Below are 72,089 nucleotides of genomic sequence, written 5' to 3'. Positions count from 1 at the left end.
TTTTGTAGTGATAGAACGATTCTGTATCTTGATTGTAGTGGTTGTTATATAATGTGTGCATGTGATAAAATTTCATAGAACTATACACACACAGATATTTAAATGAAAGAATGCAAAATAGGTACAATTTGAATAAATTCCATAGATCCTACTAATGCCAACGTCCTGGCTTTGATATTGTACCATAGTTTTATAAGATGCTACCACTGGGGGAAGCTGGGTGAAGGGTACAGCAGACTTCTCTAAGCTATTTTTGAAAGTTCCTGTGAATCTATAATCAATTCAGGATAAAAACTATTTTTTAAATAGATGTATTAACATTTTCTATATGCTTTCACAGTAACTCCTATTGTTTTTGGTTTTTTTTTTTTTAGTACAACTTATCTTACTGTTTGCGTATCTTTCCCTTGTGAGCACCAGAAAACTCAGTCCTGCTTGCTATTGTCTCCAGGACTAGGCCTGGCATTCAGCAAGTAGTTACCAAATAATTGAATGAGTACTTAAGTGAATGGATGGATGAGTGAATGAGTGAATCTACCTTTTTGAGTAATCTAAGGCTTGACTTAATTAAGGCCAATTAACTAAATTTTGTTTAGGTCACCTGTCTGCATTCATACAGTTGGTAGTGCTTGGAGGATTTTCTGATTCTGTTGCTCTATACTGTCCAGGAAATGACTACATTAGTCACACAACGTCTGATGACTTTGTATTAAACTGGAATGGGTGCCCATCTTGACTGTTCTTCATGGGACAACATGCATCTGAGATTAAAGTGAAGCAAACAAAGCCTTACTCATGCTGTAGATTTCCTCTTCCCCTAAAAGGGTCTGTGTTTATCTACATGTAGCAGCAGGACAAGATGAGCTGATATGGGGAGACCACCACAGAAGAAAAGCTTGTCCTCAGGCTCTACCACCTGCTACTACTCATGTAGGGTCATTGTAATGATATTTCTTATTTTGTTTTCCATCCACAAAACCCTTTGCAGCCATTAATAATTACTTTTTGGCCAGAGTCAATAGCTGTCCAGTGTGTTGCCTTTAAATATTTAACTATGTTCAGAAAAGAACAGCAAAATCCCCAAATTGGCAAGCACATGGCATTATCCAATACCAGATAGGACTTTCCATTTTCCTCTAACCAGGATTATGTTTGTTTGGAGCACAAAGCCCTGATAGAACAGGAGATGTTCTAGGAAGCAGAGAAAGATTACCCTGTGATCATCCTACTCCCTGTTTAAAATCCTTAGTGGCCTCCCTTTGCTCTTGAAGTATAAATTTATTGCCAAAGCTCCCAAGGTCAGAAGTTACCTGGCCTTTGCCTCCAGCACCAGGTTTTTTCTGTGCTAAGCTCCCAGTTATTTTCTATACTCTGGTCATATTGGTCTTTGCTGGCTCTCACATTTACCTTCTTCCTTCCCTATGCTGACCTGTATCCTGCAAGGCACTTCTGCCTTTTCCTTTTCTTCTTACCACCTTCTCATACTTTACATTCCCAGCTATAAGAGCAAGTTTTCAGGAAAGACTTTTCTGTCCCATCCTGGTCTAGGTTAACATATGCTATTTTACACTCTCAGAGTACTTGATATTCTTTTGTAGCCATTATCATAATAGTTAAACAAATTTAATGATATAATTAGCTGTTTATCATCTGCCCTCTCCTCTATGCTATAAGCTCCATGAAATTCTGTGCCACTAGCATGAACAATAGTTGTTTGTTGAAAAAAATGAATCAATGAATGAACTAATGAATTAATTTCATGAATTAAGAAAGAGAGTGGGAGGAGGTGGGTAATGATCTACAAAGCAACATTTCATACATCGTCTTAAGCTACTAAGTCAGCCACCTACAGAGAAGTTAAAATGCTTCCCCAGTGAATGTTTAAAATAAACATGGTCTATCCAGACAGTGGAATATTACTCAGCACTAGAAAGAAGTATGCTATGGAGCCATGAAAAGATGAGGGGTGCCTGGATGGCCCAGTGCGTTGAGCGTCTGACTTTGGCTCAGGTCATGATCTCACAGTTTGTGGATTCAAACCCCATGTTGGGCTCTGAGCCTGGAGCCTCCTTTGATTCTGTGTCTCACCCTGTCTCTGCTGCTTCCCCACTGGTGCTTGCTTTCTCTCTCAAAAATAAATAAACTTAAAAAAAAGATGAAAGAAACTTAAATACATATTACCAAGTGAAAGAAACCAATCTGAAAAGACTACATACCGTATGGTGATTCTAACTATATGACATTCTGGGAAAGGCAAAGCTATGGAAACAGAAAAAAGATCAGTGATTGCCAGGATTTGGGGGAGGGAGAAAGATAAATAGGCAGAACACAGGGGATTTTTAGAGCAGTGAAAATGCTTCGTATGATACCATAATGATGGAAACATGTCATTATGCATTTGTCTAAACACAGAGAATGTGTAACCCCAAAAGTGAACTGTAAAACTATGGACTTTGGATGATTATGATGTGTTGATATAGGTTCGTCAGTTGTACCAAGTTACCACTGTGGTGGAGGATGTTGATAATGGAGGAGGCTATGTGCATATGGGAAAAGGGGATATATGGGAAACTTCTTTATCTTTCTCTCAATTTTGCTGTGAATCTAAAACTACTCTAAAAAAATAAAGTCTTAAGAGAAAAAACCAATTGGTTGCTCCAGAGGCTGGGGGAGGTGGGAAGAATGGGGACTACCTGTTAATGGATATGGGGTTTCCTTTGGGGGTGTGAGAAAGTTCTGGAAATAGAGGTGATAGTAGCAAAGTATTGTGAATATACTTAGTATCATGGAATCATACACTTCAAAATGGTTAATTTTATGTTTATGTTATGTAGATTTTACCTCAATAAATAATAATAAATTCTTCCCCAGAATTTTATCTGAGAAAAATGGCCTATGAAACCGGTAGTCTGCCTCATCCTATGGTACACACGGAGATAAAATTAACCTAATTTTTTAAAAATGAAAAAAAATTAACCTAACATTTTAAGGGAGGATTAATATGCAGACTAGCATTATAAGCAAATTCTCTGTGGTTTCAGAGCTCCAGACCTATTTCTCAAAGAAGAAGGTAAGAGGGCTGACCAATAATGTCACTTATAATTTTCTACTCAGTAAAAGAGATAAGCTTAGGTGGAGGAATATAATTTTTTTCGTGTTTATTTATTTTTGAGAGGTGGGGAGGGACAGAGAGAGAAGGAGACAGAGAATCCCAAGCAGGCTTCACACAGTCAGTGCAGAATCCAGCATGGGGCTCAACCCACAAACCGTGAGATCATGATGTGAGCCAAGATCAAGAGTCGGATGCTTAAAAAACTGAACCACCCAGGCACCCCAAGAATACAATTTTTGAATATGAGTTTTAATAGTCATTTTTATTTTGAATGAGAAAATGTAAAACATACCAATTTTAATTAAAAAAATTTAATTGAAGTATAGTTGACATACACTATTATATTAGTTTCAGGTGCACAACATAGTGATTTGACATTTATATACTTTTTGAAATGCTCACCACAAGTGTAGTTACCATCTGTCGCAATACAAAGTTATTACAGTATTACTGACTATATTTCTTATGCTGGACTTTTCATCTCTGTGACTTATAACTGGAAGTTTGTACTTCTTAATCCCCTTCACTGCCTCTTTCTTGCAATGATCAGTTTGTCCTCTGTATTCATGAGTCTTTCTGGTTTTTTGTTTGTTCATTTTTTTTTCAATTCCACATGTAAATGAAATCATATGATATTTGTCTTTCTTTGACTCGTTTTACTTAGCATAATACTCCCTAGGTCCATCCATGTTGTCACAAATGGCAGCATTTCATTCTTTTAATGGCTGAGTTATATTCCATTGTGTATATATACCACATCTTTATCCATTCATCTATTGATGGATGTGTGGGTTTTTTCCATAAATTGGCTACTGTGAATAATGCAGCAATAAACCTATGGGTACATGTATCTTTTTGAATTCGTGTTTTTGTTTTCTTGGGGTAAATACACAGTAGTGCAGTTACTGGATTGTGTATTTATATTTTTAACTTTTTGAGGAACCTTCATACTGTTTTCTGTAGTGACTGACCAATTTATATCCCTACCAAGAGTGCATGAGGGTTCTCTTTCTTCCACATCCATACCAACACTTGCTGATTCTTGTCTTTTTGATACTAGCCACCCTGACAGGTGTAAGGTGATATCTCACGTCAATTTTGATTTGCATTTCCCTAATGATTAGTGATGTTGAGTATCTGACTGAAGTGTCTGTTGGCCATCTGTATGTCTTCTTTGGAGAAATGTCTGTTCAGGTCCTCAGCCCATGTTTTAATCATTTGGGTTTGTTTTTGTTTTTGTTTCTTGGTGTTGAGTTGTATGAGTTTATATATTTTGGATATTAACCCCTTATTGGACATATGATTTGCAAATATCTTCTCCCATTCAGTAGGTTGACATTTCATTTTATGAATGGTTTTATTCACTGTGCAAAAGCTTTTTAGTTTGATGTGGTCCTAATTGTTTATTTTTGTTTTTGTTGCCTTGAGAAGACAGATTCAAAAAAAATATTGATAAGACTGATGTGAAAGAGTTTACTGGCTATGTTTTCTTTTAGGAATTTTATGGTTTCATGTCTTAAATTTAGGCCTTTAATCCATTTTGAGCTTATGTTTGTAGATGGTGTAAGAAAGTGGTCCAGTTTCATTCTTTTGCATGTAGCTGTCCACTTTTCCCAGCACCATTTATTGAAGACATGGTCTTATATTGTTGCCTCCTTTGTCATAGATTAATTGACCATTAAGTATGGGTTTATTTCTGGGCTCTCTATTCTGTTCCATTAATTTTAATTTTCCTTGAATTGGCACTTATATTAAAAAGAGTGTTCACTAAACTCTGCAGCCTTACATATTGGTGTCTTCCTGATGGCACTTTCCTTCTTTGCAGCTTCATTTTGCATCTTAGAAACCTTGTACCGACTTCCAACAGGGGTCATCTGTGTCACTGAAGACTTTTTCTTTTAAAAAAATTTCTGTGCATTTCATCTTCCTTCCCAAGTTTCAAAAGTCTAGTTCTGCTCCCACAGAGGATTTTTATGACAAGAGCAGTTTCCTTCTCATGTTTATGCCAGCTTTCATTTCTGAATGCTTCATATCAACTGGAAAAATATAAATAGAAGCATGGATAATAATATTAACATATATGGATATCTTAGTCTTCTTAGACTGACTTAACAAAATACCATGGATTGGGTGCCTTAAACAGCAGACATTTATTTTCTTACAGTTCTGGAGGCTAGAAGTCCAAGATTAAGGCACCAGCATGACTGTGTTCTGGCAAGAACCCTCTTTCTGGCTTAGTTCTTTCTGTGCCCTCAAATGGCCTTTCCTCAGTACATATACGGGTTCCTCTTTTTATATGAAGAATAAGAAGAAACCTCTCTCTCTCTCTCTCTCTTTCTCTCCTTATAAGGCCACCATCCCATCAGATTAGGACCCTACTCTTATGACCTCATTTAACCTTATTTACCCCCTAAAATCCCTATCCCTAAACACAATCACATTGGGGGTTATGGCTTCAACATATGAATTTGATTGGGGAGGGACACAATTCACTCCATACAATGAAAAGTATTAGTTTCCGAGCAAATTCTCATTACATTTTTTATGTGATTTTACTTCATTCAACATGCTTTATTTCATTTGATTAGTGATTGATGTTAATATATTTCAGATTCAAAACATGGAGAATTAAGAGATAAAAGTGACTTTTCAGGGTCATATGGCCAAGAAATGGCAAAATAGGGATTCTAACTCACATTTTCTGATTTCTGCTCAGAGCTTTTTCCACTACACCTATGTTTTCCAATGTTATTTGACCCTGGAACCATTTTTTCCCTCTAGAATATCAATTAATACCCTTAGGAAAATACTTAGGATAATCTATGTCTAATCCCATGGCTGTGGAACCTGTAGGAAAAGGCTAAACAAGCACTCCCGCAGGAAAATGAACTCTCAGGGACCATCTCTGTCTTTATAAGACATTGGCAGATCTGTTTCTAAGATCTCATGTTGCATATTAGGGTTGGTGTGACTTGTGACACTAAGATGACCCTTCTTTGTTCAAAATGATCCTCTTTTTCTTCATCCATGCTGCCAGACATTCCACCAGTTAAAAAGATTCCACCCTACACACACACACACACACACACACAAATTCCACCCTATTCCAGAACTTTCTACACAAGTGTCCCTACTTTAATCTCCACTCTGTCAGCAGAGCCCTGGAAGTGCTCCAGACATGTCACTGTTTTACTTCATCACTCCCCTTTTTGACAAGGCCCCTGATAGTCTTCCCTGATAGGTCCCATCCTTTCTTTCAAACATTAATTCTCAGTACATGCAGTGAACATTCTGAGTTATGTGCCTTTGTTCAGGGCAGAAGGTTCCCTCTGAAGAGTACTTGGGATTTCATTAGTGACTGAGCCCCCCTCCTTTGCCAAGGGCATCTTCCCCAATTCAGCAGCTCTCGTGACCCCTCCTCCTCTGTCACCTGCATTGCTCAGTGCTCAAGAACTATGCCTTTTGTCCTTTCAGTGGGTGTTGGTTGACTTGACTCAACAAATCCCCCCCTACAGTCAAGATGAGATCACAGGCAATATTCATCTGATGGTGGTACTGAATCCAGTTTTTCCTGTAGGTAGGTGTATAAACCTAATTTACCTATTCACCAGAAAGTATTGAGCACAATTATGCCCCATGCACTTTGCCTTTCAGTCGGGATGAAGTAAAAATAAAATACAGTCCCTGTGCTCATAGAGCCCGAGCTCAGGGAGAGATGTATAGGCTACTAATTTATGATTCACTATGCTGAAGAATCAGAGTTCTGTGCAGATAGTGTTGTTGATGGTGAAAAGCCAGATTTTCATCAGTAGCTATTTTATCCATTTACCAAATGCATAATAGGCAACTGATTTATGCCAGACATTTTATTAGTCCATAAAAACACAGGACCAGGTAGAATAAGGGTCTTGTCTTCCAGAAGCTCAGGGTCTTTTTTCCCCTTTCTTTCTTTCTCTCTCTCTCTTTTTTCTTTCTTTCTTTCTTTCTTTCTTTCTTTCTTTCTTTCTTTCTTTCGAGGCTTACGTGGGTGTTGGTTACATGGTACACATGGCACAGGAATCTATAAATGCCAGTGTTCTAATCTAGAGACTTGGTTTATGAATGTGTAAGGAATACAGTCACTATAGTTGGTAGATCTTGCCCAAGGATCCCCAGATAACACACAGGGGAATGTAACTGTTGAGATCAAAGGCTCTCCAGCCTAGTCTGGGTACCAGGCCTGGTTCTGATCATCATTGCTGTGTGACCTCAGGCATGTTACATTTCTATGCCTCCATGTCTCTATTTGTAAAATGGAGATGATAATAATAATATCTACTTCATAGAATTATTGTGAGTATAAAATGAATTAACTTATCAAGTGCTTAGAACAATGCCTGGCCTGAAACAAGTTCTCAATAAATAAACAGAAGCTATTGCTGTCGGTATCATATGCTTGTGCCCAGTTTTCCATTACTGAAAAGCTCTCCAGTGGAGCAGGAAAAGATGCCAGTACCACTGGTATTCACTGGTATTTTTTCCTTTCCTAATCCCAAAGCCAGTGAAAATGGGCTATTAAATTTTGTACTGGTTTGAATATCGGTTTTTTTCCAAAAGGATTGAGAGCTCTGGATTCTAGTTGGAGTTTTTTGGCATCTTCTATATCCTTAAACTATTTAATATTAACCTTTATAAGGCCTAAATTTCCTCAAAATGGTGGGAAAACAGCTAACATCCCCGTGAGACCTAAGAACACTAGACATGAAGGTGTACCCACCTGTTTCAAGTCTCCTGTCCAGCCTCTGCTTCTTCCCACTAGAGAGGCACAGGTGCAGGGAGACCTCAGTCGGCCTTCAGTGGGGGGCAGTTGGCCCCAGTGTGGGTGACATTCCAGGCTCCATGTGTGGGTCTGACCCATTGCTCATTTGCCTTGTTTCAGTTCTTTGAACTGGAAGTTTTTAAAAGGTACTGAAAACCTACTTTCAGATAAAAGTTATCTCTTTGTGAATAATGGATTAAATCCTATAAATTAAATATTACTCAAATTCCTAAAGAGTTAAATTAAACATTATGAGTGGTTATGAACCTAGGGCCACAGTGTAATCCTGGTTCTGGTTGGCCAGTTCTGCCTTACTAGGTGAGGGTCTCAGCCCAGTTTCTGGGACCTCTTGATCTCGAGTTGCTTCTCTTTCATCTTCGCTCTGTGTGCTCCCAGATGCTCCTCACCTGCCACTTGATTTGCCCAGGACACAGGTTTTGCTCTCCTGATTGCTCGTATAATCTACCCGTAGGTGCTCACTTCCCTCCTGCCTCTGCTTTGTCTCCTCTGCTCATCGCCCTCTCTGCATCATGCAGGCTCTAGCCTCTGCACGCCCTGTGCCTCACCTCCCGGGACTAAGCTTTGCCTTCCACTTTGCTTCTGCATGCTCCTCACTTTCTACTGGTTTGCCCTGTGATGCTGGGCTTGCCCTGTGGCACAGCACTTCTTTTCCAACTTTCTCTGAGGTCCTACTTGGCATGAAGACTGTCTCCTTGGTGTCCACGTGCCCCCCAAGGTCAAAGCTTGGCTGCCAGATGTCACCCTGGTGAGCAGGCCCCTCTGGTCATGGATGACTTCTGTTTACTGTATCCCTTTGTCTTAAGGTGATCCACTCATTCTTTGGGATGGAATGAAGTAGCTTTCTGCAAAAGGCCCCCCAGGAAAGTCCTTGCCAACAACAAATACCTTATCTCAGATACCCATCAAAGTCCTCAAAATAACTCCCTGTGAAAGGTTGATAGGAATCAGAGTATCCAGGCAGGCCAGGAATAGCAATAGCATGAAACCCTCTATCTCTATACATATAATCCTTTCTTATCTGCTTGGTATGGTTTATAAACACATTTTGGACAAAGAAAGGAATATGCAAGCATAGTTGTTTTGTCCACAGGAAATCATATTTTTTATAGTAATTGAGTCAATTTTTGTGATGAGTCCATTTTGCATGGAAATGTTGAATCACTATATTATATACCTGAAACTAGTATTACACTGGATGTTAACTCACTGGAATTTAAATAACAACTTAAAAAAAGGAGTTGAATCAATTTCATCTGATTTTTTTATTGAGATACAAAACCTTGCACATATTTAATGTATACAATAATTGACAAGTTTGGTCATATTCATATTCCCATGAGAATCATATATTTTTTGAAGAGTGTGCTTGGAACAAGAGGGAGAGGCAGAGAAGTAGAGAAAATATTTGAAAAGAAAAATGTAAGCATCCTTTATATGACTTTTGGCTCAGGGAATTTCTCTGCTTTGGAGAAAGTATCCAGTGTCCTGACTTTCCATTTTTTCAAATAGGAAATAAATACATATTCTCCATATTTAAAAAAAAATTTAAGTTTATTTATTTTTGAGAGAGAGACAAAGAGTGTGTGTGTGTGTGTGTGTGTGTGTGTGTGCGCGCGCACACACAAGTGGGGGAGGGGCAGAGAAAGGGAGAGAGAGAGTCTCCCAAGCAGGCTCTTCACTGTCAGTGCAGAAACCGATGTGGGGCTCTAACTCACAAACCATGAGATCATGACCTGAGCTGAAATCAAGAGGTGGAATCTTAACCAACTGAGCCACCCAGATACTCCCATATTCTCCATATTGAGCTAAGCCTAGTAAGGGAGAACAAGTGATTGTAATAGTGGCTAACAATGTGGTGAGTCCTTCTTATGTACTTGACAGTGTCCCTGACTTTCCTTTTTTATGCAAGTTTAAATTTTACTTGAACGACTGCTGACCTTCTAGCTATAAGCTCAGTTGCTCTTACTTGGGTAGTCAGCGAAAGTTGTGGGTACTAACTCTGCAGAAATCTGAGCGTGCCAGCAGGCAGAATCTATCTGTACAGCTTTGCTTATTCAAAGTTGGGAAGGGACTGGCCGGTCTGGCTTACATTATTCTTGGTTTTCCTTGCCATTTATTTGGGGCACACTATCGTGCAATTCAGTGTTGTGATATGGAAAGCAGAACCAGAGGCCCAAGTTCCCAAAGTCATGGCTGCCAAATACAATATCCAATATTGGCCACCAATATCCCCAAGACATTAAATGAAGAGAAAGTGACTACATGATGGGGAAAGACTTGTCTTGGTAGGTCCTGAGAAGGACACTAACCCAGAGGCAGCTGTAGGCAGCTATTTTGGATTTAATGCAAATGTGAATCACAGTCTGTCAGGCGCTCTCTGATTATGATTGACATATTTACTGTTGACAATATAAGGTGAACTTTGCAGTCCTCTTAGATATGTGGCTCTTTGCCTCTAGACAACATGCAGGGTGAGAATGGAATGTGGGATTTTGTTCCAGATGCACATCTGCTGAGGAATTTTTTAAAAAACCCTCTTGAGAATTCTCCAGGCTTCCCTTGACTGACAGCTAGCACAGAAGTCTTGTCATCTAAGCATGTAAATCTTCTGGCAACTGGCACATGTGTTGTTTATAGAAGGGGTTTAAGATCTCGAGTGGGATGGTTCTTCCTAACTCTTGGTGCCTTGTACCATCACAGTTCTTTGTATATTTGGGTTATTCATTGATCAATGGATACTCTTTTCCTAGAGCTGGTAATTAGAAGTTACATTCCTGAAATCATGGTAACAAGGGTTTGTCTGAAGAGGTTTTTTCCTACTTTGGCAAGGTCCAAGTATTCTGGCCAATCTAGAAGTGTCCAATATTGCATTCCTCAGGGCAGGTGGTTTGCAGAATGTTAACAGGTGCAAAATTCCCCACAAAACTATGTAGTCAAATAAGTCTGTACCACTCTTCTGCCCATGATGCCTCACTCTTAGAATTTCATGATGCATAATGAAATTTCTGAGAAGCTCTGCATCCAAGTTGCTTGTATAATTTCAACCACATCGCCCCAGGTAATTGATTGTGGAATACTTTCCCAAAGCATCTATTTGTATCCTTAACACCTGTTAACATTGTGTAGGATGTATTTTGGAAAATACTCACATAGGAAAAAGGCTCTCATTCCCTGAAACGTGGGTTCCCAAATGTGAGCAAGCAACTCTAATTGTGGAAAGAGAGGAGGAGAATGATGTGGGGTCTGGAAAATGCAGGCCAGGGGCCTGTGAGCTGGTGAGAAAATGGCTAGTGATTTAGAGGCTGTGTACTTATTTTCTCTGCAAGGCTCAGCCCAGGCCCTTCCTGCCCATGGTAGTTTCTTGGGTAACCCTATCCCAGAGTCACTTCTATTTCCTGCTCATACTACTCATTGACTACTTGACTGCACTGCCTCCTAGCATCATGCCGAGTAAGCATTTGAAACCACCTTGAAAAACACAAAATCCAGCCCTTATCTTTTAAGTGATGGAGAACCAGAGTAGATATTCAGTTCTTTTTCTACATGCATAGATGACTTCGTGACATTTTTGTCCATATGTGGAATTACTGAATAAAGGAGTGTGAATTTTGTGAAGGTTTTTGATACCTATTACCCAAATTACCTTAAAAAAAAGTTTTACCAATTTACACTTCCACTGGCCAAGGATGAAAGTGGTGGTCTTGGTGGATAGAATGTATTTTATGGTGGCTATATGGTTGTTATATTACATGGTTGCTATTATGTTTAACTCATTATATGATCATTAGTTCCTGAGAATAGAAAGGAACAAATAGGTTCTCAAATCACACTAGAGGCTGCCTCCTCCCCATCCCCGAGTAATTCTGGGGCTTTCAGCACAATGGGGCTGCTTGGTGATGGGAGGCTGTCATCAGCAGCATTCAGGAGCTTCTGGCACTTCCAGAAAAGTGTTTTCCTGTCCAATTCCTGCCTGTACACTTTAACTGGGTCTGTGCATGGCAGCTTGACAATAGCCTGATATTTACATGTGTGATCACTTCACCCTGCAAATCCAGGGGGCGCACCAAGGAAGGCATACCCCACAGCCAGATCTGTCTGATCCTATTATCAAGGTAGACAGCCCATTTGTCACAGTTATGCGAGCCCTTGTCATAAAACAGGACTGAAAAAAGGATTTGTACAGACTTCGGTGTCCTACAGATCCTGGTATTCCCCAGACCATATAATATCAATATTAAAAAAATAATAAGAATAATAGATAACATTTATTGAAATCATACCATATCACCAGCCCTATGCTAACTACTTTATATGCATTATCCAGCCGTCTGAAGGATTTTAAAACTTAAGATTATGTCACTCCCTTTTGAAACTCTTCAGTAGCTTCCCGTATCACTCAAAATAAAAGACAAGTTTTTCAGATGCTCTACATGGCTCCCCCACCTACCCTCTCACCCACCGCACTGTAACCTACATGAACTCATCTCTTACTCTGCTCCAGCCACACTGGACTTCCCCGTTCTTCCTCAAACAGCCCAGGCACATTTCTGCCTCAGGATCTTTGCATATACTCCCCACTCTGCATAGGATGTTTTGAGAACCAATATCTCTAGTTACACAATCACTCTTCTCTAGTCTTTACTTAAAAGTCATCTTCTCAGTGAGGTCCTTTCTGGACAGTCCACCAACCTGTTACTTCAAATCTTCCTTTCCTTATTTATTTTTTCTTCACAGGACTTCACGTGATCTATATGGATGATTTCTCTGCTCTCCTGCCTGCTTCTCCCATTAGAATATAAGACACTGGAGGGATGGTATTTGGCTTTTTTGGTCATAGTTGTATCACCAGCACTTGGAAGAGTGTCTGGCACAGAGTAGGTGATCAATAAGTATTTGTGCACTAATGAATCAACTCACCTAACTTGTATATCAGCCTGAGGAGGAAGGAGCTGTTGTCTTTTTTTACGTTCCAGGTGAGACAGCTTAAATTTTGGGGAGGTTAAGTAATCAGTCCGGGAAACAGTGGCCCTGGGGTCTGAGCCCCTGCTCTTAGCCACTGTTCTCTGTTTCCCTGAGAGAGCAGCGAGAAATCAAAATCTTCCTCCCACATCTAGTGAGGCTCAGCCTCCATAGCCAAATATCCAGGACTGTGCAGGCTGGCCCCAACCTAACTTTCCAAACACAGCATCTGCCCTCAGCCATCACACCCTGACCTAAACAGACATGATGTTGCCAAACAGACATGATGTTGCCACTTGGGTGATTTTGCTTACACTCTTCCCTTCCTGTCAACCTTTTCCAATCCTTTCTCCACTTGTAGGCTCAAGTCAAATGCCACATCTCTGTGAAGCCATCTGATGATCCTTACTTCTGTTGTTCATGATAGCTGCATAAGGATCATCTCTTTTCTACAGTTCTTGGGGCAGAGGCCATGACCGTCTGACCTTTGTCTTTTCCACAATGACGTGTGGAGATTCTCTACTCAAAAAAAAATCTATCAAAAATTTTTAACTGCCAAAAAGTCTATCACAGACAGACATCTCTTGACACAATGGAGTGACATATTTCAGAGTGGGGAATATTTCCTAACACGGACATCCTAATAACCATGAAAATAGACTTTGATGCTGAACACGAAGCTACATTTAGGAAAGAGAACGATTAAGTGGCATGTTGGTTACAATCCACTCAATCAACACAATTTAGAAAATCAATCAAACCAGGTGTTTGGCTGTTTGACATTTGTAGACAAAACAGCAAGTAGATTGAATTTCCTCTGCTTTATATGGTGGTTTTTGCTGTTATATAAAATGCCCTTAGACGTTTAAGATACTCTACAGACATTAATCTATTATTTCTTTCAGAAATACATAATCACTTAGTAGCTTGGGGGTGGGGATTGAGAAACAGAAAGGGAGGACATATTTAGGACTGATCTACATCTGATGATATTTCACTGACAGTAAAGAAGAATGCCTTTTAAAGCCACATGTATAGCTTTATTTTGCATGTAGTAACAGAATTTAGTATATTGGGTAAGAAGAAAGAAGTGGTACCCTCCCCTGCCCCTGTGGCTCCCTCTGTGACCTTGGGCAGTTGACTCATTTGGTAAGCTTTGTGATCTCAATGACCAAGTGAGAACACTAACATCCATACCCAAATGTCACAGGCATCTTTTAAAAATAAAAGTTATTTAAAAATAAAATAACTTCTGGGGTGCCTGGGTGGCGCAGTCGGTTAAGCGTCCGACTTCAGCCAGGTCACGATCTCGCGGTCCGTGAGTTCGAGCCCCGCGTCGGGCTCTGGGCTGATGGCTCAGAGCCTAGAGCCTGTTTCTGATTCTGTGTCTCCCTCTCTCTCTGCCCCTCCCCCGTTCATGCTCTGTCTCTCTCTGTCCCAAAAATAAATAAACGTTGAAAAAAAAATTAAAAAAAAATAAAATAACTTCTATGAATATAAAATAAAAAAATAATGTATATCATATGAAAGCATTGTAAGCCTTTAGCATAAAAAATATTGTAAGAATCCAAATGTAGTTTTTCCCCTCTGAGGCATTGCTTTCCATGTTTAATGTATTCATTTAACCAATTAATTAATTTACTTACCTGTCATTTGAATTCTATCCAGCACTCCTGAGTGGTTCCCACTTCTCTGTCACTGCCTTCTTTTTCCTGCCACCCATCTTTTGCCTCCTTGCTTCTTCCTCAATGCCCAAACTACAGACTGGTAGGAATGGTGGATAAGGGGGTGCTGGTTGAGTGGGAAGGTGGGGAGCCCGATTAGACTTAGGCTTCCAAGAGGAGCCCACCACAGATCTGCCTAGACAAAATATAACATCAGTGTGGAGAACTTTTATGAGTTGCATTTCAGCGCTATTTTTAAAAACCATATTGTCAAGTATATCAAAATATGTATTTAAAAATATCTCAGCAGTGGTCTTATACTATAGACCAGGAAACCATGATGATGAGTCATTTTCATGCCAAAACACCTCTGAATAAAGCTGAAGGTCTTAAATAAATGAATGCAGTCTTATGCATAAATACTGACATACCATTAATATGCTTTTAAGTTGTTTTTCCATAGCTCTGGGCATCAAGAAAGCTTTAGCACCTGTCTCTGAAGTCAGAGTCAAACCTGAATCCTCAGACTGTTACCTTTGTGCCCTCTTAATAGAGGTCCACAAAGAGTTTCTGTTGACAAAATTAATTTTCGAAATGCTTGGTGAATCTCTGTTAACTAACAGGGTTTTTGTTTTCTGTAGGACTTTCCAAGCCATTATCATGCTATGGCAGGGATAGTGAATCTTGGAGGGAGAATATAGATAGCATGGAATGTTTCCCAAAGTGATTGCATCATGGGACCCCCCACTCCCCCTTTTTTCCAAGGGCATCTGTAAGACTAGTTTTATGTGGAACACATTCTGGAGAACACTGGTGAGAGGTACACATCAGTGTGGAAGATTCCTGTGTGAGAAACAGGAGCATTAAATAGGACTCTTGTGTGGGGGTGCAGCCAAGAATGAAAACTCAAAGACACCCCCGATCTTTAGGGGGCAGAGTTGGAATGTGAACGGAGAGAAAGCTGAGTGGAGAGATCCTAACTTTCCCTGCAGTGCAAGGGAGAAGACAGGCCATCAGGTTCCATTTGATAATTGAATCATAATTAACATGGAGTTAATTGTAATAAGCATGGAGTCAGAAAGATTCGATCATGAGAAAGAGAAGACATTGACACCATTTTCGTATTAGCAGGGTGGAATTAAACCTTCTAATTCTTTTTTTTTTCTTTGTTTTACCTTTCCACACTTTGAAATGGCAATTCACAGAGCACACTGCACTTATAACTATATATAACTACAAGCAGGTCTCCTTAGGTCCAGAGCTCAGGTTGGTAGGAACCCGGGTCACCTGCCACTTCAGGAAAGAGAACTGTTGGACTTTAGCACAAGTTGAAGCAAAACCGCAGAAATTCCAGAGCCATTGCTTTTCAGCCTGGATTAAGCCTTTAAATTCTTTCTTGCGGAAACTGCTTACCACTTCCCGTTGAAATTCCATGTGATGACAGCTCTAGAATATGCAACTTCAGTATTTCCTTAGGTTGCTATTGAGACAGCTGTCATAGGGACATCTTTTTGTGTGTTTCCGGTTGCAGGTGGTCAGAGCGACTGGTCAAGGCGTCTGTTCTGAGTGGCTGCTGGGAGAGCCGTGGCAGCTCAGTATCAGTAGAAGATGAGCTCTGATCTGCAGCTCCTCCTCTCCTACACCAGTGATTTCACACTGGTGAAATTCCCTGGAAGTAACCGAACTAATGACTTAAATGGTCCTTTTGAAAATGGGTTCATTTATTGGCTTAATGGCTTAAGATGCATTCTTTGCAAATTCAGCCCTGAGGGTCCAATCAGAAGATGAAATATGTCTGGCTTGGCCACTGTAGGAATTGATTAAAGGAGGCGCTTGTTTGCTGCTGCTCTGCAGAACAGGAATTAAAATGCAAACCAAGATGTTGTCCCTAACTTGAGCGAAGATTTTGACTGAGAGGCTTCCTCCCTCAAAGTGGAAGTGACTGAGGCCGCTTCAAAGGAGAATCTCAGTTAAAAAATTTTTTTTTAAAGAAAAGCTTTTCTTTTTTTTCTTTTTCTTTTTTCTTTTTTCTTTTTTTTACAATTTTTTAATGTTTATTTTATTTTTGAGAGAGAGAGACAGAGCACAAGTGGGGAGGGCATCATGGCAGAGAAAAAAGGGACACTGAACTTCAAGCAGGCTCCAGGCTCTGAGCTGTCAGCACAGAGCCCAACGTGGGGATCGAACTCATGAACTGTGAGATCATGACCCGAGCTGAAGTCAGATGCTTAGCCGACTGAGCCATCCAGGTACGCCCAAAAGAAAAGTTTTTCAGAAAGATGTTATTTTGACCCAGCCCTGTGTGGTTCCAAACATGTCAGCTTTGCAAGGGTTGGAATGAAAATTATTCGGTGCGAAGATTGTCTGGCCAGGTAAAGTTGGCCAAGGCTACCCTGGGTTCTTTCTCTACAAAAACTGGGAGCACAATTGGATTATCTAGAAAGTACCTTGGCCACAAGGACTCTGATGAAAACTGTCAGGAGTGAACTTTCCTTCTCCTTATGGCTCCTAGTGACTCAAGAGAAAGATGGAGCCTCGGGGGTCCATGGGAGCAGGGCTCTGAAGACCCCTCACTTATGTCTTCTACATCCTACCCCATCTCCTTTGGGATGGTGAACTCTGTTCTGCTGCTCGGTTCAATCTAATCCAGTGATTGAACACACCCGGGCACAGAGATAGTGAAAGGCCTGTGTGAGTTACAAGTTACAGAAACTCTATTCAAATTGATTTTTATTTATTTATTTTTTTAAAATTTTTTTAACGTTTATTTATTTTTGAGACAGAGAGACAGAGCATGAACGGGGGAAGGTCAGAGAGAGAGGGAGACACAGAATCGGAAACAGGCCCCTGGCTCTGAGCTGTCAGCACAGAGCCCGACGTGGGGCTCGAACTCACAGACTGTGAGATCATGACCTGAACTGAAGTCGGACGCCCAACCAACTGAGCCACCCAGGCGCCCCTCAAATTGATTTTTAAAAAGACAATAATAACAGTAATAACAATGGGGGAGAGAGAGAGAGAAAGAAAGTTTGTTGTCACTGTAACTAAAAAGTACAGGTGTAATTTCCTTCAGGCATAGCTGTACCCAAGTGCTAAAATGTCTTTGGGAACCTGTCTTTTTTTCTCTTGGCTCTTGTCCTCTGGTTTGGCTTCATTCTCTAGCAGGCTTTCCGTTCATGAAAGTAAAATGGCCACCAGTAGCTTAAGGTGTAAATATTGCATTAGTTTAGCAACCCCCCATGGAAAGTGGGTGTTTCTTTCTTCTTAAGTCCCAAGATTCATTTAACATTCCTCAAACAAGTGGTAGGAGACACAGCAGTGGGCAAAGGCAGGTGAAGTCTCTGCCCTTTCTGGTGGGCACTCACCGGAGTAACTAAGGCAGAGTGTGCATCCCTGAATCAGTTGCTTTGTTCAGGGGTCTGGGTACTCCTGCTACCATCCAGTGAAGCTCATATATTGGAGGACAGCTCTCCCTTGCCCCCAGTATCTCACTACATAAATGATACTTTCTATTTCTCTGTTCATCATAAGGCTAGCACTGCATGGGGAAACTTAATCATCTTCTCCAGCTTAGGCAATAGTAATAATAACGATAGTAAATGCTTATTGAATGGCTTTGCATACATGAACACATATAATCCTCATCACAATGCATAGATCATATGCTCTTTATGATGTCCATTTTAAGGATGAACAAACTGAGGTACAGAGAGGTAGGGGTGTTGCCATAGTGCGGAGACTATAGGGAACTGTGAGACTGGTGCTTGCTGAGGATAACCTGACACTTAGTACGCCTCCCCCTGCTCCTGTCTGATTCCTTTCTCTTAGCAAGGGGAGAAGGTGATCTAGAGAGAGTTCAAGGGAGAAAGTACGTCCTCTCTTCTAAGCGGCAATCTCCTGGGATGTATTTCACCTTATGTAGTAGGTATGTTTCTGAAATAGGTTTGAAATTTCCCTTCCATAAGTTAATTCTTCCTTCCCCTTAGAGTCTTTGATAAAACACCTGATAAGTAGTGTAGACTCTTTCACTGTAAAGGAATTTTCTTGAATGGATGATGACTTAAGACAATTGGACCCTGGTTAGGGCTTGGGAGTCTTTTTATGCAATGGTGGCTAATGCTCCAATGGGTGCTTATTGAAGATGGGTTCTTACCTATAAGCCATCTATCTCATCTGAATAGGTAAGTTGACTCCATTTTTATCATTACTGTGCTTATGTTCTTAAAGAATCGGCTCCCCTCTGATTTACTTGAAAGGAATAGTATTGCTTTGCATCATTTGTTGTGGATTTTTAATATTGTTTTTCTCAGCTAGGAAACATACCAGTTTTTTCCTGGCCTGTCTGTAAAGGTAACTTATATTCTTGTGATGTTTTTACTAGGATGAACTTTATAGATTAATAAATGTAATGCTATTCCTGGCTAGGTTTTGTGAAACCATGTGACAGCATTGTCTTGAAGTGGCCAATTACTGAGCCTCTCCACTAGTTAATAATGAGAAAATGAAGAGAAGTAGATTGTTAGATACATACTGGCTTTGACCTACTCTTTAAACTATTGATTCTAGGCACTGATTTTCATATGCTATTGATACAGGAGACTGTTTGGATGTATAGTAAGCCAATTATCAAATGTAAGGTACTGAGTACTCATCCTGTAACACATTAAAATAATTTTGTCCTTCCTAAGACTTTTAGAGGAAGCAGAAAATAATTTTCCAAGAAGAACTTCTGTTTGTCAGTTGATTAGAAAAAATGGAGGATATGTCCACTCTTCCTTTAAAAGAGTTGATGTTTCTTAGAGCTTTGGAAATAGAAAATGAAATGCCCTTGACCATCGGGTCATCAATTTCAGAGGCTGTCATTTTCTGGGTAGAGTTCAAGGTTTGTTGTGTTTGGTGGTCATTTGTAGCTTCCTCTGAGTAGAATAGATTTTCAAGTCACAAACCAGCAGGCAGGTATCAAACTGAATGTGAAAATCAATGACCCATCATGGTTATGAGCATGTAGATGATGGTGCCTTGATGAGTAGACCATTGCAGGGAAGGACATGCTTGAAGAAGAACAGACAAGGTTGGCTTTATTTATTCACTTCTCTCTGCCTTCTACTCCCACCACCCCAATCTGCCATTCAAATGTATCAGCGAATTTAAGTCAAGTAATAATCTGTGACTAATCTATATGCAGCTTCTAAGTCACTTCCTCCATTTTAGTTTAGTAGAGGCTTCTAGTCTACATTGAACAACTTCCCTCCCTTCACAGAGATCCCTCCTGCCATCCTCATTTACATAGAGTGTGCCTTATGTCTTCATCCTCCCAGCAGCTTCTTGTGACCTTGGAGCTCTGTTGGTTATTTGTAACAATACCTACTGTTTCTGGGAACACTTTCTGTTTTCAGGCGCTGTGGTAGCATTTTTAAACCTTGTCTAATAAGATCCTTTGGAGGTATCTATGAGCTGGGCATGATGATTCCCATTTTATAGATAATAAGGCAGAACTTCAGAGAAATCAAGTAAAATGATTTCAGACCAGATCTGTATTCTCAGCTACAGCACAAAAATTAAATTTAGAGACTCAAAAATTTTACCCAGTGAAATGCCCTTCTCAGAAGTGAATTGTAAAATTGTAAAAATTTTTAGCTTTTTTTTTTTACTTTTTAAAATAAGTTTAGCTTTTTAAAATAAAATTTTAATTTTAGAATAGTTTTAGACTTAAAGAAAAGTTGTAAGGATGGTACAGAGAACTCCCATATACCCTGAAACCAGTTTCTCCTACTGTTAGCATCTTATATTAGTATGATAGCTTTGTCACAACTAACGAATGAATATTGCTACATTATTAGTCATAAATTACTGTCATTTATTTGTGTTTATTTTAATTTTTCCCTAATGTCCTTTTGCTGTCTCAGAATCCCATCCGGAATTCCACCATTTCATTTAGTTGTCATGTCTTCTGGACTTGGACAGTTTCTCAGACTTTCCTTGTTTTTGATGATCTTGACAGTTTTGAGGAGTACTGATCAGATATTTTGTAGAATGTCTCTTAGTATGGGTTTGTATGATGATTTTCTCTGGGATCTCCTTTGACTGTTAAATAAACGCATGATAGCATCATCAGGAAAATTTCTTGAATAAGCTTTATATTGCCAGAGCCAAGGCATACAGATGAGGGATGAATTCTTCTGTGCTACTCCAGGGTCAGTTTTAAATGAGCCATTTAGGAAAAGTGTACATATGTTCAGCAAGGTCAGCTACATTGTTTTGAAAGAATAAATAGAAGGACACATTTCATAAGAAAGCCTTCACCACAGAAATCTCTCTCTCTCTCTCTCTCTCTCTCTCCCTCTCCCTCTCTCTCTCCCTCCCTCTCTCTCTTTCATGCACACACACACACACTAGATATTTATTAAAAAGTTAAAAATTTATAGAAAAATAAGGTAGGTGAGGCCATGATTTGAGTTAATGATAAAACTGTTATTGTAAATAGCATGTTCATGGCCAACAAAAACAGATGTCCATATAACAATTTGGAGCCATCCAATGCATAAAGCAATTTGTAGATAATCTCCTCAGCAGATATAGTATCAAAAAGTATTCATTGTCAATTAGATGTACATCCAGGCTGTATGTCTAATTGACCAGTTAATTTCCAGGCTGTCTGTCTCAGGAGCTACTAAACATGGCTTAAAATGGAGCCCTTGGCACCACACCTCCGAATGACCTAATGCTGTAAACAGAAGAACAGATTCCTCTGCTTGTTCAAGGAGCATAGAGTTCAATGTGCTGTGTTCTGTATGCAAAATCAGGTGCCTCATCAAGCTGTTTTTGACTCCATCTGAATTGGTAACATAATGGTGTATTAATGTATCATCGCGGTTTGAATGACTGGCAACTAAGATATTATTTAAAAAAAAGACATAGTTCACAAAAAAATTGAAGACATGGATATGAGACCCCAAATGTTCAATCACGTCAAAGAAAAAAACCTTAGCAGTGAAGCTTTTCAAACGCACCTGATTTTGGTCATTTGAGTGACTGACAAAGTCCATCTCTGTCTTTCTTCTTCAGTTCACAGCTTCCAGGAGATTCTGTCTCAACTCTTGGTGTCCATTTAAAAACTCCTTACAGCTTCATGAATGGACCATGTTTATTGTCTCCCACTCTGATGACTACACTTAAAAATTACTATTCCAATTTCTTTTTAAATGAGGAAACAATATGCATTAGAATAAATAGACAAGATTCATTATAATAGGATTAAGATATTTTTAAGCAGCAGTCAAGGTGATTTTTCTCAACACCCTACTGACAGTGATGGGTTCCTGTACGCATTTTTCTGCCCCCAATTCCCAGTTGTCCGTGGCTGGAGGCGTGGCCATTATACTAGAGTGCAGCCAGAGAAAGAGTCAGAAGAAGTGGGGGCCTCTGACGGTTGAGCAACATGAGGGCTTTATCTTCCATTAAGGGGTCTAAATTTTCTTACGGGACTTGGGTTTTGAAACCCCTCATTTTCTGGAAGCCTGCACTATATCAGAAGTTGGAAACAGTCTGTTATTGATTGCAGCTGTGTCCTTGTTTGGCGGAGGACGAAGGGTGTAGAAAGCAAATGTAGTCCCATTTGGCAAGGACACATTCCAGGTGAACAACAATCAGGAAAGATGCCTAGAGGCAAGGTTACAAGCCACAGAGACAGAACTGACAGTCCCAGGATAGATAATAAGTGCCTTGTCTTTAAAAACGAATCTCTTTCTCAAAACTATTGGGAACCAAAACCAGCTTCCTATGTACTCAGATACTCTTTACTTATTAGGACACAGGGCAAACGTGTACGTGTGTGTGTGTGTGTGTGTGTGTGTGTGTGTGTATACACATGCATTACAAGCCCTTAACAGATTTGTCCAACCTCCATACACACTTGTGTTTCAGAGTTTCACTGTATGTCACACATATTATCAAACGCTCTCTCACTTGATTTACAGAAAACAAGTATCAATGTGTTTGTGCTCCTTTACGCATATCCACACCTGAACTGGGCCTGTAGACAGGTATTTGGGGATTATTAACCTTGGAGGTGTTAACGACTCACAAAACCCCAAAAAGTTCTTGATGCGATGATTTGTCCTTCGGGTGAGGCACAAGTTTGAAATTTTTCCTGCAAGGTTTGAGTTATTTATGTATTGAGGACTTAATTGCCAACTCAGCAAGCATATCACAGTGGAGTTTTGTGGTAGAAGAATAGTAACTCTTAGGATAGAGTAGTGTCTTGCTTTCTTTGTTAAAAGCAAAAAGTCCTGCAATGTATTCCATTTGATGGACTGGGAATGGAAATGGAAGTCAGGAAGACTTTGGGTCAAATTGGAAGGTTATACATAGGTGTGTGTCTTCTCTAAAACTGAATAAGGGAATTTATAACGTGGAAACTAATCAGAGCCAAGAGAGCTAAGGAAGAGGCAATAGGAGACAAAGGATAGTAACAGAATTTTGAAAAATGGTCAGTGGATTAAGGGCCAATAACTGATTTACAGAGCAGAGGAAGTTACATGCTGAGTGCCCACAAATGCACGTACTGCATGATTAAGACACTGAGTATCTTGGCAAGTGGGAGAAAGGCACAAGACTAAAGACAGATGGATTGATAGAAAATGTAGTATGCATCTGGACACCCAGGTCCTTTTCTCTAACTCTTACAGCTAGATAGTTTCTCCCTCACTTGCCCTCGACACACACACACACACACACACACACACGTACACACATGCATGTATGCAAGTTTATTCTTTAGAGAAACTTAACCACAGGAGAAGAATCAAGCAAAACAGAAGTGAACCAAGCATAGTAGGAAGAGTGGTTGAGGGTGAAGCTGAAAATGGAGAAGGAGGAGCTACGTGAAAGCCTGCATAACTGAAGGTCCTTCAGGTCGCTTTCTCTCCCCAGTCTTAGGATCTTCACAGGTATGCATACAACCTTGAGTAAGAAATGGAAGGCTTTGTTAGTAAAGGAACTGGGCGTCTCTATGGAAAAAACTTATAGATATTGGTGCCTGTAATGCAGGGAACCCTGCAATGAAAAAGCCAACTCAGGGGTTCCTGGGTGGCTCAGTTAGTTAAACGTCCAACTTCGGCTCATGTTATGATCTCACAGCTTGTGAGTTCAAGCCCCATGTCAGGCTCTCTGCTGACAGTGTGGAGCCCATTTCTGAGCCTCTATCTCCCTCCTCCCCCCCCCCCACCTTCCTCGCCCCCACTCATGCATGTGTGCACTTTCTCTCTCAAAAATAAATAAACATAAAAAAAAGAAAAAGCCAACTCAGGGCTCAATCACCCTATGGTAAAAGCCTGCCAGTCAAGAAGCCCTACCTACTCACACAAAATTAAAATTTTAGTAACTCATCCATATACTGCCTGAATTTTGGTGAAAACCTTCAACATGAAAGATGGAAACTTTCTGGAACCACCCTGGAAAACAGTAGGGAGGATTCTCAAAAAAAAAAACTACCCTATGATCCAGCAATTGCACTACTAGGTATTTATCCAAAGAATACAAAAATGCTGATTCAAAGGGGCACATGCACCCAATGTTTATAGCAGCACTATGAACAATTTCCAAATTATGGAAGGAGTCCAAATGTCCATCAACTGATGAATGGATAAAGAAGATTTGGTATATTTATATAATGAAATACTACTCAGCAATGAAAAAGAATGAAATCTTGCCATTTGCAACAACATGGATGGAACTAGAGTATGTTATGCTAAGCTAAATAAGTCAGTCAGTCAGAGAAAGACACATATATGATTTTACTCATATGTGGAATTCAGGAAACAAAACAGATGAACATAGGAGAAGGGGAGGAAAAATAAGAAAAACAGAGAGGGAGGCAAACCATAAGAGATTCTTAAAGAACAAACTGAGAGTTGCTGGAGGGGAGATGGGTGAGGGGATGGCAAAATGGGGGATGGGTATTAAGGAGGGCACTTGTTGGGATGAGTACTGGGTTCCTATGTAAGGCATGAATCACTGGGTTCTACTCCTGAAGCCAAGACTACACCATATATTAACTAACTTGAATTAAAAAAATAATAAATAGAAAAAAGGAACTGGGATGAGAGTCATGTGAGTGGGCAAAGAAATGCAAGGAGCTGAAGAAAACACACATATTTATCTCAGGGAGATAACAAGGATATGTGTTCCTGCTGGGAACAGGAGCAGTCAAAAAAATAAGGTAAGACTCTTGGTACTTTAAAAAAAAAAAAGCCATGATTGATAAAAATAAAGTTTTCAGTTCAAAATTTTGAAAATAAAGTTGAAGTAATGCTCTAGAAGACAACAAAAACCAATGAAAAGAAAATTCAAGAAAAAATGTAAGGAGATTAGAAATTCAATGTAACATTTAAAAATCCAACATGTAGAAATTTTGGAAGAAAAAAAGGGGAAGGGATCAAATTCTTGAAGAAGTAATAAAAAATGCATAGAACTGAAGTACATGAGTTTCCAAACTGAAGTGGTTTGTGGCATGCCCAATGATGAGCAGAAAAAAAACCCTACATCAAACATATTATGATAAAATTTCAGATACCAGGGATACAGAAAAGATCCCCAAATAAGAGTGAAGCTGGGGTTCTGAGGAAAAACACTTGAATCTAGCCCAAAAGACAACAAAAGGGCATCATAAAAATTCTGAGGAAATATGTTTTTAACTTTAAATCCCAAATCCTGCCAGATCTTGATCAAGTGGGAGCATAGAATTAAAAATGTTTTCATATATGCAGGGACTCAAACATTTTACCTCCCAGGCCCTGTTGCTTAGGAAAGTGCTGAAAGGAAGAAAGAAAAACCCAGAAGACTTGAAAGGCCATTAGTATAAAGATAAGATGAAGAAAAGTCCTGAAACAGATAGTGAGCTGGCCTAAAAGGCAACTGCTCAGGTTGAACAGGAAGATGAGGGGTCCAGAAAATAGCTGATAGGTTATTGGATACATTTGACCATGTGGAGAATAGTGTGTGTGCGCACGTGTGTGTGTGTGCGCACGCGTGTGTGTTTTGGGTAGGGAGGGAGAATAGATCTACTAGAGCCATAAGGAAGAATTAATGATTGACACCTAAGAAGATTAATCAAATGAATAAAACAAGACAACTATAAACTCCAGGAAAAAACAAAAGTTATTCAAGAAAAGAAGCTTTGCTTAGTCTGTAAAATATAAACACACAGTATGACTTAACCACAAAATGTGGACAGAAATATCTTTAAAGGACAAGCATGTGGGCAAGACCATGTGTGTCAGTATCTGTGAGGAGGAGAGCTAACCTTTATGTACCAGAATATAAGTAGTGAGTGTCTCAAATTGATACATGAAACAATGGAATCAGCACATTATGAAATTATGGAGGTATCTTCTAGAAAGAAACAACTATAAGAGTCAAAAGTGGTTGTTATTGGGAAACAGAACTGCCATTTTCTTTTATAAACCTTTACTGTTATTTGGCTTTTTAAATGTTTATGTATTGCTTTGATAAAAAATCAAAATTAGTTAAAAAATAAAAGGCATTGATAAAATTTTTAAAAAGATATTGAATAGGTCTACATAATTGACTGGTTCTTATCCAAAAAATAGAAGTCCATGATAAAGTAAAAAGTAGGATATACTGTATTAAAAAAAAAGCATCTGAAGATGTCACTTACAGTATTCAATTATACTTTGTGAATTTTATTGGGGCAGGAGATGAAAAATATAATGACTTTTTCACATTTGGAAATTCTTGAAGATCTTTGATTATATCTCTATGAATGTCAAAGATTTATTGAACTAAATCCAAACTAACAAAGCAGATAAATTATGAATAGATTTTTGGCATCAGGAAAAATTTCTTTGTTTATTGAAGTGTTTGTGAGGACTTCTTTAAATATCAGCCTCCCCTGGTACGTTGAAGTGTTAGTAGATATCAACCTCCAGCAAAGAGTCTAGGGAAGATCAAAAGAAGGAGTAAATCTAAAGAGCTAGGAGTTACTGCTACTCCTTGATTTGTAGAGAGATGAGACACAGCAGCTCTGGCACTGTAGTGAGTTAACAGCAATAGACTTCCTTCCCCAAAGTTTGATATCTATGCTACTTGTGAGGAGCAGCCCCGCTGCTTTATTAAGCAGGCTGCGTATTTACAACTGTTGAATGCAAAGACCAAACGTGAACTTTCTCAGCTTGAGTTGGAAACTGCTGAGATTAAGAAACTTCCAAATCACCGAGAACATTTTTTTAAAGGAAACAAAAATCAATCCCCTTGAACAAAGTTAAAGGTGAACTTATGTCACTTTTGAACAATTTCCAACCCCTCTTGTTGCAAAAAATAATGTAACTGTGGGAGTTGCCTTTACTGGCAGGAAAACAGCAACATGTACTAAGTCTTGAGGGGGTAAACATAAAGGGTAGGTTGCCATCTTGCAGCCTCATTAGGCAAAGCTCACTGAAACTGAGTCCCATTCTTTGAATGGATGGTTACACACAACCCCTTCTTTATCACCAAGCCTGAAAATGCATCCTCTAGTTATAAAATGAAAAAGCTGTTTGAAGAGCAAGGTTGCACACAGCTCCCTCCTGGTGCATTTTCTCATTTTTGTTGACTTCCAGAAAGCTACCTACCACCTTCACCATAAGAATGTCCAGCACATCCTAATGAATGCTCAAGGCATCCTCTCTGAGGTGGGGCCAGATGGCTCCCTTGGGGTGTTTGGGGGTAAAGAAGGACAAGAACATCGAAGCAGCAGCCTCTTTTGTTGACATTCCAGAACAGAAGGACATTTCAGTCTTTGAGGCATCTCCTCAGGGAGAGAAGATTCCTGTGTAACAGGAGGGAGGCCGGCAGTGTTGTGTAGTATCCGGATTTATGCAGCGCTGGTGAGATCTGAAGATGTCTCCTTTTTCAGTGTTGAAAGGACACAGGAGCCCCAAGCAGCAGCTGGGTAGCCTTTTGTTGCATGGACCCTAAGAAGAGGCTTCCCTGCTTTTTTCTCCTTGCGAAGCCTGGGTGGCCCCCTGCTCCTCTCACTAATTCCAGAGGCCCTCACAGATGCTGAGGCCAGCGGCCCAAGGTTGCTGACAAAATTCCGTAGGAGAAGAGTTTAAATGATTTAGGATGATGATTCCTTGCTTTACTGCTGAATATTGGTAATAGTAACCACCTCATGGAGCTGTTGTGAGGATTAAAGGAGTTATTAATTAAATGGAATGTATTAGAACAATGTGTGGCTCAATAGTGTCAGCCATCATTAGTACTGATAGTTGTGGTAGTATTTGAAAGTTCAGTGAGGACGTTAAGAGTGAAACTACAGTTTAAGAAGGCAGCTGGGTGACTGGACTACTGTTTGTTATTACCTGATTGAAGTAAAGTGTCACAGGTCTAAATGAGGACTTCTGTGCTGGAGGAAACAGGTCAACAGAGCCCTGCAAACAGCTCAGAGGGGTTATGAAAACCAAATCTATCAGAAGTCGGATGTTGGTTACAGAATCGTTGGATGTAGGAAGATAAATATTATCCATTTATTCATTTTGAGATTTTCATCCAGAGTCTTATTTAGTAGTTGAGAATATTGAGGCATCAAGAGGTTAGATCAGCGGCATCTGAGTGGCTCAGTCAGTTGAGCGACTGACTCTTGATTTGGGCTCAGGTCATGATCCCAGAGTCATGGGATCAAGCCTCATGCTGCATGCTGAGAATGGAGACTGCTTAAGATTTTTTTCTCTCTCTCCCTCTTCCCCTGTCCCCTACTCTCCTGTTTGTGTGCCCTCTCTCTCTCTTAAAAAAAAAAAAAGAGGTTAGATCAGCCTTTCCTAAGGACATGCCCTAGAGAAAGTAGGAGTCCCTGAGAAAGCCTTTGTCCATCATGTCACGCTATCTCCTCCTATTGAAAAAAAGTTGATAGAGTGGAAAGCCCACTCTTCCAGGGCTTGTGGCTGCTTTTGAGCCTCACCAGTTATACAAGTGGGACATGATCTGGCTTCCTTAAACAAAGGTAGAGCAGCTGAATCTCACAGAGGCATTCAAGGAGGAGGGCAGGATAGCCTGGACGTATGGATCGGGGTCTTACATCGCATCACAAATGATAATTATAATAACAGTGATGATGATGGTGATAATATAGCAAAGTCATTCAGATCCTTCCCTTGATATTTTTTCTTAGGTAAGTTACCTAAACTCCCCAAGCCTTGATTTTCTTATACATGTGAAATATGGTTAAGTATGGTAACTGCCTCGGAATTGTGACGATTAGGAAAAGAGCTAAAACCTATAGGGTGCTTGACACAGAGCCAAGGTAACTGCCTAATAAATGTTAGCTACTAAGAAGAGGTTCCCTTGCAAGAGGGATTCCAAGTTTTCCAGTTTCCAAGGAATGCAAATAGTATTATACACTAGGATTTGAACACAGAGCTCTCAGACTCCAAAGCCCACTCCCAAAATGTACCATAATGTAGGCAACTTCAATACAAAGCAGAACTGAGGCAGAGACAGATGGGAAAAGGATTCTAGGTCTGTGTTTTAGGTGTCACTTAAATGCTCACATTTGATTCTAAACTTAAGAGAGTGAGTTAAATTCTAAACTTGGCATTGTGGTTGCAACGGGCCACTAAATATGTTGCCAGGTCTCTTGGATTTCTTCTGGGTGGGTCACCTGAGTTGTTAGAATTCTCCTGTTCCGTGCACATGGGTGTCCAAGGGAGAAGGCAGATTGAGACTGACCCAGAAGGGTTTGAAAGTGGAAAGTGAGAACTGGCCTCTGACCTGTAACTGTGATGCCCCAGGCACTCACTTAACATGTGACAGCCATGGCCTGTTTGGCAAAAGTCTTCTTTTGTTAAGGAAGAGTAGGAGCAACCCCTCTGGGAAAAGATGGCAGCTGTCCAGTAGAAGGGGAAATCAGGGTTCAGTAATAGCAATTGCTGCAGAACTGGGCCCTGAAGAGGTGAAAGCATCTCTCATGTGCAATTCAGCAATATACATCCTAGGGACAGGGTTAGATCCACAAACTTATAATAGCGTAATTCTGGAGATTTGATGCCTTCCCCACGAATGCAGGTGTCCCTACCCTACGTTAGTTCAGCATCCATTCATTCAACAAATACTTCTGCATACCAAGTGGGTTGTAGGCACTGAGGGTACAGTAGTGTTTGTTGTTGTCTTATTAATGTGGACAAAGTTCACGGATCTTACATTCCAGAAGAGAAGATAGGCAACAAACAAGTAAAGAAATATAAAATTCTGGGATATGGTGTGAAGAAAAAGTAAGCAGGGTAAGGAAGAGAAAATGTTATAAAACTGGGCTGCCAGGGAAGGGCTTTCTGATGCGTGACCTTTGATCAGAGAAAGATGGGAATAAGTGAGCAGATGTCTGGGGAAGGAGAATTCCAGGCAGAGGAGACAACTACAAAGTCCCTAAGGCGGATATATGCGGGTGTAGCAAGGGGCCTGGGGTAGTCAGAACAGAGAGAACAGGAAGGAAAGTGCAGGAGAGAAGATCAGGCAGGAAGCAGGAAGCAGCGCATGTAGGATTTTGATGGCAGGGAAGCTTGACTTGTATTCTGAGATCAGTCTGTCTTGTCACTTATGTTTTAGTAGTATTATTTCATTTAAGATGAGGCCAGAATGTTGGGTTCCTAAATGTGCCCAAAGAAATAGTCTAACAGTGCTGAAAAGGAGAATATGAAGAGGAGGAGGGGGACCTTACAGGAGGGGTTGTGTTGACATCCCTTCAAATTTTAGATGAATGTTATTTCTGCACTTTAGAAGTCTCTCTTAAAGCACAATGGCATAGCTGTCCATCAACCCTTCAACCCCTCTCAGCTGTGGGGATGGAGAAGGAGGAGGAATAGTGACTTAGAGAATTCAAAATAAGCAGGAGTTCATTGGACCAGTGTCTGAGAAAATCATTGAGAAGCAGTGGATATAAAAATTAACTTGTGTCCATGGCTGGGCAATAGAAAAAGGAGGCAGGAGCCCAGTGGTTGTCCTGGGAAAGCTATGCCAGCCAGTATTTAAAACTTCCTAAAAATGGTCCACAAAACAGATAATCCATATGTGAATTGCAGGTAACTGAAATTCGGCAACAGTAAGACAGTAATTGAGTAGAAACAACCTCCAGAGCTTATGAAGCGATTTACAAAAGAAAACAGATTAGCTTATGCCTTCTAAAATGGGCGAGTGTCTTGGTAACCATCAGTGCAAAGGTCTTGGGAGGGAACACAGCAGGCTTTAGCCGTTTCCTCCCCATCGCTCCACCTGCTGTAAAAATGTATCCTCTGGATTGTTGATGAGAAACAGCTTTGTCTTTGACTCAGACTCCTCCTCATCCTGTGCCCTTGATGTGGAGGAACCTCAGGTATCATGACATCTTTGGACGTTTGAATCTCCGGGCCACCAATGGGTGGATACTTCCATGTCATCGTGCTGAGTCCCGACGCATAGGTACTGAGGGTGCAGAGCTACGACTGTGGAACAGGACTGCCCGTATCTGGATCTTGGCACCGAATCCTGGCTCTGTATTTGCTGCTTGGGCTTGGACGCACCTATGTTTCCTCATTCATGAAATAAAGGGAAAAGAACAGGGCACCTATAAGAGCTCACTGCAAATACACTTGTACACACACACACACACACACACACACATACACACACACAGTAGTGCTTGATACAAAAAGTTCCATGATCAGTGCTATTTGCTCATACTGTTAATGATATTGGCTATAGTTCTTATTTTTCTTTCTTTAATTCTTTCCTTCTCATTCTTCTTCCTCTTCAGACTTCTTTTTTTTGCATTCATGTCTTCTTTTTTTTCTTATCACCATTAACCCTCCTCATGTCACTATTATGACTGTATCCTAAGAATAAGCTGTAGACTCACTTACTTTGATAAATAATGTGGCATGGTGGTGAGTGGGAATGTATGCATGGTCAGTGTTAGTACTTTATAGATGATAAAAAACTTGAGCACACCTTTTTATCACCCCTTGTCCAGAAGGGAGGTAGGTGGAGACAGGGGCAAGGGAGCAGAGGCGTTGTGTAGAGGAGGAAGGAGGAGGAAGGTGGGAAGGGAAGGGTGAGAAGAGCCACAGAAAGCCCTTAAGGGGACATCCCACGGTGTAAAGAACATACACGTGCAATCATCTCCCAGGGTGCATTATCATCTTGTGAAGGGGCAATTTATCCTTGATTATCACCACTACTCTGATTAACCCTAAAATGTGAACGTGTGCTTCAGAAAGGCCTGATTTTGCATGAAAGAGGTCCTTACGGGCCACCAGATAGGCTGGAAAGATGTAAAATGCAGTCAGAGGTGGAGACCAAGAGAAAAGAAAGCCTTTAGGGAAATCGGATGAACAGGTTGATACAATATCAACTAATGGGCTGCCACGGAAGCAGATAAAAAGCATTAACTCACACGAAGAAAGTCAGGAAATGCTCCACCTTTTGAGGAGCAGCCGCATCATCTTCACCGTGACAAGCTGCTGTGTATCTGGCTGGCAGCATGTTGTAAAGTGCTGGAGGACATTGATGAGAGTGGAATGTCCTTATTATGGTTTCAGGTGACACCAGGGAGAGAAGTTGTCATCTGGAACTGGGGAGATGGATCTGAAACCCAGATGGGACAAACTGACCCAACACTCGGTGAGAAAGGCATGAGTGCTCTTCTGGGAGAGGTAGAGAGACAACCAGGCTGGCCCCTGACTTGTTTATCCCGCTGAGCCCTGACGAGCTTCATCGGTCTGAGGACAAGAGCATGCCTCACACACACCTAAAGCCTGTGTTCCATGACCCAGGACAGAAAGAGTGCGTTCTGCCCCATCCAACCATGGGAACTTGAGCACAGTGCTTATCCCTTCAAGGACTCAGCTGCCTTATCTGCAAAACGGGTGATAGAAGAGTGACTTCAGATCAGGTTAGTGTTATTAATGATATCCTTTGGAAGCCATCAAGGACAAAGGCATGAAGGGATGGGGAAGGTGGGGAAATGTTGTGTTCCAGCTTTGCTCACAATTACGCCTGCCTCATCCAGAATAGCTCTCTTACTTACATGAATGATGTGATTGCACTACGGGCGATGTTCGGTCTTAAAAAGGGTTTCAAGGCTAAGGTTGGAAACCCATTGGTTCCGCCATCTCTAGATTGCTTTGGCCTCATTTTCTGTTTCTCATGAGGTGACATGAGAGTATATTGTGCTGAAAACATGCTAGAGAAAAGGACCCAGATAAAAATAAATTGGAAAAACGAGTCTGCCAAGGATTCAAGGGCTTTGGCTCAGGGGACCCTCAAGTCCTGCTTAAGAAGCAGCAGTGGAAAGGTTCTGCACCAGAGGGGGTCATTTCCTCCTGCCTCCTTCACATTGATCTCTCTCAAATGCAGAACTAATCCTACCTGCTTCAGATCATGGGCAGAAACCTGTTTAAAGCGCCTATTTCTTGTTAAGAGTGTGTTATGTAGGCTGTAATTTAAAATATATCACCCAAGACAGTGCGATAAAAACAGGTGCTGCTAGCTGCACCTAATTGGACACACATCCCCGTGTTGGTTTGCTATAGGGACGGTTACTACAAGCATCTAGCTCTCTTTATCTCTAGCATCTCCAGCGACACCAGAGTTTCAGATATTAGCATGTTGTTATAGATGGGTTTGCAATGATGAAATTGCTGGTATTCAAAATATGTGGATTCTAGAAATATTATAAATATTATAGAAACCCTAGGGGCACCTGGATGGTTAAGCATCTGACCCTGGATTTCGGCTCCGGTCAGGATCTCACAGTTCATGAGTTGAAGCCCTGAATTGGGTGCTGCTCTGACAGGGGGGAGCATCCTTGGGATTCTCTTTTCTCTGCCTCTCTCTTCCCCTTCCCCGTTCATGCTTGCTCTTGCCGGTGCATGCTGTCTCAAACTTAAAGGAAACCCTAATGGCACTTGCACAGAGCATAACAGTCGGGGGAACCCCTAGTCTGTACTGTTCACAGTGGTGTCTGGAGTTTGATTCTGAAACTCCTTTGTCTAGCAATCAATTCTGGGATCGTCTGATTCATTTTCTGAGGTTAACTGAATCTCTGCTTCCAGAACACTGCCACTTTTGGTTTATACACAGGTACGGTCACAACAATTAACAGGGCAAAGATCTGGGACCTCATTCAGCTTCTAGAGTATGACTGTTTTGTTCTTTTACTAATAAACTCTCACAAGTGGCCAACTTTGGTTTGAGGTCTGTTTCCAAAAGAACCTGGAAGCAAAGTTTTGGGGCAGAAACTTCTACCTTTGCTACTCAGAATGTGGTGTATGCAGCCAGCAGCATAGGCATCACCTGGGAGTTTGTTAGAAATACAGAATCAGGCCCACCCCAGATGTACTGAATCAAATTCGGTATTTTAATAGGATCCCAGGCGATTTGTGCACACATTAAAGTTTGAGGAGTTCTGTTACAGGCTTCACCTACCTCCGACTTTAGATATTTATTGATACTGAAAAGAATCTAATAACTGGAAGCATGAGATGGGCTTAGGCCACTTTGCAACAGAAAGCGAGAAGGAAAATTTCCGAGGACGTTATGCTACGGGCCCTCTGTGAGAGCTTGGAAGGAAGGGGAGGAGAGAAGCAGGGAAGGAAGAAAAGCTTAATAGAAGTTGCAAAGTCAGATACTGGTAGGGACAAGGCCGGTTAGGGAAACAAGAAAGGTGGGAGGGATGGGAGCCATGCAAACCTGAGAATTCATGCCTCTTTCCAAGTCAGCTCCCGTTCCTCAGCCTGGACCCTTGGCACACGGAAACATGGGCCTCATGTTGTCAGACCTTCTGACTTTCTTAGAAGCCCAGAATCTACATTTTAATGGAAAACTCCATGATTTTTATTCATTGAGGCCCGATAGACTAAATCTAATTCTATCAGCTAATAACAGCTGAGCTTACTCAGTCACCAACTCCTTAAAAGGGTCCGTGGCAAGTCCCTTCTCCTCTCTGTATTTCTATTTGTGTGTTCCTTTCATGGGTTATTATTAGAGAACATGTAATTTCCCAAATCCATTAGAATAATAATGATGTGCTTGGGAGACCTGAACCAAAGGCTCTGAGAATACATTGCTGATTTCAGCTGGAGTTGATCTCCTTGGAAGGCTGTCAACATGCCGCTTTCTAACAGGGTCTTGATTTTCTGTTGGCAAACTCAAGGGTTCAGAAAACACCCTGCTTAACCATGCATTACTGTCTGAACAGGTGGCAACTATAAGCTTTGCAACTTGGTGATGTACAACTGAGTTCAGATTTGAGGTGTTTGATTAATAGAGTTTTATTTCTCTAGGGAGACACAGGGCATTGGGGGGGGTGGTGAGCGGTGGCAGGAGGTGGGATTGCTCAGAATCCCCAGGTGAAGGTAGTAAGTTGCTTCCCCAGGGATGTGCCCCAGAATGGTGTGATTTTCAAGGTATTGTCTAAAGACCACCTGCATTAAAATGACTTGCAGTGCATGTTTAAAATGCAGAATCCCAAGTATGATTCCAAATCTATTACATAAAAATCCAGGGAGTGAGGCCATGAAAATAGTACTTTCAACAGATACCCCAGATCAGTTTTATGCATATTAAAGTTGTAGAGCTATTATAGCCTATGAATGAGATCATGTTAGGTGGTAACCAATTGTTCTCCATTTCTATGGAGGACAGCATAAACAGAAATGCACTTGACCTGCTGCAAAAATAATTAGAATGTTTTGGAAGTGCCAGTAGGATTGGGATAGTTGCATGATGCTGTTATGCCAATGAGAGAGCACTCCCGCCTTAGACTAGGTGTATGGTGTGCCATAACCCACTTCTCTAGAGGACAGTGCTCCCGTTTGTAGTGTTTTCCTGGTTCTATGGGGCACACCCTCCCTTCATGGCCAATTTCATGCTATCAGTGTATCCTCACTGAATAGGAAGATGGAAACGACATGAAGAATAGGCTGTCACTAGCCTGTGCCAGCTGGCTCTAGCTCACCACAGACAGCCCCTAATGAAGTGGTCCCAGAGGGAAATTTAAGCACGGGGAACAATGGCATTGCTACATAAAAGAATAATACTCTTTTTTTTTTTCAAGTAGAAATTTAAACCAAATACCAACATAGTTTGCAGTTTATAGACCTGGGCTGGGCTTCTCAGAATGTCCATATGAATCACCTGTGGGTCTTGTTAGAATGCAGATTCCAGTTCAGTAGGCTGGGCTGTGGTCAGAGTCTTTGTTTCTCACAAGCTCCTAGGTGAGGCTGCTGATGCTGGACCAAGGACCACACTTTGAGAACCTCAGCCTAGAGTCCAAACAAATTCACTGACTTTGCCCCCTTCCCTCAAATACCAATCAAAGCCTCAAATTTAACTATTCCAAGAGGTTGAAAGCCACACTAGTACCAGACTGAGAGCTCCAAATACTAGAAAACTTGTCCTGGTATTTGGCCAACCAGTTCCATAATGTTCTTCTTCTGGAATGGAATAATTAGAATAGGAAGGAAGATTTCTCTTACCTCGAGACCAGAATCAAAGGGAAATTCCCTGCCTTGGAAGGTATCTGAAAATGGGGATCATTAACAAAAGCTAACTCTGAAATCTGCTTTACTAGAGATGATTACAGACATGATACCTTGATTGCCCATAAAGACCATAAGGGACTTCAGAGGACCTGAGACGTCCAGTGAAAGTGGGGGTTCCGTCTTTTAGATCTACCACTTTAGGGTTCCTCAAACATCTTTGAAGGGTTAGGACTGACTCTTGGGGCCAAGAAAACTAGCCTGTTACTGAAATAATAAATATTTCCTCCCATTGTCTGGACAGTAGAGTGTTTTTTATTGTTTATGGGTGTTAATCATTGTGCTAGATGTTTTATCTGCTTTTTCTCCAAATCCTTTACCATTCAGGCAGAGTCGGTATTATAATCCCCATTCTCAGGTGAGAAATTGAGGCGTAGTGAGATGATATAACATGGCTGGTGCCAAGGTATGAATAAATGGTAGAGACAGAATTTAAACCCAAGTTTGTTTCTCCTTTTTTTGTGTATGTTTGACCTTTCACTTCTTCTTACCTTAAAATTTTTAACAATAAGGGTTATACCCTTTCTTTTTTCTTTATTTCATCTTGGAGTACCCAGGTAAGTTGTATGTGTGTGTTTGTGTGTGCACACGTGTTTATATACACAAAAGTCTACACAAGATGTTTGTTTTTTGGGGTCTGATAACTGTGCAAGTGAAAATAAAATAAAAATGTTAAATCCACATTATTTTTATACTTATATGTTCATACCAGTCAATGTGCTGCAAAAAATTGCAATACTATTTTCTAGTTATTACATGAATTTTCAATATGCAACTGATAGAATCCACGAATGATGTGCAAGAAATGTGTATGTGATGTGGTATGAGAACACACCTGGAGCACTCAGGGAGAAAGCAACAAACTCAACAGCAGAATGGAGTTGGATAAGCTTTTTTCATTGCCATGGGCAAAGAACTGAGGGACATTTAAAAGCCTGGCAAGTGCCTTGACCCAATGAGAAGTCTGAGGCAAGCCAAGGCTGAGGGGCCCTTCTCAGATCCCTACTCCTCAGACCCAGGAGTGTGGGCTCTACGTAGGCAAGGCGTAGATGACCTTGAGTGGCCTATGGGGAAGGCTGCTTGGCTTCCTAGAGACCTCAAACTCAAGAGCCCCTCAGGAAAGGGAGTGACATTTCCTAGGTTTTAAAGAAAGAATCTCCATTCTATGGGTGCCAACAGTGTTCCTGGCAGCCTTTCACTGATGCTTGAACACAGCAGTGGTATTGAGGTTGTAGACTGCAAGTACTGAGGGATGGCTTCCCACCCCTTCAACATGCTGTGGGGTAAGAGGTACTTGTGTTTTGACATGAGAGCCAGCTCTGTCCACCTCTGATCTTTTTAAGTGTACCAGACGCTGTTGGAGAACAACTTGGCCAACACCTTCTCCTTCCTGGCAAAGCCAGCCTCCAGTGACAGTGGCTAAAATACCATATATCCCCTTGTTGGGCATCCCTTATGGCTACAGGCGGCATGTGACCTGTTCTGCCAAACGAGAGTTCAAGAGAAATGTGTTAGAGGGTCTGAGTAAAATTCTCTTTCCTGATGAAAGAGGTGTCACAGCAAGACATGTCGCATCCCCCTCTCTGTGTGGTGTTGGCAGTGTAAACAAGCAAAGCCTGGAACTACAACAGACACCATGCAATCATGAGACAGGAAGCTTGAAGACTAGAAGACAACACAACAGGGATGGAGGTGTGAAAAGATGGATAGAGCAAGGATCCTTTTTATCTCATTTTATTTTAATTCCAGTTAACGTGCAGGTGTTATATTAGTTTCAGGTGTACAATATAGTGATCCAAAATTCTATACATTACTTAGTGCTCATCATGATAAATGTACTCCTAATCTCCTTCACCTAGTTCACCCAGCCCCCCACCCACCTCACCCCTTTGTTCTCTGTAGTTAAGAGTCACTTTCTTGGTTTGTCTCTTTCTTTTCCCCTTTGTTCACTTGTTTTGTTTCTTAAATTCCACATATGAGTGAAATCATGTAGTATTTATCTTATTCTGACTTCTTTCACTTGACATTATATTCTCTAGATCCATCCATGTTGTTGAAAATAGCAAGATTTATGTGGCGCCTGGATGGCTCAGTCGGTTAAGCGTCCAACTTCAGCTCAGGTCATGATCTTCTGGTTTGTGGGTTCCAGCCCCGTGCTGGGCTCTGTGCTGGCAGCTCAGAGCCTGGAGCCTGCTTCGGATTCTGTGTCTGCCCCTCCCATGCTCATGCTCTGTCTCTCAATAATAAATAAACGTTAAAAAAATAAAAAAAAAATAAAATAGCAAGATTTCATTTTTTTATAGCTAAATAATATTCCATTGTGTATATGTGCACCACATCTTCTTTATCCGTTCATCTAACAGTGGACACTTGGGCTGCTTCCATAACTTAGGTATTGTAAATAATCCTGGTATAAGCAGAGAGGTGCATATATCTCTTCAAATTAGTATTTTCATATTCTTAGGGTAAGTACTCCGTGCAATTACTGGATCAAATGGCAATTCTATTTTTAATTTTTTGAGGAACCTCTGTACTGTTTTCCACAGTGGATGCTCCAGTTTGCATTTCCACCAACAGTGTGTGAGGGTTCCTTTTTCTCCACATCCTCAGCAACATCTGTTGTTTCCTGTATTGTTAATTTTAGCCATTCTGACAGGTGTGAGTTGATATCTCCTTGTGGTTTTGATTTGTATTTCCTTGATGAGTGATGTTGAACATCTTTTCATGTGTCTTTTGGCCATCTGCATGTCTTCTTTGGAGAAATGTCTGTTCAGGTCCTCTGCCCACTTTTAATTGGATTATTTGTTAGAGCCGGAGTCCGTGATACCATCATTAAGCTTGTGACCCAACCATGGGGCCTAGACTTCTGGACTTCTTGTTCTGGGTGATAACTAGAAGTGTTTTTTTTAAGTGTTTGTTTGGTCTTCTGTTACTTGTGCTTCAAAGCATCCTGAGTGACACACAAGTTCTACAATCTCTCTAAATCTAAACTCTTGTCTGAAAAGTGAGGCTGGCACCACCTAGGAGAGTTGGGGATAATTTTATAATTGGATCTGCATAGGTCACCTGACATAATACTGCCTCCGAGTAGGTACTCAGTACATTTTAGTTAAATGTGAAGAAAAATTGGGAGCATGAAGCACAGCTTTTGACCAAATATGAATATTGCCACAGCTATTTGATGAGGCTCCTAATGTATAGAATGAACAGTACAATGAATTTTTGCTTTGTATTGCTTTATGTTACTACTTGATTTATCAATATATGTATAAATATGCATTTATTCATTTTTATAAATAAACTACATTTATATATATTTTTTTCTGCTGACATGTTTTTCAACGCTTTGTTAGGGAGCAGACTATTTTCCTCTTTGGGGAAGGAGGTTTCTCACCGCAGAGTTTAAAGGCTCAGGAAACAGTCTGTTTACTTTCAATAGCCCTGCATTAAGAGCTCCCTCTACATCTATCCAGGCTCGTTTAAGCCTCATCCTATCAGATTTTCCTGGTAACATTTTCCAAGATTTTATAAGCTTCCGCAGGCCACAGGCTTTACCAGAACCTTGCACAGGATGCTCACTGATCTAATATGAAAATATTGTGAAACCCATTTTCCTCCCAGATGGGGGAAATGCACTTGCTGGGGAAGCTGCCTCTCCTTTGTTTCCCCTCTCTTTGTCCCTTCAGAAGTGGCCACTCTCAGACTCTTGGGTGGTTGCTGAAATTGGCTTTATTTTTCTGCTTCTTAGAAAGTGATGAACTTGTCTGTGAAAATCATCTTCCATTGTCAGGACAACAATAGCTCTTGTAGCCTCCTCTCTGTCTTCAAGTAGAATTCAGAAAGCATTGGTCTCTTCCAATTCCACAGGGGCAGAAAGCAGCCAAGGTTTTGCTCCTAATGTGTCTGAGTAAAGTCCTCCCGTGTCTTCCTTCTCAAGAAAGTGTAAAAAAAAATGACCTGTCCTCACTGGGAATTTTTCTTTTTTTCTTTCTTTCTTTTTTTTTTTTTTTTTGCAGTACACTATACTCCAAGATGCAGAGACCCATCTCTTTGGTAAAAGTGACTGTGGCAGCTGGTCTGGCATAGGTTAGTGCTGAGTTGGGCAAGGGAGCCCCATTACACATACCCACATTTGCTATGTAGATAGAAGTCATATGATTGTCACATCTCCCTAAATTCGGAACCCAAATATTGCCCAAAAGGTAGCTTTCACAAGTGGTGTCAACTCCTGGAGGCAGAGACTCAATACTCACTTTCCAGAACATTCTAGGACATACCTACTCAAGCAAAACAGCTCCTTCAAGAGTGGCCCCAAAGCATGGTTCTTAAAAGCATTCATCTTACACTATGATGACCTGAATGTGAATCTTCTGTCAATTACTAGTTCCGTGTCCCCAGGTCAAGTTCTTTCACCTCCACTTTGTGATTTGTAAATTGAGGGTTTTCATGAAGGCTACCTCCTAGTAGTGCCTGTAAAGGCAAGTTGATAACCACAAGGCACAGAAATCTGCACCTGTTATATACTGTTTTCATGAATTCTTTATAATCTCCTTAAGAGTTCTCGTTCATTCAGTAAATATTCTTGAGTGCCTATTATGCGCCAGGAACTGTTCTCATGCCAGGAACTATCCCCTTCCTGCTGATGTTCACAATGGTCCATTCACTTGAAAGAGTGTGGCTTGCTGGTCGGCTCTCCATCTCCTCCTATGAGCTGCTGTTTGAGCAGTTTCCCACAGAAAGCACGGCCTTGGCTGAAGAAGGCAGTCTACCCCCTACCAGGGATAGAACCCCTTCTCAGTCACCTTTTGTGTTCTGTAACCAAACCTGGCTTGTGAGAGTGTCTCAGATCTGCTGAGCATTCTGGGAACCCAGGGCTTGCTGGATTTTTACCGAACAGGCCTCACATAGTGAAGTGCTCTGCTTAGCCCAAGTATTGCTTTGATTTGCTAGATGCATTTGGATCCCCTTATGGTGAAATGCCTTGAGTTTGCCTGGTGGCTTCCGAGCAAGTATGTAACCAGAGACAAGGAAAATAGATGAAAGAAAGTACAAAGGAAATCTGGAGGCAGAAAAGATAAGGGAAGATGATGTGAGCTCTCTTTTTTCAGGTATAGTGTTCTTTTTCCTTTCCATGGCCTACCTGTTCAAAGAGGCCTTTAAGACACTGCAGGAGGAGAGAATAAGAAAAGGGTTTTAAATCCCTCTGTGAGGAGAAACCCTGAGAAGGCAAGCGAGATGCCGTTTTTATGTTCTAGGGAACCTTAGTCCTTAAGTGGCACGGGTCATCCCAGCGTACCGGATGGGAACATGGTGGTGGAGTACTTATTTACCAAGTACTTGTATGAACCAAGCCTAAGTCAGAGGTGTACAAATATTATCACATTTAATTTCTTTTTCTCAGGGAAAGAGGAGTTCAAGTTCTGAACAGTCTAAATCTTGCAGGGACACTGAGGTCTTAATGTGGCACAGCTGTCTGAGTTATAGCCATGTTTTTGCCTCCTCTAGATGGTCCATACACTGGCTAACAGTGAGGATGCTGGAGCCAGACTGACTGAGATTTGAGCCCAGTTCTACTACCTTCTAGCTGAGTGGCTCAGGGCAAGTTATTCAACCTGTCTGGGCTCCTGTCTCCTGGCCTGTAAAGTGAGAGCAATAATTGATCTTATTTCATGAAGTTATTTGGGTTGAATGAATCATTACATGTAGTACAGGGTCTGGCACACAAAACCTATTATCTTTGATTCTCTATTATATCTTCTCTGAGGAAAAATACCCTTTTGTGTTCAGTCTTCACCCCTTTTCTAGCAGGTATCAAGCTTCCTGATCTGTAAAAGAGGATAATATCTATTTCCTATGGTTGTCTTAATGATTTACTATCTTTTTAAAAAAATTTTTGAATGTTTATTTTTGAGAGAGGGAAAGAGAAGGTGTGTGGTGGAGAGGCAAAGAGATAAGGAGACACAGAATTCAAAGCAGGCACCCGGCTCTGCTCAGCACAGAACACGACCTGGGGCTCGAACTCACAAACTGTGAGATCGTTACCTGAGCTGACATCAGACACTAAACCGATACTGAGCCACCCAGGTGCCCCAATGATTTACTATCTTAATGTATGTAAGTTATTGCCTTATATACTGTCTGTTCATAAGTGGTCTCTCAGTAAATGAGTTTGAACTTTTCAATGAAATATATATGTATACTCATTAATATATATTTTGACCTCAAAAGAATTCTATCTTGCATCAAGTATAATGAAAAAAAAAAAAAACCTTTAAGGCAGTGTAAAAAGTAAAAATCACTTCTTCAGCAGTGTGAACTTATGAACTACAATGGATTTTGACAGCAGCAAACTCAGCCTCTATTAAGTGAATATCTGTGATGGGCATAGCATTGTGCTGGGTGGGGAAAGAGGGAGAATTAATCCTAACCCCAGGGAGCTTTCCATCTACGCAGGCAGACAGAGCACACACATGAAACTGGAACATAAGAGCAGAAAGCAAGGTGTGATTGGGCTGTGAGTCCCCAGAGCTCAGAGATGTTGGAAGTCAGTATGAAATGATGTCAGGGGCAGCAGTGTGGTTTCAGATGAATCTCAAAGGATGGTTAATGATTTAATCAGAGAAAGGGAAGAGCTCACAGGGCATCCAGGTTGTGGAAGAGGATGAGCCGGTGTTGGATTTGCCAACATTAGATGAGGTGGATAGGCTACAAGTAGACCATCCTGAAAGGCAACCATTGTAGTTACCCGAGTGTGTCTAAGGGAGGTTAGCATTTAGAAAACATGTGGAATAAAAGAGAGCCAGAAATTGGAGACTAAGAGGACAAGAGTGAAAGAATGAAACAGATGTGATCAGAAAAGCTTGGGGTACGGTAAGGAGTTAGGGCCTTGTTGAAAGAAAATGGCAATGGGGATGCATCTAATTGAGTTTTTGAAATCCCACTGTGAATGTGAGGAAATTTAGTGCTGCTTTGCTGAAGGCAGTTAGAGGGAGAATGGCTTGTGGAGGGGGTAGAAGTGATGAATTTATTTCAAAACCTTTACTTTGGACTGAAGTCCAGGTAGAGAAAGCAATATCTGATATCTACAGATCCCCTTCTCTTCTGTGTGGGGGCCATAGGGCTAAACAGTAATACACCTCCTCTTATTTCATCCTTTTCATATTTTCATAAGTTATTGAGGTGTTTGTTAGGTAAGACATTGGTAGATGTTAAGTAGATCCTTTAAATCTAAACCTCCCTGTTTTTGGAGTAGTTTAAAAGTAAAATCCACAGGAGAAAATACTGTTTGTCCCTTTTTCAGAGGAGAAAGCCAAGTCCTAAGCAAGTTGAACAGTTAGACCCATGGAGCAGCTGGTAAGCAGCATGGGTGAGGTACAGGCTGTTTGTCTCCAGGCCCCACACTTTCACCCACAGTTCAGGACTCAGTCATGGGACAGGGTGAGAATTCTCGAAGAGCCAGGTGATCCTATTCTCTACCATCTGAGAGAGGAAGACCCTTCCCTATCCACTCTCTCCCTGTCCCCCACAAATACCTGCCTACAGAGAGTGTTGTAAACAAGTAAATAACCCAATACCTTACAAAAATCCTGTAGAGGTATGCCCTGCCCCCCTCCCCGCCCCCCCCCCCCCCCACCAAATTAGGTGCTCAGAAAAGAGGCTAGAAGCTCTAGGAAATGCCCTCTCTGACCGTTCCAGGTCACCAGACCATATTGCTACCACCTTGTGTGGATTGGCAAGAACAAACATTTAGGAATCCACCAAGGTGAGCATCATAAGAAAGAAACTTGCTACTACTTAATTCAAAGTCTACTGCTACGACTGTTTTATGTCTTAGTTATTTCTCACCTGGACTATTGTTGGTTTCTTGGCAAGCCCTTTCTGTTCATCTGTCATGGTTTTACTGTCTATTCAAGACACAGAAACACATTTATTTTTTTCCCCACCAGCTGTAATTCTCAAACCACCCTTTACTCAGGCAATTATACCAGTTTCCTGTTTCATCAGAGAATTCAATTTAAAATTTTAGTGCCAGTGGTTAAAATACTTACTTCATACATAACTTCAAGTTTGTATGGTTTTAATTCACATTTATGTTTCTGTTCACACTCTGCATTCTTTAATTGATTTATTTGTTAGCTATGCCATCTGTAGATTTTAAGTACTGAGCTTTCACAAATGACTTTTCTTCCCCCTCCGAAAGCTGTTTTGAAAACTATTTCCCTCACCTTATTGCAATTAAATCTGTGCTACATTCTCATCTTCCGGAGTTGAACATTTTTATGGTGTTGCCTTCTTGTATCTTTATCCTGAGTTAGACTATTAAACAGTTCTGGGCATATACAACAATAAAACTTTTTAACCACATAGATACTATTTTTGTATGGTATCCCATGGGAAGGGGATCTCTAACTTGAGCTCTATAATCTGCTCTACAGGCATCATGAAAACACAATTCTCCTTGGAATAAGCGTTTCACAGAGTTCACTAGTTCTTTGGGTTGGTTGGTAAGCATCCCTCTTGTGGATGCACAGAAGTCCCCTGACTAGCCTAGAGTTTGTGTATATGAATAACTCTCTTCTAGCTCATATTCTATAACTTTGAGTGAAAGGTCCTTTCCGTCTTGGTATACCCAGCGCCCACCATCGTGTCTGGAGTCTGTAGGTGCTCAGTAAAGACTGTTAGGTGAGTAAATTATAAATCCAGGTTGGTTATCTTATCAGTAAAAAAAAAAGATATGGCCATCTTCAGCATGGAACAGAGAACAGAGACAAATGTCTTCCCTTTGACTTCACCCAACCTCTTTAATGCCTAGGAAGTATTCTGACCTATGAGGATGAGAGACCACGCATCTGTTTCTGTCTTTCCCTTCGCCTGTAAAAGTGGTTGACTGTGTGGCATGCTTGTGGATGATGAGAGTGAGGGCTCTTTGTCTCTGGAGTTAGTCAAGTATCCTTACAAGAATAATGTGAGTATAGGTGAGTTTTAGGATTTTGACTTCTTGAAGTTCTTTGCTCCAAATATTTAACTGTGACTAGAAAAATCCATCGCTCAAGCTCTTTTCCATACCTATGGATCTACATAGAGCAATGGTTCTTACCTTGGCTGTACATTGGAGTAACTTAGGGAGCTTTAAAACACATCGATGCCTGGATCTCACCCCAGAATTCTGATTTAATTGGCTTGGGGTGTGGCCTTGGCACAAGGGATTTTTACCATTTGCCCAGTTGATTCTAATGTGCAGCCAAGGTTGAGAACTGCTGATAATAGAGTATTATTTTTAAATACTCAAAAGGCTAGAAGTCTAAATACGGTGTAATATAATTTGTTTTATATTAATATAGCGATTTTTGAACAGGTTTCATATAAAATTACTCAAATGACTCACTAAACTGCATAGAAAAATATTTTTCCAGTGTCAGTGATAGATCACTGGGAAACTTGTGAAATATGCAGATTTTTATCTTCCCTTAGGCATTCTGATTCAGTACATTCGTGGTCAATCCAAAAATCTGTATTTTAAAAAGTACACCCAAGTAATTCTTGTGTACACTCAACTTGAAGAGATTCTGCCTCAAAAAAGCAACTGAGTGACTTAAAACAAATTGTGGTCGTTCTGACAAAGAGCATGCCATTTGGTTTTCTTTGGTTTCCATGCCATAGAAGAGTAAGACCTCAAGGTACGGAGAAAATATAGGTTCACATTTTCTTTGTAAATATCTTACTATTCTAATTTTGGAATGTAGATTACCTATTGACACTAGTAAGAATTTTTGAAAAAAAAAAAGGTGTGAATCATCAATGCATACGTTTACTGACGTAAATATCTTAGTGCCTAATTTAATCCTGTGTGAAGATATAAACTGAAAAGGTATTAAATAAATTTAACTCTAATTCTTTAAGTTAAGAAAAAAAGATGTGAAAGAATTCAAGATTCCTATCATGTAAAAAAAAAAAAATATATATATGCATCCCAAATAGCTTTCAGTTTATGCTTAAAAAAATAAGTTCTTGGTCCACAATGTTTTATAGGAATAGAAACAATTTTAAGGCATCCAGTTATGTTGGACAAATCTAGGAGCACTCAGGATAACAAACTCTATGAGCTGTAGGGCAAGCACACATTTTAGTTTAAGGCTGAAAGACTCCTCGATCTAGCTTAAACTTCCTTGGGAATTTAGGAAATAAAATGAATTACTCAAACTGGAACTACATCAAAATGTCAAGTTAACACATTTTGGCTTGTAATGGTGCCAAGGGATCTAATGTTTGAATGATCAGGGCCTTAGGTTTCCCATTCATTTTAAAGATAATTTTATTACCATGATGCTGGAGTTTTCATTTTATTTTATTTTTTCCTTAGCTCTTTATCTTTGCTTCTACCCAGGCTAGACTAACCAAGGTCTGACAATATCACACTGTCCTTAATTAGAGCAGCTATAAAGGAAGATGTCAACATAGAAGTCCACAAATTCAGAAAACATTTTAAGTTTTCTCATGATCGTGAATAATCCATTTGATTTTCTGTAAACTCTTCTTGGGTTTTTGAGAGTTGCTTCACTCATTATTTAAGGTAGTGGTAGAACGAAGGAAGAGCAGGCATCAGTGGACTGTGTTTGCTGTTGTTTTTCTTGCAAATTTTCCTAATTGGTGCCCTTTCACCCCCCTCCGCCCCATATTTGTTCCCCACTCAATGACTTTTCTATGACTCTCACACTCAATTCCTGGCTACAGAGATGGGCCTCATAACCTGGGTCAGTCTAATCATGGTACCCACATATGCAACAGTTGGTCCAAAGGTTGGTTATTTGGCTCCAAGCTGTGCTAATCAGGGTCCACTAGAGTTCTCCACTTAGAGAAGTGGCCCAGCCTTGGGGGTCAGGGTACAGACATGTGAAGACGGAGAACCATCTTTCCATTTGGAGAAAGCCTACCTGCCGTAGAAAGAATGGAGCAGAGAGCCAGCAGAAATTACAGAGGCACCAAGAATCCTGGGGCATTGAATCTGGGCTCTAATTCTTGAAGCCTGAGTTCCTGCAGATTTTTTTTTTTTTTTTCCCACACAGAAACTAATAAATCCCTTTTGGCCCAAGCCATCTTGAATTGGGTTTCTAACATTTGCAACTAAAATTCTAACACAGATCAACAAATGCCACCTATCCTTTTGTAGACAAGAAAACTGAGATTAATGTGCCCAAGGCCATCTATCACAACTGAACTGCCCTCCTGGCTCTTTGGTCTACCTATTGGCATACTCTCCCTCAAGAAAAAGCTAGAACTTTCAGGATTAGTGGGGTCTGTGTGTTTAATAACCCCCAACCCATTCATAATTGGTCCCAAGTAGATCTGTGCATAACTGGATAAATCAGCATCAGTTCTGAGGGCTGAAAGCACGCTCCCCGAATTTGGGCCACAGTTCTGTAGCTGAGTGTAGCTACACTGACTTTTGCTCCACGGTAGAGCTACTGTCTATAGAACCAAGGCCCCAAAGACATGATTTCCACATTCGCTCCAAGAGCTGAGTTTGTGGCACCTTGAATGATACAAGGAATTGAGTGTGACAGTTTAAACAGAAAACCATTCAGTTAAAACAATTTTTATAGGGGTGCCTGAGTGGCTCCGTCAGTTAAACATCTGACTTGATTTTGGCTCAGGTCCTGATCTCATGGTTTCTAGGATCAAGCCCTGTGTTGGGCTCTGTGTTGACAGCACTGAGCCTACTTGGGATTCTCTCTCTCCCTCTCTCTGCCCCTCCCCCCAACCCCGCGCACGCACACATACACACAGTCTCTCAAAAATAAACATTAAAAAAACACTATTTTTATAACTGTTTATTAGTCAATACTCAAACACTAAATTTGCAATCATAATCAGCAATCTACCATGCAAAGGATGTATTTATTATTAGTAAACATCTGTAAAAACCTTGCATGTCCAATTGGTGATAGGCTAAATAAAATATATTACCCTTAGATACTACAGATTTCTGAGGTAGATTGAATTATCGGTCCTAGTTCTTGTCCTTGTCCTAGCTTCATATGCCTTTACTTCTGCTTGAAACTGCAGTGCTTCCCAGTGTGGGCAGTTAACTCCCCATCTAACACTGGGCTTGCTCAGGAGAACTGCTTTGATAAGTGTAAGTTAGAGGGTCTGGAGAGGCCCACACACGGTTAGGCTTGTCTTCTTGTGCGTCTGCCACTTGGTATAGGTGGGAGTTTATAGAACTTAAAATGAAATGTCACCTATTTTTTGAATAGGCAGTATTTGCATGATATAAAATTTCAAAGGAACCAAGGGGTACACAGTGAAAAGTAAGCATCTTCCTCAACTGTCCAGATTCCCTCCCCAGAGGAAGCTTGTGTAACCTTCCAGAGAAACTTTATCCATATACAAGAGAAGTTGAGTAGCAGTATTACTGAGTCAGAAGCAAGTAAGATAGATAGGGGCTTCTGGATTAGTCTGAGAATCTGAATCTCTTATTTGAGAGTACACTATAATCTGAGAGATGTGCTCCTGTAGGCAGACCTATGAAGGACTTAGTGTGGACTGACCACCAATCTATAGAAGCACTTGTCACATAGAGCTATCTCATTTAAAACTCCTAAAAATTTACTGTTTCCAAAAGGCCCTCAAGGTTACTTTAGGCTGTATCTGAAGAATGAGGTAGGGTGTTGCCTCTTGGGCTAAAGCAGGTAGCAAATAAGCACATAGTTGTGATTTCAATTTGTGCCAGACTCAAATTATTTGGTTCTCTCTGGTTAGATATAGATCATTCCAAGTAAGACCCAACACTTAAAGCACACATTAAAAGTAATTTTCATCAATTTACAGCAATATACAAGTTAATTATTTCCTCATTTTAACCTGTTTGGGAGGGGCATCTGGGTGGCTCAGTCAGTTGAGCATCTGACTTAGGCTCGCTCAGGTCATGATCTCACGGTTTGTGGGTTCAAGACCCATGTCAGGCTCTGTGCTGACAGCTCAGAGCCTGGAACCTGCTTCGGATTCTGTGTCTCCCTCTCTGCTCCTCCCCCATTCGTGTTCTCTCTGTCTCTCTCTCTCAAAAATAAACATTAAAACATTTACAAAAAATTAACTTGTTTGAGACTCGAAAAAAAATTAAGCTGAAATGGTGACTTACAAGTTTAATTAGTTTGTACTACAGATAAGACAGTACTTGATATTTCCATATGCAAAAATGTTTAAACCTTTACTCCTAAAAGGGTAATAAAATGAGCAAAACCACCACTGATCAAGTTGAAAATTTATTTACAAAACTTATTTTGCTTAAAAAACTCCTGAAGATTAACCAAAACATAAACCCTATCAAAGTTTATTACAATAATTATTCACAGAATCAATAGCTTAAAAAAAAACTGCCAATGAATACTTTAATGTAAAACCGCAATGTAAAAATAGGAACTTTAATTCTAGTGAGTAGAATAAAAGCAGATAAATAATCTTCTTCAAAGGGAAAAAATACTTGAGGGAAAAAAACAGCATAACGTGTAAAGCAGGAAATTTAAATATCAGTTTAGTTCCGCATTGCCAACATGGCATTTATATCCCAGATGAGATTTCGTAATTGATCCATAATTTGCTTCAGCTGTTGATTCTTCTGTTTGAGTTTCTGTAGAAACAAAAGAATTTATCAAAAATGTTTCATGAATTATAGACCATGAAGTGAGAAGATTAACATGTCAAAAGTTAGAACTCTAATGATCCAGACAGAAATAAGCTTAAATACTTCCTTCATGCAGAAAAGGTCTCTATCTTTTCTGGCCACATATATTCTCTGAAAGGCATAATGAATTCTAATTCAGCCCACAGAGGCCTCTGGTTCCACCCCTGTGCCTCCCTTTCTGCCTCTATTCCCAATCAAAGAAACTAAGCTAAACGTTTAATTGTTATAAAACCTAAGATACAGGTTTTCTAAGATGCAGTGTAGCCTAATGTCAAGAGTATAACCTCTAGAGCCAGAATCTCTTGGGTTCATGCTCCTCTCCTTCACTAACTACATATATGACGTTGGCCCAATTACTTAAACTCTCTGTGCCTCAGTTTCCACATCAGAAGAACAGGGATAAATTTGAACCTACCTCCTAAGAGTTATTATGAGGATTAAAAGATTTGATTCACATAAATGTTAAAATTAGGTTGGCATATAAGTAAGCACTCAACAAATGTTCCTCGTAGGCACTGAACATAAAAAACCGTGAATACAGGAAATAAAGGTTAATGCAAATACAATGCCTGATGCAACTGGTCTTTGAAAAATGTGGCAGAAGCCACTCCTTGCCCACAGCAGGAAGTGCAATCTGCTTCTGCTTCTGAAAACTGAAGACCAATTGGCACAGTCTCTGATGTAATCTCGTTCACAGCTAAGATCTGCAGGATGCCCTCCCCGAACGCACATGGCTCTGAATCTCCGTATCTGGGTTTCTACCAGACCATGGTTTATAAACTTGTCTGTAAGCACTTCCTTCAAATCCCATGTGGCAAATGTCTGCTGAGGTAAAACAAAATAGAGAACTTCTGGCCAAAGTACTTACTAGTTATTATAATAATAATCATTACTATTCAGTGACCTTTTAGAACCTTACATTAGGAAATAATATCTTTAATTAGATAATTTTAAAGCTACTATATTAAAATACTTCCAGATAAAGCAGTACATTCATTATAAAGAGGTCTAAAAATCTTAATTTTGATTTCATTAAAAAGCAAACTAGGATTAAGTTATCCTATTTTATCTAGAGTCAGAGAGCAGGAAGAAGCTAAAAGGGAGGAACAGGAAACTTTTACTGGAAAACAGAAAACAATGCACATAGATTTGAATGTTTAATATTAAATTTAATTCACATTTGAGGAGAGAACACAACACAGATAAAAACAGGGTATACAGTACACAGGGCATGTGTACAGTATGCAGTCTCATGAAGCTCACGTTAACACTGTTTTTGGGAAAAAGATACTGTTAGTATTTTAGCTACTCAGTCTCCTTAGATTTCAGATTGGCCCATCTTCTAGTTCTGTTGTCACAAGTATGTGGCAGTTATTGAAGCAACTGTGCATAGAATCTAATCAAATGGACCCAGATAATTGGGTGGAATGATGGGTGACCAGATGGCGGGTACCAGGCCCGTAAAGTATTTTCCATCCTAGAGATCAAGAAACAGGTACTTCTGCCGGCCATCAAGGGGAGCAGCAAGCAGAGGGACACAGGAGTAAAGGTGCTCTACTGTATACTGGGAGGTGGGGGGGAAACCTCAGGCCCAGTTCTAACTTTGCCCCTAACTTGGTATTTCATCTCAGAAAAATTCCTCCTCAGTTTTCTTATGAGATGGCGTCATACAATGGACGAGGCCCCTGCCAGTTCTATCTGTACACCCATATCTGGGAGCACAGTCAGTTACATAGACACCTGTGATGAAAGCCAGTGAGTTTAGTTGAGTGAACTAATTGCTGGCTTCAAAATGGTTCAGAGTCCGCTGCCATCCCCACTGAGCCATTGCTCACTCCCCCAACCATGAGAGGCTGCCATTCCCACAACTCCCCTCTCTAATTTTTCAGGGACAGTGCAAAAGAGCTACTGAGTAAGAATACAAGGAACAGAAAGAAGGCAAGTTGATATAAAAAAAAAAAAACAAACTCATTTAAATTAGTACCTTCTGACATATCTTGAATATGATTACTTTTAAAAGTTTCAGAACTTTTCTTTGGAATGGAATTCTGAGCCTGTAACACATTCTGTTCTGTATTTACTGAGGATATGTTATGTACAAAGCTCCAGGTCAGGCATTGTAAAGGGAGAAAAATGAATAAGGAATAGTTTCTGCCTTGAAGAAATTCTGCATCAAGGAGGAAGAAAATAATGTCCAAGTGACTAGGCTGGTAGCCTGGGAAGGCAGATGCTGTGTGACCCCAGAAGATAGAGACCCTACTTCTGACGGTGCGGCAGCAAACAAGGGGTCCAGAAAACTGGTAGTGAGCACAGTATTAGGAGGAGGAACTTGGGCTTGGTAGTAGGGGCCCATTAAAGTTCTGGAAGAAAAAATATGGTTAAAACTTGAATGAAAAAGGTTAACTAGACAGATGTGTGAGATGGATTCTCCTGAATAATTTTAATGGTGACAAATCTGTGCCCATGGAAAAGAAGAAAGAGGAATGATTTAAATTTTAAAAACAACTGAAAACCATTCAAAGGCCAAGCTTGGTGAAACAAGCTCAGTGATCAAATTTTCAGTATAAATTAAGGAGTAACTGGAAGTAATAAAATTATATTGTTGAGTCGTTAAAAATACACTTTAAAATCAATATCAAAACAGGTCCAATGGCTCCCACAGTGGGTGCATCACTGGCATAAATGCATAACTTAGCAGTAAGACTACTTTCAAAGAATATTCCTTTGGAAATACAAATTCTTTTTTTTTTTTTTTTAAAGTTTATTCATTTTTGAGAGAAAGAGACAGAGCATGAGCAGTGGAGGGGCAGAGAGAGAGAGGGAGACACAGAATCCAAAGCAGGCTCCAGGCTCCGAGCTGTCAGCACAGAGCCCGATGCGGGGCTTGAACTCACAAACCACGAGATCATGACCTGAGCCAAAGTCAGACGCTTAACCGACTGAGCCACCCAGGTGCCCCTGGAAATACAAATTCTAATGTACTTGTCTAAAAAAATTTTGCCTCATTCTTCAGAAATGGACCCAGATAACTGGGTGAAATGATGGATGACTTAAGAAATAAAGAGAACTAAAAAAATGTAGGGTTTTCTCAAGGTAATATTCAACTCTAGGTAACTGTAATTAAAAAAATATATATGGTATATTTTAAGGCACTTGGAAAATTTTTCTCAAAGATGCCACAAAGTTTTAAATTAAAAATAATTAGCAAAGAAAAATATCTAGAGCCAAAACACATCATGAAACTATCAACAGCAAAGCTGACAGTTATGCTTATGAGTGGTTAAACTGTAAATAAATTTTCATGACATGATACAGGATTTAATATATACAGTCTTGCCCGGATTGATTTTAACAGAGGTTGACAGCTGCTATTATCAAAATCCATCAGCTGTGCCTAACTTGTTACATTAACAGGTGAATGTGTAAGTAGAGCAGACACTTAAAAATGTTTATGTTAAGTCATACCATGTAATTTAATATTCACATAAAAGTTGTGACCACTGGTCAAAAAATGCTTTAATTTCTAAATGCATGGACTCAATGATATGTCAACCCTGTAAAAACTACCCACTCTTTCATTTTTCCATCAATAAAATAGTTTAAGCAAAATAGAACTCATTCTGATGTCCTTAAAACATATAGTCTCAAACAGGTGTTCAGTCTTTACTTGGGTTATTAGGGATTATGGAGTCTAGAATGCACAAAGAGAAAATAAAAAGTATTTAAATAAGCCAAACATCTGACTATTGAAACTAGACCATCCTGTCATCTCATGATTTATATCAAACACTAATTATAAAATTTTGTGTTGCCAAATTTCATGGCCTATGGTAGGTACTGGTGGTATATACATTGTTAGAAGCCAGGCAGACCATATATTAAATAGTAAACATACCAGTAATGTGGTGTACTGTACAATTTTAAGTACACAAAGATATAGTAGTATTTTGAAAATGACTGAATGAGAGTTCACTGAGGGGTATATAAAGCTTATTTTACATAGCTTATTTACAGTAAAAGGAAAATATACATTGTAATTAATTGTTGAATAATTTTAATTGAATGCCAAGAATATTTTATTACTGATTAGGTCCATAAAGCAACTTAATCATTTAATATAAGCAAATACCAATGTATTAAAAATATGATCTGGTATATATTTATGTTTTCATTTAAGTTCCAGTTATTTTTGTAAATCTCTGTCACAACAAATGGGTACATGAAAGGGTGCTGCTTTGCTTCCACTAGAGTCTTCTGTCCTCAGAGAAGACACCTAACCACTTGCATGAAATATGCATGGTGCCAGGCAACACACCTGACTGATTCGTGGCAGAAACTCCACACTTAGAATGATGGCTGGCACAGAGCAGGGACCAAAATATAGGAGTATTTTAATATTCAATAAAAAACCCCAAAAAGCCAAAGAAAAATCTTTCTAAATCCTAGAGGAGAAAAAATAAACAAACAAAAATTCCCTAGCAATCATTTTGAAGCTTGTTCTGTTTCTGTTTTCCAGTTAAATCTGGTATGTTGGTATTTCAAAACAAAAAGAGATACGGCCATTATTAAAAATTATTCATTTTAGTAGTCTAAGACAAATTACTTTGATGTGTTACTAGCTAAGATTGCTGTGAACCTTAAGCTCTACTACTATCACCTAATAATAAAAATTTTACATAACGGCAAAGAGAATAGATAAAAATAATAGACAAAAGGCATGTAAAATTTTAAGTTTATGAATATAGTTTATAAGTAGTTGAAAAAACAAAGAATTTAAACTATTTTTTAGTAGCATCTATATGATCACAAAATTAGATCAGGGCAACATTTTACCATCTGTAGGTAGCTATTAAAAAAAATTCTTTGGGGCACCCAGATGGCTTAGTCACTTAAGCATCCCACTTCAGTTCAGGCTGTGATCTTGCAGTTTGTGAGTTTGAGTCCCACATCAGGCTCTCTGCTGTCAGTGTAGAGCCCACTTCAGATCCTCTGTCCCCCACCCCTCACCTCACCCCTCCCCTGCTCGCTCCATTCTCTCTCTCAAAAATAAACATTTGAAAAAAAATTCTTAAAAAAAAATGATATTCTTCACAGAAACACTCAGGTGTGTGTGCCATCAAGGCAGAAAAATATATCCATTGATCACGAGCTTAGTGTTATAAAGATTTTCAATTACGGGAGCCTGGGTGGCTTAGTCAGTTAAACGTCTGACTCTTGATTTTGGCTCAGGTCATGGTCTTACAGTTTGTGAGTTCGAGCCCCATGCCAGGCTTTGTGCTGATAGCGCGGAGCCTGCTTGGGATTCTCTCTCTCCTTTTTACTCCGCCCCTCCCCTGCTCGCTCTCTCTCTCAAAAATAAATATACATTAAAAATTTTTTCAATTATACATTTTAATCTTGTATTCTAGAAGCGAAGTATAAAGTTGAATGAAATTGGAAGAAAAGAATAAATAAAATAACGTTAGTAGCACTAATTATACGTAACTTTATTAATAGTCAAAATATGTGTTACATTCAATTCACACATAATGTTTTATTTCAGGAATGAATTAAAACTTTTTTAGGTTAAAAAAAATCCACTTTGCTTAGTTTTGGCTATTTTCTCTTCTGCCTTATTTTTTGGATTTCAGTTTGAGTTAACCAAATCTTAGCCGTCCCTCCTCCTTTTTTGTTTACACCTCTGTTTACTGCCTTATTCTCCATTCCTGTTTCAAAATATAATAACAGTTTCTAGGAAGTAAGAGAGAGTATGAGACCATCAAATGAGTATTTCTCCTGCCACTCAAGATACTTTCCCCCTAAATTCTCCTTTAAAAAAATAGCTCCTATAGAAATCTAGGGCTAAGCTTTAAATCTGTTCAATTAAAACATCTAAACAGATTCTTTCTTCTTTGTAATAAACTTCAATATGTTAACTAAAACAAGTTTTACCCCAAAGTTAGAAGCACTTAAAACAGCAAAATCAGCATTCAAATAATTTAATCAAAGAAAGAGTTCTTAAATGCTTTAAGTATAGATAGGAACACAAAACTTGAAATATGGGCTTTTATTCCATAAATAGACAAACCTTCAGAAATACTGTGTATCTATTTTGTGTATTGAAATAAACCTGCTGCAGATAAACACTGTGGACTAAATACCTGTGCTTATCTCTTTTTCTCAAAGCCCTAATAAAATGGCAGGAGATAAATGAAAAAAGCTATAAACCCATGTGGAGAAAAATGATCGGAAAGGAAGCAGCAGCAGATACAAGGTGGTAAAGTTTAAGAGGACAAGTAGAAGGGGAGTGGTAAATGACTTAGGAGGAAACTACAGTCCAGGTGGATGCAGGGACGATGCCACTGAGAGCAGGGAGACTGCTGTGCCATGGAAACTGCACCAGGTGAGGCCTGGGGATGAAAACTGGAGGAACAGCTCAAAGAGCTCCAGGGACTACCAAGAGCCGCACGTGCTCACTCCCACTCCTTACAAACAGGTGACTGAGTACCCTCTCCCTGTGCCCTGTCCCACCTCTAAGGATCAGGAGGTTTGTTTTTTATGAAACTGAACCACAACAGCTGTGGGTTTAGTCCTACCAGCACAGCAGAATGCAAGAGGACAAGAGCATATCTATGTAGGACACTGGAAGATTCTTCTCTGAAGAAACTGAACAGACTTAAAAAAAAAAAAAAGCCTCAGAAAATGATTGTTGGGGATCCCCCAAGGAGAACACCTATCTTGACATGAAGTCCACTCACAAAGCCTATTATTAGCTTTCTAGAGCCTCATTCTTAAAATATAAATGGCTCATGAGTAAACATCAGATGTTCACCAGATCTTTTAGAGCCTCAATTTAGAAAGACAACAAAATGAAATAGATAGCAGTTGCAAACTCTTGACACATGACCTGGTTTTGTACGGCCTGTGAGCTAAGGATGGTTTTTATATCACAACAAAGATCATGAATGTCTCACAAAGCCTAAAATATTTATTATCTGGTCCTTTAAAGTTTGCCAAACCCTATTTGAGAAGATTATGGAAGAATACCTTCAAATTTCTGAGGGAAATTAATTTACAACATAGAATTTTTATAGCCAGCCGAACTATCAAGTGGACAGCTATGGGAAGACTAAAACTTAAGTCCCTGCATTCGTTCTGAAGAAGCCACTGATATTTGAACCTAACCAACAAGGCAGTAAACCAAGAGAAGGGAAGACAGGAGACTGAGAGAACAGTGAAGCCAACAGAAGGGGTGAAGGAAGCTCCAGGACAATGCTAAACAGCAGGCCTAGACAGCATTCAATCCAGACCTTGCAAGATGATGGGAGGATTTGGGTAGGGGTGGGGGGAAAGAACCAATAAATTTCCTGATAATTTTGACTCTGTGGAAAGTTGGAAAACAGTACTGAGATGCTGCTACAGATGCATAAAGAACTAACCAAAAATTTTAAAAAATTACTTATTAACCTGGAGGCTAATTATTAACTCCAGATGGACAAAAAAATCGTTCAAGAAAAGGACACTAGTTTAATATGTGGCTAAGGAATAAACAATATTTATGTGCCTTAATACACAGAATATTTTCTGAGCCTCAATTATAACTGTATCGGAAACACTGGGGTAAGGAAAGTATGTAGGTGGGTCCATGAGAGGGAGAGACTGGAAGAAAGCTAAATCCTCAACTGGGGAAAGAAATTTTTTTATATATCTTATCCTTTGTATCAATCATATCCTTCTCTTAAAATTCACAAAATTCTAAATCAATAGCTAATAAGATTTTTTGGATTACATACTGTCAAAGTATTACTGTATTCCGATTAGATAAAAGACCTTTTTTAAAAAATCAAGTGTTACTTCTAAGCCATCAAATTAGAAAAAAAAAGAAGAGGAACTCAGAGAAATGAAAAGTGAAATGAAACCTATATTAAGAAAGATTATACTTTAATTTACACAGCCTTCTTTTTTTCTCTAAAATACCTAAAATCTTCTATGGTAGAGAACAAACTCTATGTCACACGTAGTAGTCCGAAATCAAAGTTACCACTATAATGCTATTTTGTTTATGTGCATAATCCATTGTATTTTATTAAAAAAGGCTTATTCCAGGAAAAAGTAACAGAGCACATCTATTGTGAATTAATGCATAGATTATCAACAGAAACATATAACACTTTTTTTTTATTTAAAAAAATTTTGTTTAAATGTTTATTTTTGAGACAATGCAAGACACAGAGTGCAAGCAGGGGAGGGGCAGACAGAAGGAGATACAGAATCTGAAGCAGGCTCCAGGCTCTGAGCTGTCAGCCCAGATCCCAACGTGGGGCTCGAACTCATGAACCGTGAGATCATGACCTGAGCCAAAGTCGGATGCTTAACTGACTGAGCCACTCAGGTGCCCCAAAACATATTTCTTAATAAATGAATGCTTCGTATCTCTACCAAACACCATTTGTTCTTCAAAATATAAATTAAAAGTTCCTAATCACCTCCTCACCCCCTACAGATTTCCTGCTGTACGTTCTTTATGCTCATTCATTACTATCAAATTTTCTTGAAATCTTCTTAATCTGTATTTCTCCTTTTATGAAAAAAATGAAATAAAACTTTATAAAATCCAGCTTTTTCCTTTCTCCTGGTTTTGATATACATTTTTCTCTTAATTTTCCAATATTTTGTTTTTCAGGTCTTATTTTCAACTCTGAAATTAATTTTGACATATGGCATAATGTAAAAGCTAGCTAACTTCCCCTAAAGCTTCTATTTTTAAAGAAAAATTTTCCAAACAATCCCTCTTCTGTCATAATAAATTCTCATATGTAATAGGAAGACTATTTTTTCTGGCTATTTTATTAATCTGTCTCATACCAGTATTTCACAATTTTTTTTTTTACAATATTCTCCATACTGTGTTTTAATTTTTGAAGCAAAGAGATCTGTTTCATTATCTTTGAGAATTTTCCTTGATGTTTTAGTTTGTTTGCAAGAAAAAATTCCAATTTGGATTTTATTTGGATTTGTTTTTTCATTGGTATTGCACTAAAATCTTATTATTTTGTGTACTTTTAAGAGAATTCACACTCAATACTGGCATTTTTAGAATATTTATTGTCCACACAAGAACTTTATGTGTTCTTTTAATTATTCAAAACTTCATTATGTATTTTGTATTATATTTATTCTGAGAGAGAGAGAGAGAGAGAGAGAGAGTGCGCGCACAAGTAGAGGAAGGGAGGACAGAGAGAACCCCAAGCAGACTCTGTTCTGTCAGCACACAGCCTGATGCAGGGTTCCATCTCCCAAGCCAAGAGATCATGACCTGAGCTGAGATCAAGAGTCCACTTACCCGACAGCCACCCAGGCACCCGTTTTTTATGTATCTTAACAAGTTTAGTCACATAAATCATTGAGGTAATTCCTAACTAAATATTTGTTGTTGCAAATGTGAATAGGATCTTACAATCCAATTACTTTATAGCAAGTGAGAAATCAAATAACTATGTCCTGGGTTAGGAGATTATAGGGAACGTGTTGCAAAAATTTTCTATTTGTGAATTTTTATCATTTGCTGCTCCAAATATGCCATAAGCTAGAAAGCAAGAATTCTGCCTAGAAAAGAAAAGAGTAAATGAGTTGTGACTGAATGCCCATGAAGTTTTTCTAAGAGCTTTATGGCATGAATTCTGCAATCTCTCTTTTGACTATTCAGGTGGCTTTTCTGCTTACCTTTTTAGTTCTTGGTTATACTCTTAACTAGGTTACATTTGCCACAGAAACGACTTCATGTAATTCTAGAATGCAAATTCTTTGAGTTACATAGACACCCTTGTAATTTTTATCCATGATTGCAAAATATAAAATACATAGACTGATAACTCACCTTATTCACTTCAGCAATTTCTCGCCTCTCTTCACTAGCAAAACGAGGTGGGCCAGTGCGGTCCTCATTCTTTGAGCCATCTTCTTCCACATATGGAATCAGTTGCTGAGAATGAGAGACAAGAGTTAAAAGTTAAAAACATGATATGAAGTTTGCAATTACATGGGTATACAAAATGTCTCTGATTAAGGTTAGTTTGTATGCTTTTCTTTTAATGGTATATAAATAAATTTCAATTCAGGTGATAGCCTAAAATAACAGCATTAGAAGTTTATCATTTCAGTGCCTTCTACACATTAGCTTTTCAGGTTTCTTTTGCAAAACAGCCCTTATAACATTACATTAACTGTTGCTTACAATTAAATAATACCCTATCCATTCAATCAGCAAATACTGAGTTCCCAGACACTGGGTGAGATACTACAAAAATAATGACAAGTAAGGTGTGATCCCTGCCCCTACAAATGTATAGTCCTAACAAATGTATAGTCCATTGAGATAGAACAGACTTTCTTTCATCTATACTAGAAAGAAAGGAACTTCATGGATGTGCATTATATAAATGTCATTTACTTTGCTATGTAGAACTTCAGCGTCTATGCAGATTTCTAGATGTCTTAACTGGTTGGGAGAAAGATATTTTGTAGAAGAAAAAATTATACAGTAATGAAACATCAGAATTAATAATGAAACATGTATGGCTTATGATAAGGTTTATTTGATGAAGGCCCTCATAAATGTGACAGAGACTTCAGGAATCATTTAGTCTTTTCCATCTTACATTAACAATGTAGGAACAGCCAGAGGTGAACACATGGTACAACCAGGAGTCATCTGGCCAAACTTCAAATTCTTGGGACAGATATAAACTTATCCACATCCACAACCACTCTGTCTTCCTTTCCTCTCCCAATGCAGAATTGTCCTCCCTCCTGAAGATGATTAATTTCTATTCCTGTGCTCTCATTTCTTCACCCTCCCCCCAGTCTCTCTCCCTACTGCTTTCTTGCTTTATAATCTAAACATGTCTGGTCTCTCTCATTTAACGGCTTTTTTCCTTTCCTTTCCCCCAAACCCATGATGCCAACCATCCTTCCATCTACTGTTTTTCTCTCTTTTTATCTAAGCGTTTTGAAGATGAATGTCTACTTGTTGGCTCCAGTTCCTTATTTCCCGTTTAATCTTCAACCCATTGCGATCTGATTTCTAATTGCTAACATCTCACCAAAGCTCTGCTCATATAGACCAATGATTTCCCACTAGCAAAATCTACTGGACAATTTTCATTCTCTGTTTCCCTTTGCTGCAGCATCTGACAATGTCGACCACATTTCTGATCTTTCTTCTGTATTTCTGACCACTTCTTTTCAGGCTGTTTTGCAGTTTACGCTTTTCTCTGTTCATCCTTTACGTGCTGATCACTCAAAAAGGAAGCACTCAACACAAAAAATTGTTTTCTGTATGTAGTGAGAACATCCAGACCTTCCCAGCTACTTGTGTTGGCAGAGACAGAACTTGTCAACAGGAAAGGGCCACCTATAAAAATATCATATACCTAGTGAACTGAATATATCTATGACCCAAGATGAATTTAAGAAATATATTTTACAACTAAAGTGATTCCACTCAGCTAATCTAAATTAATAACGATGAAAACATAATCTTTCATCTGTAAAGGGCTTACATGAAAACTATTTTAAAAGGATTTTACAACAGTATCTAAAATTCCTGCTAAAAAAATCATGTACTGATTTAATACAGACACCAGCAGTATTAATAAAAATTGCCATAGACCACTCTCTTCTCTAACAACAAAAGTTCATTATAAGCCTAGATGTTAAAATCTGTAAGGTATTAACATGAAAAGATAGTACTAATTCTATGCGTACGTATCCTATTTTCATCTTCTCTAGTCAGAAGTAAAACCAATATAATTCAAACTCTGGAAATACCGTGCAAATAGAGAGACAGGAAAACATTACAAATGTCCTGCATCTTATATCATCCTCCCTCTACCACTAACACTTGCCTCCACTGGAATGGGATCCATCCCTCCACAATTTTCATTGCATTTGTCATAGACCAATCTCAGCTTCCTGAAGAGAATAGAAAGTTGGCGAAGGTGATCCTGTAGCTTTGCCAGCCGGTCTTGATATGTTCCAGTATGGTATGTGACACCATTTGGCAGCTTATCGAACAAAACAAAAACAAGAAAAATATGAAGTAATGACCATTGAGATTTTCTAGAAGTAAAGCTGGCAGAACAGAAATATTTTCTTAAGCACTGCATAAAAGCAAACTGTTCCTCACAATCAAGTGCAAAATTTTAAGATTTGAAGAGTAATATTTGCTCATTTGTTAGCTCCTTGGCATACTGCTTCAGTGCTGTAAAACAGCTCTGGAAAAAACTGCATGATAAGCGTCTCTGTCCAGCTGGAAAACTTTCCCCTCTAATATTTGAAGTATGTTAAAACTTTAAAAATAATGCCATGATTTTAATATTGCTTACTATTTTAAAAAGGCAGCAAGCTGCTGAACTTACCTTGGAAGTTAAAAACAAAATGCAATTTAAACTGGGAAGTTAAAAACGAAAAAGCAAAAGAAAAGTACAAAATACAAAGTGAAGATCATGACTTTTCAGCAGAAGAAAGGAACAGTATACTGCTGCTATTGCAAAATGATCTCAAAATAACTAAAAGATCATTAAGATGCTCAAGGCATGCACTAAAGCATAAAGCTGTCACCAAAAGTTTTACTTTAAAAAGAAATCAACAGCAGGAGAGAGAGATGCAAATCAATCTATACTTGAGGATCATTAATAAATTATTGCAAGTAACTGCTATGATCACAGCTCTGTCTTGGATGCTTATACATTTTTAATTCAGGACTTTTATCAAAAGAAGCCAAAAAAGTATGTATTGAAATGGTAAAATCACAGACATATGGAAATTGACTATTATTTAGAACTTATAAATAAATGCACCTTTTGTGCATTGCTGAACCTCATGAACAAGCTCTTCCTTTCTTTGTACATCAAAATATTCTGTACAGTATTTTATTTCCACAATTTGATGTGTGAAATCATCCTAACATTTGAATTAACAATACCTGTACCATGTTTTCTAGTATATGAGGTGCTTTGATTATAAGCATTCACTCATACACTTATCTTGGGGATTAAAATGACTTAAAACCAAGACACTAACTACTACCCGATAGATAAGATTAGCTAGTCTTTCTAAACCTCAGTTTACTCTTTTTTTTCTAAACAGATGAGGTAGGAATACAAAAAAAAAAAAAAATGCATAGGACAGTACTTGGAGAAAAAAAGAAAACAGGATACTATCATTGCAAGTAGATAAAACCATAAACATGAAAAAAGGACTGGAAAGGCCTACAAGTAGTTGATAAAAACATGTAATAGGAAGTCAGCTTGAATAATTACTTCTTTTCTATCATCTCCCAATTTCCTGCAATATTATGATTTATAAGTTAAGGAGATGGACCTTCTGAAATTATCTGAAATGAGTTATTAGGATTTTCAGCAATTTTTTTTTAATGTTTATTTTGAGAGTGTGTGAGTGAGCACAAGGTAGAGCAGAGAAAGAGGGAGAGAGAATCCCATGGGGGGCTCAATCCCATGGCCCTGGTATCATGATCTGAGTCAAAATCAAGAGTTGGACGCTCAACCGACTGAGCTACCCATACGTCCCAATTTTCAAAAATTCTCAAGCATTTCAACACTCTGAGGACGATACTTCCAAGAAACGTGATAAAATATCAAAGGCTGAATCAGTCGAAACTTTTAAAGAAAAAAGGCATTACAAATTCACCCCCAGAAAGGGCTTGAACTGAATACAATGTAGAGTTTGTCAGGAACCTTCAGTTAATAAACTTTCGTAATACTAACAAACCAGAGAACAGTCTCAGAGGCTCCCTGCTTTCCTGTTTGGGTGACAATAGGCGGTATAATGATTACATCTTGCATACAAAGCACTGTACCTTTACCTGTACCTTTATGTAGTAAGTTTAGTACTTGGCCCATATTTTCTACTTTGTGAAGACTGTAAGTTATCCACATTTATATCCCTGTGTTTAGTATAGTGCATACCCACAAAAGGTTTTAAAGTACTGTCTGAATTATTTTACTTCAATGAATTATTTTATCCATATATCTGTACTTAAAATTCACTAAGAAGTGTGTGTTATGTAAAAGAAGTAAATCCTTTCATAAAGAAAAACAAAATCCTTTTGAAATGCAAAGTGTCCCCCTCTTCAAGTATACCCACTTAACCAAGTCTGGGTATTAGTTTTCATAGACAGCATTAGATTCTCAAAGAAGGGAAGATTTAATTTCTCCAAAAAATTCTTTCACACTTTTCATGTGTCAGACGGTATTCTAAAAGCTAAGGTACAGTAGTGAACATAGGAGGCAAGGTTTCCTCTACCACAGAATATAAGTCGTAATAGTGCCTAAGATCTTTTGGTATATATCCGTAAGGTACACGTTTAGCTGAAAAGCTCATCAATAACCATCTCACTCTTGAATACTGAGGAAGATCTGTAAATATATGATCACATCCCTGGACACTAAAAAGGCGTTCAATTAAATTCAATATTCATTCTTAAATATAAAACAGTAAAAATTTCCCAGCACTATAAAATACATGTATCTTGGTTAAAAACTCAGCAGCATGATTAATGTAGAAACATTAAAAGCATCCTCACTGAAGTCAGGAACAGAACAGGATGTTTATTAAGACCACTAATACAAATAGTGAACACTATTCTGGAGGCCCTGGCCAAAGCAATTAGAAAAATAGAAAAAGTTGAAACATTAAAAAGGAAATGGTCTAATCATCACTATATATGGATAAGACATAAATGATAAAGTGCTACTCTCAACAAAGGTAGTCAAGAAAGAGATGGGCACAAAACTAATAGAAAATAGCTTTGCTTTCATATATGAAAACAAATGAAAATGAGAAAGGAAAAAGACCCCACTTACAATAGCAACAATAAAGATAAAATATCCAGGAACAGACTTTAAAATTTTCAAGATAAAGAAGAAAACTTAAATAGTTCAAAGGACAAAATAAAAGGTATTTGTGCTCCTGGTTAGTAAGATTCAACATCACATTGACGTAAGGTCTCTCTAGGTTAAATCAACCTAATAAAATGCTAGCAGGTTTTTCTCAGAACTAATCAAGCTATTCTAAAGTACATGTGGAAAAATAAACAAGGATAGCCATGGCAATTTTGGAAATAAGATAGATTATAGAGTCACAATAAATGTAAGAAAATTTGGGATTACTACATAAATGACAGGCAACCAAATGTAATAGAGCATCCAGAAATAGATTCTTTTGTATGAAGTAGCATCTGAGATCAATGGAAGAGGAAAATGAATTATTCAACCTTTTGGAAAACAAAGGGCTGGGGCCATACCTCACACTTTATAGAAGGATAAATTCCATATGGTTTAAAGTTTTAGATATAAAAATGGAAACAAAACCCAGAAGTCTTCCTGAATTTGCAGTGGGAAAGTCCTTCCTAACTAGACATAGAACCCAAAAGCCCTAAGAGACTGATAAATTCAACTACCTTAAAAAAATACATATGCAAAACTTCCATAATCAGAGCCAAAGGGCAAACAACAGACTAGGGGAAAAATACTTGCAAGTTCTATCACATAGACCAAGTTCTTCTAATACGTAAATAGCCAAATCTTATAAATTGAGGGAGAGGGTAAAAAAGACCAAAAAAAAAAAAAAAAAAACCCACAAACTAAAAAACAAAACACACACACACACACAAAAAAACACACAAAAAAGGGGGGGGGCAAATAATATGAACAAGCAGCTAGCAGAAAAGGAAATATGATTCATAAATGTATGAAGAGATGCTCAAACTCATTCCTCATTAAAACTAGAAGAAATGTAGATTTTCATCTATCAGATGATCAAAGGTCCAAAAATATAACTCGCTATTAGTCAGAGCCCGGTTGTTGGTCTTGGTTAGCACATGGTAGCATAAGCTGGTACAATCCCCATGGAGGGCAATTCATCAAAATTTATCTAATTACAGAAGCACAGAGCCACTTCCAAGAATTCATCCTACAGGTATACTTGCACATTTATGCAGGAGGTTATTCACTGCAGCATAACAGTGAGAGATTAAAAGCAACCCAAATGCCTAGAGAATGGGATGAATAAATTACAGTCTTTCCATGAATTGTATTACTGTAAATAGACCCTAAAAGGAAAAGGAGATATATTCTGTGCAGATATCAACAAATCCAAAATATACCAAATGAAAAAAGCAAGGTGCAAAGTGTTGTGTATAATATACTGTTATTTGTGCAAAAACAGGAAAAAATGAAAGAATAAATACACACATTGCTAAAATATGCAAAGAATATCTAGAGGGATACATAAGAATAATCATAAAAAGCATTAACATTTATTGCCTATGGAAAGGGGTTAGAGAGCCAGCAGACAGGGATGGGAGGGATACTGTCCATTTTAATGTCCTTTTTTTAATTTGTGAATTCTGAATATATTACATATTAAATATTTTTTTCATATTTAAAGGATAACAAAACCAAAGCAATATTTTCTTACGCAGGGAAGCTTAACCTGGGACCTAGCAATCCTTGAAGAAAATTCCCCCTCAAATTTTATTCAGAATATATAGATGTGCATTTTTCTGAGAAGAGAACCCATACTTTCCCATCAAATTCTTAAGGGGCTAGTGGAGACCTAATAACCACCTCTCTAAAAACACTTAGAAATAGGGTGTTGGCTCAGTTGGATAGGCGTCCAACTTTGGCTCAGGTCATGATCTCACGGTTTGTGGGTTTGAGCCCCACGTCGGGCTCTGTGCTGACAGCTCAGAGCCTGGAGCTTGCTTCAGACTGTGTCTCCCTCTCTCTGCCCCTCTCCTGCTCGCACTCTGTCTCTCTTTCTCAAAAATAAACACTAAAAAAATTTAAAAAATAATAATCTCAGGAGTTTGTATTTATGGTGCTTCATCCTTCTGGATTAGTAATATGGAAGGTAATTTAAAAATTTTTAAGACTAAAAACTGTATTAATAATTAGGTTACATGTAGTCCTGTTTGTTCCACTTCTTCTTCCAGCTTTTTGGAAATGAAGGATCACATTCTTGCTTCTTCTTCTGACAATTATGACAGGTCTCAAAGTCTTACAGGAGTTAAACCCCAGAATTCACAATATAAGAGGCACCAAGAAATAACCATAGTCCCTTACAAATTGGTTTTGAATATATGTCTACATGTAATCTAATTATTGATAATACTTTAAAAATATTTTTTTTAAGTTTGTTTATTTTGAGGGGGGGGGGAGGGGCAGAGAGAGAGGGAAAGAGAGATCATCCAAAGCAGGCTCCACACTGTGAGTGTAGAGCCGATGTGGGGCTTGAATTCACTAACCGTGAGACCATGACCTTTTGAAAGAGTTTGGTTCTTTTAGTGTAGGTCATGGGTGTGTATTATACCTCTGTTAATAATACAAAGTGTTTGACAGCAAGTTAGTATTATAAAGCAATTAGTAGGAAAAACTACCAGTTATGTGTGACGTTTGGTAAGTTCTTCTTTCTCTATTTAAGCCTCAGTTTCCTTAACTGTAACATAAGGATAAAAATACTTCTTAGAACCTTATAACAGTTTGTGTGAGCAAGGAAAATGCTTGATAAATGTTAGCTAGAAGATCTACTAGTCCTAATTCACTACTTTGCATATAGTAGGTTAAAAATAAACATGTATGGGGCAGCTGGGTGGCTCAGTGGGTTGAGCGTCCGACTTCAGCTCAGGTCATGATCTCACGGTTCATGAGCATCAGGCTCTGCTCATAGCTCAGAGCCTGGAGCCTACTTCGGATTCTGTGTCTCCCTCTCACTCTGCCTCTCTCCCACTCGTGTTCTTTCTCTGCCTCTCAAAAATAAAGAAACATAATAAAAAAATTTTTAAATAAACATTTACTAAATTCTGAGAAATAATTTAACACTATAATCATTTTAGATATTAATCTATTAATTTTTAAATAATTACCAGATTTCATATCTTCTCTTGGATTCCCTTTGTATTGTTTTTCACACTGGCCTATTGACATGGTTAAAACATTTTCTATGCACCTGGATTACTTGTACAGTATAGAACATTACTGAATTACAGTACATTACTGAAATCAGTTGTAAGAGTCTTAGACCTGGTTTCAAATTTACCCTATCACTGACTTGCTTTGCACAAGTCACTTCACCTCTCTACCAGAAGCCTCAAAAACAAGAATGACATCCACATGACATACCAGTAAGATAAGCAAGCGTTAAAATTAAGTAGTATGTGTTAGAACAACTGGATATCCAAATGCAAAAAAAATGCATTTGGATCCTTATTTATCATGATATCCAGGAAAATAAAGTCAATGTGCATTATGGACCTCCATGTAAAACCTAAAACTACAAAACTTCCAGAAGAAAACACAGGGGAAAATCTTTTTCACCTTGGGTTAGGCAAAGATTGTTTTCGGTGTGACGTCAAAAGTAAAATCTGTAAAAGAACAAATTGATAAATTCGATAAAATGTCTCTTCAAAAGGCAATGTGAGGAGAACGAAAAGCCACAGACTGGGAGAAGGCATCTGCAAAGCAAAAAGACATACAATAACAAGTGTTGTCAAGGATGAAGAGTAACTGGAACCCTCAAACACTGATGGGATTGTAGAAAAGTTTGAAAAGTTTCTCAAAATGTTAATAGATATTTGCCCTATTATCCAACAGTTCCACTCTAGGCATCTAACCGCTTAAGAGAAATGAAACACGTGTTCACACAAACATTTGTTAGGTGAACATTCATAGTATTCTTCACAGCCAAAATGACCGTCAGCAGATGAACAGATACACAAACTGTCATATATTCATACAATGGGACACTACTCAGCAATCAAAAGGAATGTACTATTGATATATCCTGAGTCATAGAAGCCAGACCAAAAACAAAACAAAAAACGACATAGTGTATGATTCTATTTATATGAACCTCTAGAAAATACAAAGGAATATATGGTGCCACAAAGCAAAACCAAAGTTGCCTGCGGATGTAAGTAAGGCCAGAGTAAAGACTTAAACGAGGCATGAGGAAAACTTTTTGGAGTGGTGGATAATGGTTTCCTAAGTATATACACATGCCAAAACTTTAAATAAATGCATTTTATTGTATGTCAGTTATACCAAAATAAAAATGTTTAACAAAACTGGGTAGCAGAATCTGAATTCTTCAGCTCCTTAGGTCCTCTGTATTTTGTTTGAAAACGAGATGAAAGTTAAGCCAGTCTAGTGAGGTTAACAGAGTGAGAGACCCACCGTTACCCTTAAAGGTACAAGAGTTTGCCTAATAACTAGAGAATCCGGTGGAATGTAGAAGATGAGGCTTCAATCTTCCAGAAGTCCTATCTGGAAAACATCACCTTAACATCGCAGAATCCTGGGGACAGGCACATCATTGGGGAATACTTCTGAATACAAATGGGGCGACCCTATACTTGAGGTTTGCCCAGGGCAGCCCCGTTTAGCGCCCAGCGGCCTCACGTAACGACTAAGCCAGCGCCCCTTTCCTCCAAGAAGCATCCGCTCTCTCCACGCGCGGCCCGGAGCGCGCCCACCCTCCTTCCCACCTGCATGTTCCTTAAGAGCTGGAAGATCTCCATGGTGCGGTACACGATGTCCTGCACGGTCTCCTGCCCAATCCGGCAAAGCGATGCCGTGTTGACCTCCCGGGCGGCCTGCTGAGCCTGAGGCCCGCCGAAGGGCCCCGGCGCCATCCCCGACGCCGCCAACGGAGGGGTGGACATGGCGAGGCTGCGGCCTCAGGCCGATAGGGCCTGAGAGCAGGCGTCAGGGGTTCCCGTCTGCCTCGGGCTGAGCTGTTGCCGGTCTCTGCGGAAAGAGGCGCTGGTAAGACTACGGCGGCCCGATTTCAAAACAGCGGCTGGGACTTCCGTCCACCGTGACGTAACGCGTCATCTCAACGTCACGGGAACCGCCCTCTTGGTGGCCTCCTGGGAACTTACCTCGGCCTAAAGCCGGCCGGGATTGGACCGGAAGCCCGGGTGGGGCGGGACGGAGGAGTTGAGCAGCCAATCATCGGCTGTACTCCAGCCAGAGGGCGGTGCTCGTGCTGTGAGGTGGCTAAGCTTTCCCGGAGTTCTTTCCTGGAGTCTGAGCCTGTCATTAGAATTCCTGAAAAGAACTCTTATTTTGTATTAGTTTGCTTGCTGAGATTTCTCGTAACAAGTCTGTGACGTTTGCAGACTCAGAGGGGCTAGTATATTTTGTTGAGTCGCATACCCCTTAACTGGTAACCTGCGATTTGAATTTAGAAAATGAAATTCCTGATCTTGTATGCTTCACTGTGACCGGATACGGACTCCGCATTTGCTATTGGCCCCTGCTCAGATGTTGGTTTATTCGAATAGCTTTCCCGATCACTCTAGAAAATTAACACTACACACACTCCCACACACTTACCTACTTACTTTTCTGACTTTGGCACTGATTACAGTCCACGCTCTATATAATTTAAAGTTTACTTTTTGATTTCCCCTCACCTTATACATACGCTAGAATGCCAACTGTTAAACACAGAGACTATGCCTATTTTATTCATTTACTGTATTCTCAGCACTTAGCGATTTGCATATAGAAAGCACTCAATAACTACATGTTGAGCGACATTATAAATGTAGGAAAAATTAAAATAAAGCCATTCTCCCATCTACCTCTTACTGCTCATTTGCAAAGGGGAGGGGGTGAGTCAAGAATGTGAAAAATGGTGATTGGCACAGAAGTTGTGCATTTTAAAAAGTATCTGAACGTTGTATTGTAAGTACTTAATAAAGGTAATAGTTACTAAAAATTACACAGGAATCATTGTAGAGATTTTAACGATAGTGATTTACAGGTCCTTAGCGAGCAATTATGATTTCACAAATCTTTACCTCCTATATGCTGGGTACTAGGAATGGAGATAGGAGTAGTGAACAGGTGAGGCAAAGCCCTGTCCTCCTGAGACAAACAGAACACTGATTATTGTGATGAGTATTTTGAAGCAAAAGTTAAAGATTCTAATACCAAGGTGCTAGCAATTTAGGAGATCAGGAACAATCTGAAGGGAATAAGTTGGCCCTGATGGTGAATGCAAGAGGATGCTGAACATTGGAGCCTTTTCTATGAGAGGGTCATGGGACAAGGAAGGCCAGTGGCAAGTGAAGAGGCCTCCAAATGCTTTCTAGGGTCTGAAATTTAGCATGAGGATAAGGGTCAGGAAATAAGGCTGAGGACAGAGACAAGGCATGTCAAGCAGTTTGGGCTTTATTCTGAGTGAAACAGCGAGCCATTGAAGAGTTTCAGGAGAGAGGAATAATTATCAGAAATATTCAGTTTGGAAGGCTTATTCTGGCTGCTAAATGGAGAATGATGGGTATGTACTGTCTCCTTTTTCCCTCTCAAAGAAAGGTGGTGATGATCTGTATTAGAGAGCTTGTACAGTGTGTAACTTTGAGTAAATATTTATAAGTGGAATCTAGAGAACTTGATGTCGATTGGATTGGAGCATGAAGGAGAGGAAGAAACTAAAGATGACACATGTTTCTGCCTTGAACAGATGGGTGATGTTTATGCCATTTACCAATAGGGTACACTGAAGAAAAAAACACGTTTCAGTGAAGTTATGACTTGTATTAGTTTCCTGTTGCTGCTCTAACAAAACCACCTACCATGGACTTAATGACTTAAAACATCAAAGTTTATTATTTTATAGTTCTGAAAGAACAGAAGTTGGAAATGAGTCTCATTGGGCTAATACCAAGGTGTCGTCAGCACCCTGTTCCTTTTTGGAGGCTATCGGCAGTAATCTGTTCCTTTGACTTTTCCAGCTTCTAGAGGTTACCAGCATTCCTTGTCTTGTGGTCCTTTCTACCTTCTTTAAAGCCAACACTGGCCAGATGAATCTATTTCATGTTGCTCTTTCTCTTGTTCTGAGTCCAATGCCTCTCTCATCCCATTTAAGAGCCCATTTGATTACATTGGACTCACCCAGGTAATCCAGGATATCTTTTTTTTTTTTTTAAGATAAGCTGGTTTGCTACTTTAAATGCCCCCACCCCTGGCATGTAACATAACACACTTACAGATTCTGGGGATCAGGACATCAACATCTCCAGAGTGGAGGGCATTATTCTGTCTACCACATGCCTCTAGCCAAAATTATTCCTGAACTTTAAACTCACGTACCTGACAGTTATCTGACATCTTCACTTGAACAGCTAAATAGCATCTAAAACTCAACATGTCCACCATACTCATGATCCCCCCAACTTTCTTCCATGATTTTCCCCATCTCAGTAACTGGCACCACC

The 72,089-nt window shown here is 39.4% G+C and overlaps 1 protein-coding gene across 1 annotated transcript; it reads right to left on the bottom strand.

Annotated features, from left to right (window-relative positions):
* Positions 1-49,369: 49,369 nt before the first annotated feature.
* MED30 (mediator complex subunit 30) lies at positions 49,370-69,649 on the bottom strand. Its single transcript, XM_047074128.1, has 4 exons — positions 69,348-69,649; positions 61,687-61,845; positions 59,658-59,762; positions 49,370-49,747 (listed from the first exon to the last, which is right to left on the bottom strand). The coding sequence occupies exons 1-4, from the start codon at positions 69,522-69,524 to the stop codon at positions 49,652-49,654; spliced, it is 537 nt and encodes a 178-aa protein (XP_046930084.1). The 5' UTR covers positions 69,525-69,649; the 3' UTR covers positions 49,370-49,651.
* Positions 69,650-72,089: the final 2,440 nt, after the last annotated feature.

The sequence above is a fragment of the Lynx rufus genome, unplaced genomic scaffold (assembly GCF_022079265.1).
Source record: "Lynx rufus isolate CCGP_SWC_20201006 ecotype Redwood Valley unplaced genomic scaffold, mLynRuf1.p SCAF_12, whole genome shotgun sequence".
NCBI lineage: Eukaryota > Metazoa > Chordata > Mammalia > Carnivora > Felidae > Lynx > Lynx rufus.
Note: the sequence above shows the minus strand (reverse complement) of the source record. Positions and strands in the feature narration are given on the sequence as shown.

Excerpts from the sequence above, each read along its gene's own strand:
- MED30 (XM_047074128.1), bottom strand. The coding sequence starts at position 69,524 with ATGTCCACCCCTCCGTTGGCGGCGTCGGGGATGGCGCCGGGGCCCTTC. Across the intron at positions 61,846-69,347 it reads AGCTCTTAAGGAACATGCAG|CTGCCAAATGGTGTCACATA; the intron begins GTGGGAAGGAGG and ends TTGTTCGATAAG. Across the intron at positions 59,763-61,686 it reads TGGATCCCATTCCAGTGGAG|CAACTGATTCCATATGTGGA; the intron begins GCAAGTGTTAGT and ends TCTCATTCTCAG.